Consider the following 72,089-nt stretch of genomic DNA (forward strand, 5'->3'; position numbering starts at 1 on the left):
CAAATACTCAATTCCTAAGGCTTGAAATCAGGTTCCAAGAGGTCAACAGTGTGCAGGAAAAAGTGATGGAGCCAATGCAGCCTTGGACTCCTCTGAACCCTACAGCATCTGCCCAAATTGTCTGCAGGGATCCTGGTACCCAGATCCTCTTGTCTCGACTCAGTCTCCAATGTTTAAATGCTGATTTATGAGATTGTCTCTCAGAAAGGTGAGCATGAGCTGTGGAAAACCTGTTTATTCCTCTTGTCACGCCCTTTCTGACACTTTTGTCATTTAATAGTTGCAAATGGCTTCTTGTATAAAAAGAAAAATAAGGATTAGGATAAGGCTGTCTATAAATCCCATTCCATTGCCTATTCTGAGATAAGGGAAAATTTCTAGTAAAAATTAGCTGTATTTCAGTGATTTCTCAGGATAAGAATTAAAGTTTTACCAAACCTGGGACAGAATAGATTTTCTCTGGGATATCACCTGAGTCTTCTAAACTAAGTTTTGAAAATTTAGTAATGGTCCTTAAAAACTTGCTTATTCCTCAGATTTTTATCTGTCTTTTTAATAGAGGGGATCTGAAATCTGTCTTTTATCATTCAAAGATTAAAAAGAAGCCCTTTCTAAACCATTGTCCCATTGTTTAATTTGTATTTGAAGAGACTGCAAAACAGAGGAAGAAAGATGACAGTTCTGGCTTATTTGTGTTTTGCCACATAGTTTTGTTGATGGTTCCCTGTGAAACCCAGCTGAATGAAATGCCCTGAAATAGTAGTGTTTGCTCTAAATACGTTTAATTTTTGTTTCTTGTTCACTAATAATTTGAAAAGAAGACACTTTCCTTGTGTGGTAGGCTTCCTTAGCTCTAAACAATATTTCTCTTCTTTTTTGAGTTCTTTTCAAATGGAACAGCCTGTGCTTCCATTGCAGTGTACTGAGAATCACTGCTGGAAATTAATTGATTGAATAATTTCTAAATCCACTGTTTAGGCTCAGGCTATGAAAAGGCTTGGGTGCTGTAATGCTCAGCACCTAAACTGACATTTAAATGTTTTTTTTAAAATCCATTTCCCTTTCAGCCAAATTAGGCTGAAAAGCTTTCACTCTTCCCTCATGAACTGCTTCTAGTGACTCTTTTCAAGGTTTTCTTCCTTCACATCACAATTGTTCTAAGTGTAATTATACTATACTTATACTGAAATTAAAAATGTTCTTTTACTGTTGTTCCATATGCTTTGCTGAAACATCTCATTTCTTTCACTGTTAGAAGGACCATCTGACATGTATATATTGCTGTGAGAATGGCAGATGCAGGGGTTTATGACTTGTGTAACTTGCAAAAAATGTTGCCAAGAGAGCTTTAAACATGTTCACTCCCTCCCCATCTCTGCCTATATAAACACAGGCATACCTGTATGGATATATATACATAAATATATATATATGTGTGTGTGTTCTATTGCTAGTTTGCAGGTTTGTGAGTTCTTTAAAATGAAATAATGGAAAAGGCCAGGGTCTCTGCAATCATTGCTGTAATTGTACAAACACTGCCAGGATCTGTTCTAGCTGCTGCTGTTATTTCAGTGAATAATTACTGTTGTGCTATAGCCAAAACTTTGTACTGGCCTTTCCTGGATAAAAGGGTTTATGCTGAATTTTAAATATCCTTGTTCACATGCCTACATCTGAGGCAGACATCACAGCTCCTGTCAGAGGGGTAAAGCAGAATTGGGCATTTCCAGGGATGTTTTATCTCATCTAAAGATGGATTACTAAAGTAGTTCAGAAAAAATACATTTTAAAAGTGCTTTTTCTTTCCATTATCTCAAAAGGGAGGCTATAATTAGATCAGACATAGATGGTTACATCACAGAAGTCTAAAGTTAGGTGATTTGAATCCCACGCTAAAATTTGGAGTCTGCAAATTTTTAGGTCTAATTTTAAGAAGTTCTTTTTATAAAGAACACTTTGAAGTGGACTGGAGCACAGAAATGTAGATAGCTTTTATTGTTTTGCTGGGAATTACCAACAGATTTGATTCCTCAGCCTGACTCTTGCCCATACAAGGAACTTATCAGCAGCTATGAAAAAATAAAAAGTACCTTTTTTGTGCCTATTAACATAAGAGTTAACTAAAAAAACAAGGCTTTAGAAATAAAAACAAGATATATAGTCTGCAGTAAGGAAAGATATCTGAAAATTGGCATAATTTCAGGGCCTGTATGGTATGAAAATCTAATCACAACCTTACAAGGTGGTTAATCCTTTGGGGCTGCATAAGGTGTTGAGGACCTCTTCATATTAATAAAAACATCAAAGAAAAAAAATACCTCTGATTGGCAGGAATATCACATCATTAAGACATTTATTAGAGGCTTTCAAAATTCACTCTCTTGCATGGCTCTATTCCAAACTATATATTTTTTCCTTTCCCACAATTAACCAAGATAATGTCCTGGCTCTACTGAAATATCTGAGTCTCAAACAGTGAGGTTTTATCTGCCTGAAGTAGTACAAAAGCACTAAGGGCTGGTGCCCTAATTTGAGTTATGCTTTCCAGGAGGCTCAAAAGCAGACTGATATTCTGGTCTTTCTAGATCAGTCAGTGCCAATTTGTGAAATATTTCAAGAAATTCTGCCCCTCCCAACCAGACCCTATGGCTTGTAGAAACTGAGCATTTTGAGATACAAAAGTTATTCCAGATAGTTTAGTTTCTCATGATTTGTTAACTGGCATCTAGGAAATGTAAAAAACAAAAACAGCTGAGAGTCTTTGCCCTGTCTTGCTCACTAGGAAATCGAAGAACAGATTAAAGTTATATTCAATGTTTGCTCAAAGATCTCGAGATGAGCGTCCTTTTGATTCTTAAAGTAAAACTAATGCCTAGGAAAACCAGACCATGACCTTTAGGTGTCTCCTCCATTATTGAGCCTGCCAAGTGAGGCTTAGCAGAGAGTAAACTTGATTATGGAGAAAATTTCTTTTTCAATATACAAACAATAATGTGCTAACTGCTGTTGGATAAGGCTTTGCTTCAGATGGGAGGGGTTGGTGTCCTTATGACAGACCTGACGCTGAATGGTCTTTGTTTTGTTTTCTTTTATATATATTCTCTGTATTCTTTAAACATATAATTGTAGATAAGTGTGGAATTTAGTGCATTGGACTTTGGTCTGACAGAAGTGGGGATACAAGCACTCAGTTGCTGGAGAGTTACTGAGAGGCACTGGGCACCAGTCTTGGGCGCTTCAGCATTATGAGGGAGACTCTGAGAAATTTTAGATATTACTGAATTAAATTTAAGGCCACAGGTTATGTATTTTACATTCACGGAGTCTTTGGGTAGCACATAAATCAGGTGCCCACTTCTCTTTCTTCCAGATGGGACCGTAAGTGCAGGGCTAATAAATCCTGTATTTCAGCAGAGATGTAGATGTGGTATTGGGAAAAAATTCTCCGTTGAAAGGATGGCCAAGCATTGGAACAGGCTGCCCAGGGAAGTAGTGATGTCACCATGTTTGGAAGTATTCAAAAATCTGTAAATGTCATGGAATGCTTAGGAACATGGTTTAGTGCTGGACCTGGCAGCGTTGGGTTAATGGTTGGATTTGATCATCTTAGAGGACTTTTCCAACCTTGATGTTTCAACAATTCTATATTCTCTCATTCTGAGTTGCTTAAAATTGAATTCCTCTCACCCCTACCTGACAGTAGGAAAATTGTTACAGGAAGGTGAAAAGTGAACCCATTTGAGCTTTTCTTTTTTTTTTTTTTTTTTTTTTTTTTTAACTGGTGGGAAATCTGAGCACCCGTGAGTATATAAAATACTCCATAATATCACTTTTGTAGATTTTAAGCACATGGTCCCTTATCTCATACGAGTGCTTCAGCTTCAAGACTTGTATCAACTTCACTGTGGTGGGGAGAGGAATATCTCAAAGACTGTAAGAAATATAACTGTGAGAATGGAAGACATTTAAATGCTGGCCCGTTTTTATCACAGTGATAAATGTCATTGACATTGTTCCCAACTAAAAACTGATTTTGTGAGAGGTCTGTATTTTACATATTCCACTTAAGGGTATATTTTTTGTTTGCACTCACATATATAGCAAAGTTGTTACAGATCTTGCTCATACATGACTATGAAATGGAGCATGGTAATTGTTCAATTTAAAATAGCGGGTTTAATAGAAACAGATTATTCATAGGTGTGTCTCAAACTGCACTAGATCAAGTTAGTCAATTTTCCAGTGTATTTATTCATAAAGTCTGAAGTTCTTAGCAAGAAATGAAGCAAAAATGCAGAAATACAGCACATTTTTCATTATGACATATCCATGGATTATGCTTGTCAAAGCATTTATCTTTTATCGATGTTTGAAAGAGACCAGTTCATTAAATACAAGATTTGGAGAAGCAGCTGTGGTTAATTAGGAAAATGTGACTTGTTTATGGATTATAAAAAGCATTTGAGTGTCCTACTTATTAAAGATGTTGAGAAATTAATTGTTAACGTGAAATGCTTTGTTATTTCTTGTGATTCAGAAGTTAAAACTGTAGTTCAAGATTCTTAATGCATTTGGACATGCAATTTCCACTGATCTCGGTAGGATCTTGTTTCCAATTAATTTATTGGAATTTGCCTTTCACTCCACTGATATTGCACAGACTTAGGGACAGTGCAGAGTCCTAGCTCCTTCAGAGCAGCTGTCTTATTAGGATCAATTACTTATCAATGATAGATTATAAAGTTAATCTAGACTGTTCTTGGTGCTTTTTCTTTTCATGTGCTTTGTTTATCCCTAATCTGACTTCATTTGCTGAGGGAGACACCCTGCTTTGGAAGTGATGGGATCAGATAAGCACCAGAGGCAGAGTGACTCAGTGAATATTTCCTGATCAATCCACAGCCCAGATAAACAGCCTGTGGAAGATAAAACCCGTGCTCTGGGCTGCACACCAGGGTTACACACTGAAAATATCCTTATTATTTAAGGACTTGAATCCTAATGGGTCTGGTGCTCAGCCTGAGATCTCTGGCCAGCATCCAAATTTCACACTGCTCTGATACAAACAAGTCTTTTGCTGGATAGCAGAGAATTACTTAGGATGTAATTGAACATTTAGATCTTTCAAGTCAGTCATGATTAGGCTTTGTATGTCTTAAGAACCAGCATTAGGCTGAAGTGCTGATGCCTTTCATTGCAGTCAATAAGAGTTCTGCTACAGAGAAAGATCAGAAGGGAATGGGATCCTTGGAGAGCTCACAAGGTGATGGGTGAAAATGTATATATTAGAAAAAAACATAATATATAGCGTCAAACTGAGATTAGTGCTGTGAAATCAAAAAAAATTGTCATGAGGCTAGGGAAACCAGGAAAGCCATGAAGTATGCTCACTGCAAACCACACAGTTTGTGTCATTTTGAGAGAAAAGAAAGTAAATCAGAGTTCCACTGAGTAAGAGGAATGTTGGTTGACACAGAAAAATATCCTCCAGTGATTAAGTCAAATGATATTCGTAAAGGAAGTTAGCCTTGTGGTAGTCTTGGTATTTAAAATTGGAGTTATAGTAGGGGGAAAAAAGTCAAGCTTCAAGATTGTTAGCAAAATACAATGCCAGAATGTTTTCATTTCCTTTTTGTCCTTGGCAGAAATGGAGATGCCTGAAGTTCCAAAAAACAAAAAAGAAAAATAATTTTACATTGCACTGTAGACCACAGTTAGAACAAAGACCCAAACTGAACTGATTTAATACCTGTGCTGGTTTTGGCTGGGATGGAGCTGATTTTCACCACAGTGGCTTGTACAGGGCTGTTTTGGATTTCTGCTGAACGCAGTAATGCTATTAGAGCGATGTTTATGTCTTTGCCCACTGTCCCAGCCTGCTGCAAAGGTTTGGTGGCTCATTGGTCCCCTGTTGTCTTCTCCCTTTAAGTCTGCTTAGAATTTGTTTTTCTTTCAGTGAGAGCCAGACAGATGCCAGTCTTGGCTCTGAGGAGAATTGAGAACATAGTAAAGACAGGATCTTAGTTCATCTCAGTTACCCAAAGAGTTGTTTCTTGCAGAAACTAGCACTATTCTCTTCTTTTATGTCTGTTTATGAAACTGAATTTATATACTGTTGTATTTATACTATTTACTGTTTACCATAACAGTTCCATGATTATATGGAACTGTTGTGATAATTTTCCATATAAGGTTATCTCCTTTTTACACCTGTGGAAACTGAGTCACAGAGGACAATGTATGTTTTGCATAGCCATTGCAAATAGCCAATGGAATAAACATTTCTAGCAAATAAGAGTTAGTGACTGTTTTTCTGCCCCCCCAATGCATTTATTTCAGTGTTGTTAATTATTTAAGCATTCAGGTGATTTTAGGTACTAAAGAGAGTGTCAGCTTTCCTGCTGATGGTGTTGTTGTCTTGCAAGAGAAGAGAAATTACTTTTACAGGAAAAAGAAAAAAAAATTAAAGCATTTACACTGGAATAATTTTCAACAATTCATGGACCTGAACTTTCTAAATAAAAGCAGCCTAAACAGCATTATGACTAATAGACAGAGTTTCTCATTTTCTTTACCACTGTGTCCCCTGAGTGGTTCTGGTTTGCTAGTAGAATGAAGGGCTGGGAGAAATACAGTTTTTTCCCTTAACCCCATACCCTGTGTTATCCACAACCACAGTAGCAGGACAGGAGAATGCACACAAGGGTCTTTCTGAGCTTTCTGATGCACAGACAACACTCCTGTTTTTCTCTTGCAAGGATTGGTGCCTCTAGAAGAGCAATAAGTTAAAAAAAAAAAATTGTAATAAAAGCAGTCTGTGCAAAGCTCATCCTAAAGGTCAGAAAATGGAACACTTAGCAGGAGGCACCTTTATTGCAGTGCTTTGGGAACAGCTGTTGGCACTGTAGCTTAACATGCCAGTGCTCAGTTTCTAAATCCTTGTGCCCATGTTTTTACACACTAATTCCAGGATGGTGACAAATTAACTCCAAATTCCTAAGGTAGTTCTATCTCTTCCTCTTACTACTAGCTGTCTTCATATCACTTTCTGAATCAGCTGAAGCAGAATTGTGTTATATCTTTTTTACCTCATTTTCTTTGCATTGCAAAAATTTTATTTAAGAGCCATTTTGGAAGCCTGCATTAGAGTTTTCTTTGCAAGTTTGGAAGAATATTGGCTATATATTCCATATAATTCTGCTTCTCCTGCTGATATTTCATTCTTCCAAAGATTTTCTATTCAGCATTGAATATTAAAGATTCAAGCTTAGAAAAGAGTTATGGTGCATTGCTTAAAGTGACACATCAAACTTTCTTAGTTACCTTTGGTTTCTGAGTTCATAATGTGGACTGTGGAATCTCATTCATTTGGAAAAGCCAGAGTAAATAGAACAGTGAACAAGCAGGACATGGGGACAGGTCCTTTTGTTCCCTGTGCTGCTCCAGTGCCAGTGGGGTCTGTTCTCAGCTGCTGGCAATCACTGGGCTCAGGGCCGTGTAAACACTCCAGAGACTTCCACTGAAAAGTCTGGATTTGAACTTTATGGCGGCAGGAAATGAAGGAACAGAAATAAACAGGCAAGAATTTGGAACAGCTGGAAAGGGGAAAAGGGTGAGGGGATTAAACCTGTGGGTGCTAGGTAGGTGTCCCAAATGTGAGAGAAACTATGTAAATGTTAGAAATAATAAATCAAAACGAAACAAAAACAACAACAACCAAACCCCAACCCAATCCACAGCCTGTCATCAATACCTGTTCAGTTCTGCAGTAACACCTTTTATCATTTTTCTTTCCTCAGAACATCTGTAGCGTTTGGATGCTAGGACAAAATGGTAAATTGCTTTGTTTTGCAGACTGCTTGCAGGGCTTATTTATCTCCCCTCTGAACACAAGCTCTGCCACATATTCCTCATCCCATTTTTCCTGAGCTGATGCTTTGGCTGATGCTCTTCCAGAGCCCTTTGTAGGTGTTTCTCCAGATAAAATTTTGGTATGGGAGGTGGAAATAGTGGGAAGTATGCTCTGAAAAATATTTTCCTCACTTGTTTTTAATATTTAGACCTTTGGATTTAAGAATTAGGCAAAATATTTCAATTTATTTTGTGGTGGTTTGTTATGGTCTTCATCTTCTTGTTCATCGTCCAAAGTCTGGACAAATGCTTCAATAATTTTGGGTTTGGTTTTGTGTGTCTGTGAATGTTGTTTTCTTGTTGTTGTTTTTTGGGTGGTTTGGTTTGTTTATTTTGGACTTTTTTTTTGTTGTTGTTAAATGTGCAAGTAAAGATTACAGAAATACATTTCACAATTTTTTTTTTGCAAAGTTTTTAGGAAAAAATTAGTGACGGCATACCTGAATTTGTGAATAGTAATTTTTCCTCTAGTAAACAGCTCTGGGAAGCCTGAGGAGCTTGAACCACTTGTGGTGGGTTCCTGGGGTTATCTAAGAAAGGGTGAGAAAGGATGGAGGAAGCCTTACTGCTGTTCTTGATCTGCCCAGCCACAGAGCTTCCATTCTCTGACATTAATTAAACCTCAGCTCATCTCCACCTCTGCAGGCATTTGCTAGAGCAGAGACCCACTGCACAGGGACAGGAAGGCAGTTTCACTATTTCTCCTGTTTTCATACAGAAATGTCTGCCAATTTTTGAAACTTCGCTGCTCTGTGTTGTTTCACAAATTTCAATGTCCATGTTAGAGACACACCACCAGTTACATTCCCCTACACAGATGTAATTTCCTCTGAACATGTTCCAGCCATTGCCTCTGCTAAGAGAGAGGGAGAAAATATGTATTTCTATGAAAAGTAGAATTACATTGCATATGTAATGAGGCTGCTGTGCAGGTAACTTTAATCTGGTGCTCTCTAGCATCTGACAGCTTGCCTTTGCAACAGGTTAATAATATTCAGAATTGCATATAAATCTTGCTATAGAGGACTAAAATTCACATGGCATGATTACCAGTCAAAAATATATTCCCTTTTCCAGATAGCAAAAAAACCTTATTAGCAAGCATGGATTTTTTTTTTTTAATAGATTACTGTATACTGACACACACATGCATTTTCGTTACCTGGCCTTTTTAAAGACAAGATTTTAAATTACTGCCTTCTAGAGTAGAAAATGAAAACAAGTTTTTTGGCAATTGTACATTTTAGCCATCAGCTGGATGGCTGTAAATCACAGTGAGCTGAGCTCTGCAGCTTTCCCCATTAATAGGTCCATGAATTTGATACAATTTCAGCCATCACATTCCAGTTGGAATAATGTGAAAACTAGAAGAACGGAACACATAAAACTGGTCAAAAACTTTGTGATCAAACCTTTTGTGCAAGCAGACAAATTAGACTTTGCTACCTTAGTGCTTGAGATACAAATTTTGACAACAGCAGCAGCAATAAAAAAATAAAAGTGTTCTGGTTCAACATTGCAGAACAAGGTATTTTTTTCTGTTTTAATTAGAAAACCAAATTGTTTTAAATTTATAAATATCAAATTAAATATGTTAATTTAAAGAAAACTCAAAATATTGTTATTTAGCTGGAAACACTTCAGATCTTTTTCTCTATGGGGGATTTTTGAGATCAGTTTTTAAAAGGTTTTCTGAAACCCAGAAAAGTTCATTTCCCTCCAGCTGATGCTGCTCATTCACAGAGGTGCACTGTCTTCTGGCAAATTCTGTTTGAGGTGAACGTCTTGCACCTCTGGCTGCCAAAACTTGTTGCTTAGCTTTTCTAGCAGGCACACTTAAATCTGTTTACTGAAATGCTATTCTGGTTGGCTTTTAGCATCTTGAACCTCCTGGAGCAGAGCAGAGCTGCAGGGAGAGCTGGTCCTGCCCCAGTGTGGCAGCAGTGCCTGGGGCTGTGTCACCACTGCTTTCAGCCAGGGGAACAAAAACGTTCAAATGTGGAACAAAAATGTTCAAATGTTCCCGTTCTGCACACCTGGAGACAAAGCTGAGGCTCAGTTCTGCAGCCAAAGGTGCTGCAGGAAGAGGCAGGAGGTGCAAACCCTTCTCAGGGAAATGTTCCTGGGCCTGTGTCTGTGCAAGGCAGGAGACTCAAACCCTTCTCAGGGAAATGTTCCTGGGCCTGTGTCTGTGCAGGGCTTCTCTTTTTTTTTCGAGCAGTTCAGAGATTTGGATCTAATTAAGAAAACATCTTGTTTTGATCCCACAAGGAGGTGTCAGAATAAAGGACTTTGTGGCTCAGCATCTTGTCTCTGGCAAAAGCTTTGAGGAGATGCCTCAGGAAGAGTGTCAGAACAGAGCTGGCATATGTCACCTCCCAATGATTCTCATTTCCAGCAATTTGGTGTTAACAGAACTCCTGAGCCTGATGTGGTTTCTGTTTATTCATTATCCATCAGTGAACCACCTACAAAGAAGGGGAACAGCTGCTATTTGTTGTGTGCTTCAATATTCACTGGCTTTTCTCCTACCCTGTGGCTCTGGGGGAGGCAGGGAACGATCAGTCCCACGTCCCCTTCTGTCACATCCCCTCCAGACACCCCTTTGCAGATCAAGGCCTGTCATTGTGTGGGTGCAGTTACATCAGAGGCTGTGGTGGGTATGTGCTGGATAAACACAGTGCCTTTACAGTCATGGAATAAAATCAAATTGCATTTGTTCTAAAAAAATGACAATGTGCATTGGGATGGCAGTTACTTGTCTTCAAGAATGAAGCAGGCAAGTTCTAGATGTAAAATTGTTCAGATATGGATTAAAATTACAGATGTGGCAGCTTAATGGTGCTCTTAGCATTCTGCTCAATGTGGATATTTCATCCAAATATAGCCACCTTAAGCTGTGCCAGTGAGGAAAGCTGTTTGCCTTGCTCATATTCATGGGAGGAAAATACAAAGTAATCTGTGTTTTTTAAATTGTCTCCAGGATCTTCTGTGTGCCTTCCTTGCTTCACAGTGCAGGAAAATTGTGTCTGCTCAGTTGCTGCTATATTGAAATAACTTTTTCATCTCCCAGGTCTGTTCATCATCTTTGATGGCTTTTCTCAAATCTCTTCTCTCAGGCTCTTTTTGTTATGAGACAATCTCAATTTTCATTAAAACAAAAACAAAACTCTACAGCCTTCTTGATGGCAGAGGGAAGCTGTAAATGTGCACACAGCACTTTAAAATATTTAAAATAAGAGACTGATGAAAAGTCCAGTTAAAGCAAACATCATGACTCTTTGAGTTCTGGCCAAACAAATTTTGGAACAGTAGCAATTTTTCAGAAGTCCTAGGTAAACTTAAGATACTGCTGTGAATACTGATATAAAAAGATCTTGCAATTTCACAGCTGGGAATTTGAGTAGACTCTAAATGAAACACTTTACAATTAAATCATCCTTCAAGCATCCTTCTTCAGCTTTCAGTTTCTTCCATCTTCACTGTGAAGCAAAATCCTGCATTACTCTTGAAAGAGAAATAAAGATGGGGGAGGAGGAAAAAATTGAGATTCAGCTGTGCAAAGGAATTTAGATAAGTAAATGTGTGGCCTCTTTCCTAATCTTAGTACAAATGCTATTTAATAAGATACCAACAACATTTAATTAACATTGATTTATGCAAGATGCTACAGAGCTATTTATGTGAGGTCACACTAATTTAAAATATTAGAGGTGTAATTACAGATGGGTGTTACTAAACTAAGTGGAACAATACATTTAACTCAGATACATTTAGAAAAACATCAAGAAAATGTTCCCTTCTTCTGTATGAACAGACTAATTTTACTTTACATCAGCTCTCTTATTAGAACAATCAGTCTGGGTAAGAAAGAGACACCTTCATAAACACTGCTGGCTTTGGTTTGCAGCACACACACCCTGGGTTGAGAAACAGAAATGAGTTACAAGCAAACACTGCCCTGCTCTGGGGGATTCACACTTGAACTATTTAGTTGTTTCATGGACTTTTAGTGAGGGTGATTGATCCAGCAGCAGAAACTGAATAAGAAAATCACTACCAAGCAGGTTTGAAATTTGTGACATTTAGTGTGTAGCTGATTTGATGAGAAAACTGGATAGGACTTCTGGTCTTGAAGAATAATGTCATTTAGTGAAGTGTAGAAATAAGTACTGGGTTCTAAGACTCTTTTAATCTATTTACTCCATCTTGTTGTAACCTTACTAAATTAAATGCAGTGGTATTTACATTTTTAACACAAATAAGAAGAAAAACAGTATCTCTTCCAGCACTAAAAACTCTCTGTTCTGAGACTTTTCCATGAGACCAGTTGTGGCAAAATTTCAAATTCTAGAAACACTTGAAACTCTGCAGAGCTTTAGTGGAGAAAAATTAAAGATGTTTTTAATTCGTGTCCATAATGAATCTATAAAGGAACTTTATTCCAATCTCTGTGATTAATACACCAGTGTATTGTCTCTGAGAAAAATTGATATTGAGAGACCTTTACTATATCTGAGGCCTTTGATATTGACCAGTGTAATCCATTAGTTCCTCTGTAATTAATCATTATTGCAAGTTTTCCTCTAATTACATATTATATATATATATATATATATATATATACACGTTACATACATATACATTAAAATATATATAAAAGGCAGAAAGCAAAAAATGGAACAGCTGCTACATGCAGTTGTTTGCTGGCCCAGGATGACTGCTGGAAGGGGAGAGGGGATTCCATTCTACATCACATATTTGATTATGGAATGAGCAGGATCAAGTTTTCTGGATTATGATCTGCCATTTGGTTTTGCCTATGGCCAGCCTGATCTCCATACTGCCAACAGTAGCTTATTCTTTTAATGCTTTTAGAAATTGAGGAGCTTTCCATACTCCCAAATTCTGCTGTGCAATGAGCACGTCTGCTTGCCACAGGATGCAGCAACTTCTGAATGCATGGACTTCCAGAGTTCATAAAATTCACAAAATAACCCTGTGTTCATATCTGCCCCTCCCAATTTATGCACTAGAGAAGGAAATTTAATAGTGGCCTCTTCTATCTGCTGCATAATAAACCTTCTACTTCTTTCTCTCCACTAAACTTCTTGTACATTACTTGATCATCAGCTCAATTAATTATTTATAAGAAGGAGCCTACAACCTTTTTCTCTTGGCCTCTATATCTCCAGGGTATTTGATGTACTCACAGAAAGTCACCTCACTTCCTGAATTCCTCTTTTTGGAAATCAAAGGTCAAGAAGAACCTGTGCACTTCTCTGTCTTGAAGAATATCTCATCCCTTCTCCTTTTTTGTGTATTTTTTCCCTCTTCTAATTTTACTCTTTTTTTCTTGTATTCAGTGGACTTTGAATTCCTACAAGAGATCCACATTTTGTTAAGTATGGCTCATGTCCACATGTGAGGTTATTGGTAACCAGGCTATCAGTTGCATTGCAGGAGTAGCTAAATGGGTATTATTTCTGGGGACATGTATTATTTTGACTAGGAATTTAAGCCAAATGGCTTCAATCCCACTTGACAGTATTTTAACAATGTGGAATTTAAAAACTCCTTTAACAAAAAATATGATGTTTGGGGGATAATGGAAAAAAAAAAAGGATTAAAAAAAAAAAAAGAATAGACAATGTTAAAGTTTTATAGAATTTTCTCTACAGACTCCAACTTGCCGAAATCTGCTTGTGGGAATTTCTACTGGGAATGTTTCCTCCCACAAGCATGGAATTCTAATGGCAAGACCCCACCACATTTGGGCTCTGACTGTAAGAACAGTTTGGCTCCAACACTGGCCAAAACTGGAAACCTAAAAAATCAGGACAAGCTTCATAAGTGGCAGGTTTTGAACTGACATGGGTGGGGATCATAAAAAAGACATTTAGGGAGATGACAGGTCTGTGAAAAACACTGTAAAGATCAATTATCCTAGATGTACATGGATTGTGTTGTTTTCACAGCACATGTTGTGTTGAATGGGGAGTCTTTTCATTAAACCTGAGGTGAGAACCACATAAAAATATAAAAAGGAGACATTACTTATGTAACACAGTTCTTTAGCTGAGATGCATGTTATATAAAATAATTTCAATGATTTTTACACATTTCTACCAGGACACAGTGAATAGTGCTTTTTCTCCCTAATTTCATAGGTGGAAACAGAGAAATTTCAGCTTCCTACTAGAAACAGTTTCCAGTAAAATAAAACAGAAAGGAAATTGCTCAGCAGCACTGTGCTAATGGGGTGTGCTGTTCACAGGACCCTCTGTTCTAAGGGGAGGGTGGAAGGGGTGCTGTTCTTCCTGTACCTGCATCACCTGTGAAAAACAAGTTTCTCACTGAATTTCATGGTTGGTAGATTGGTAAATTAAGCCTCAGTAAATTAATTTCCTGTTCTTTGTCTTAAATATCCTTCTCTGCAGTGATCAGTAGTGGCACTGAAGTGGCACCAATTTGGTGCCCCTTTCTTGAAAAGTTCTATTAGAAAGTTACAAATAATAGCACCCAGACTTAGAAACCTATAGGCTAGGGAACAATGTTTGGAGTCTTGTTAGTGGTGATAGAACAAGAAATAAAAAGGAGAAAATTACAAGCCATCTGCTTCTTTATCAAATTTCTCTGCATATTCTGCACAGATATCTGCAGTCAAGCTTTTTTATTCCAGTTGGGCAAATAACTGATACCCCATTTATATTAATTTCTGTAAATAGCAGGCACAGATGCCTGAGGCAGAAAGTAAAATATGAATTTGTAATTATTTTAGGTCTCAAGTAGTCATAACTGTGAAGTGCTCTGTCCAGCAGAACAAATAGAATAGGAAAGAAATATTCTGAATGCTTGTTGTCTTCTTTTTATTCCTCTTCCTCCAGCTGTGATATTTGATATCCAGCTGCTATGCACACAGCTTCTTCCTTTGTCAGTGATCTGCAGCTTATGTCTACAATTTCAAAGGAAAAGTGTTAAAAAATGTGTGATTGTTATTCGAAGCAGCATAGTTAGAAATAAATATTATACTTTTCACAGCTCTTCAGGAAGGTTTTGTACACAAAGTCCCCAAATATCCATTGGTAAGTAATCCCAATTTGATTTTTTCTGTCTAGAGTGCAAAATGGAAGAGGAGGTTAATCACCCCATAGGTAAAACTCTGCCGTGGTAGTTTAGCAGCACCAATTGCTAAAAACCCCAGTATTTTAGGTACTTCAAAACTATATAGTGAAATGGGCAAAGGTCAAAAGAGGTAGTTTTTATTCTCATATTTCTGTTAAATAGAAACCTGGCTTGTTTTCAGCTGTATGTTGAGTAGTTCTTGACTTCAGTGGATCATTCTTGTCAAGCACTGATGTGTTTCTACAGAAGTATATCCATCAAAGACAAGTAATGCAGACCTAAAAGCTAATAGATAAGGGTAGGGAGGAAGAGGGGGAAACCTATATTGGATGTGCATTTAGTATCCATATCTGCAAATAGAAGTTCATCTCATATTTCTTGTCAGTTATGGCTCTTATTTTGAAGCCATCTCCTATTTTCTATTGAAAGAGAGCATCCAAAGTGGGAAAGGATGGTGCAAAAAGGGGAGGGTATAAGAAGGTCTCCAGAATCAAAATGTCAAAGTAACATGGGTGAAATAAACCAGCCAGGGCTGCAATTAATACACAAATAGCTGTTCCTCTAATCTTTTGAAGGCTCTCACTGATTATGTGTCCCTATTATACCCTAAAATTAAATATCTCCCTCTCTGACTTGCCTCCCATTGTCTACTGCCATCTCAGAGGTTTCAGTCATTGGACATCTTCTTTTCATTTTATATGAAATTAAGCTGAGAGTTATGACCTTTTCATTTAAACTTCCTATTTAATTTGGTGCCTTTTTGTGAGCTGACAGAAAGCAGTATAATAATTTCCTAGCATCTTGATCACACTTGGGGACCTTCTTTCATAGCAAAATAACTCCAAAACTCCACGAGGCATAAAGGAAAAAAATATTTCTTCAAAATATTTAATACAGCTCTTAGATATTTACTCCTTTCTCAACTGAACAACACTTCCATTTGAATTCCAAAAATAACTTTCAGTGCCCAAAACTGCATCACAGTATTTTTTAACTTGGCAATCCATCATTCTTTGTGCTTTATCTGACTTGCATTGTTTTACCTGCATGTTCTTTGACATGGCCATCATGTGAGGACCAGCTATGACAATTCATACTGACATTTATGCTTTCAGTTCTGATGTTTTTAGTAGATGTCTTTAAAGTGTTTCAGATAAGATCTTGAGCTCAAATAAAATGAAATAGTTTCTTCAACCTATATTTTCTTATAAGTTTACAGATTAATGTACAGAAAATGAAACATTCACATTAAAGCATGTCAACCAACAGCCTATATCAAAATATTAAAATTAACAAAGAATTTGCCGTTTCCCAATCTCACTAAATGTGTTAATTTGTTTTGCTCACCTGGTTTTGTTTGCTTCAGCAACATATGCTCACTATCTGAAAACTATTGGGGGGAAAAAAACCCAACAAACAAACAAACAAAAAGCCTGCAATCCTTCCACAGTTATCATGAAGTCTTTCCCAGCACGACCCTGATGATGCCAATTTACAGCAAAGGCTGCAATGAAAGTGCCCCAGCGAGGTAAAAGTGCCCCACATGATGCTGCCAAGCACTTTGCATAGAATATTTTTGGAAGATGCCATAATGCTCAGCTCCCTGCAAAGTGGTGAGACCCCAGCAGAGGCTGCTGACAGGAGCTCACAGGCCACAACTTGCTCAGCTTTAGTTATTGGGCCACAGACCATGCAGAAATGCACATTTATTGCAGCCATTTCCTTGGGGAAAACCCCCATCTATAACAAATAGAAATAGAGAAAAGAATACTGCAGACAAATAAATGGACTTTAGGCAGTTGTGGTCACACAAATTGAGTGTCACTCATTTTCTGTGTGTCCCTTGGGCTCCTGCAGTCGTGTGGTGGCACTATGGGGACAGGTAATAAAGGGATTTAGTGCTCCTCCAGCTTGATCAATGAAGTAGAATGGAAAACAATCTTTTTTGAGCTATTCAATTGTTTCTAGGTTCTGTATCTTCAGCAGAGTTAGGTCTGGTCTCTTGATGGGGAATAGAGCAGATCCCACAGGTAAAATAATCATTCAGTGTGTGGGGGAATCCCCATGATGCCAATGCTGGCAGAAATGCTCCCACTTCTGGTGACCTATTTTTCACTTCAGCACTGTGACTAATATAGCTTTGGGCCTGGAAATTCTTGCATACTTTATGGGTAGAAATATGTGCAGTGATTTCACTGATTTCCTTGGGACTATACTTAGGAGTGAAGTTATTCATGCCATTTATTGCAAGCTTAAAATTTGGGGGCCTAATTTCACACTGTAATGAAATCTAACCTTATTATTTCACCTTCTTCTTCCCTAATGTTTCTGGAGTTGTGATGTTGTGTCAGGTATGAGCTGTTTGCATCATGCTTGTGTGCTAATGAAGACTAGAAGTTTGCTATTTATACACAATAATTCGATTTAACATATTTATTATGGCATAATATTCCTGTTAAGGAATGAAGATGTCACCAATGTGCTTCAATAGGGATTCCCACGCATCAGCAGCTTTATAGGTCACTGAAAATAAGGACCAAGAGGAAACTTACAGTCTACCACACCTACACTCATCTCCCTACGTGGCAATAAGCATTTTTAAGCTGTACAGAACTTCATTGCCCACCCTGAATCTCTTCCATGATGTTAAAGCCCAGAATATCACTCTGGGAGCTGTGTCAGAACATTGAAACTTCAGTCTGAAAAAAAGAAACTTCCAACCATTAACTACATAAGCTTACAGAATGTTGTCAGACTACAGGATAATTTTTGAATGCAGAAAGCAAACAAGAAAATTCCCATCTTTATTTGATCTGTTGTTGGGGTCTCCCCAGGACCCCAAGCCCCTCTCAGAGGACCCCAAGTCCTCTTCCCACGAGTTTTTTTGGGTGGAGATCAGCCTATTAACAGAGGATTCCAAACTTAGAAATAGAGACCTTTCCTTCCAATTCTTTGTTTGAATGTTGAAGAGGTTATGTACAGATTTGAAAATAGCATTAGGGAATATAGTTGATCAAGAAAAGAAAAAGCTTATTATGTTTTGGAGACAAGTTAGAAATGAAGTAAAGCATATTGTTTGTCACCTTTTTATACTACCTTCTCTTTCAGAGTCTTCTGCTCTAAAAACCATCTTCTCTAAATTCAAGCAGTTTATAATCATGGAAGTTTGGCTTGTTGTGCTTCTTTGAACTGGGACATAATTTAATTTTTTTTGCAAAATTGAACCTGTGAAGTTCTGTCCTGGCCATTCAAATGCATGTTTAGAGTGTCAGTGCTGGTTAGAAGCTTCACACAAATTGTTTTAGTCCTTTCTCAGACTGCAGACACAGTTCAGTTGTCATCACAAACTTTTTTATTACTTAATAATAAAAAGGGGTCCCTTCAACTTGCAAATTAGGTTGCATGGGGTTTCATCACACAATATCACAAGATATGAAGCTCTTGATATGAACTTTAGATGATTTTCTCACTCAAAACATATGTTTGTGTGTCCCAGACACCTCTCTCATCTGGGAACAGAAGTAACTTTTGACAGATACTTTTCTTTTAACAAATATCCATTTCCCTATCAGACCTTAGGTAAAATCATTCTTGGGTGTGGCAAAGGCTTTCCACAAAATCGAATCTTGACAGGTGATTTGTGGTGAGTTTATTTGAGCTGCTTTTTCAGCTGGACTTCTCTCCATGCCTTTCTCTTAAATACAGTGGCCTCAAAAGTCTTTGTGAATGGCCAGCACAACTTGCAAAAGATTTTGATTTATGTTCTCCGAGTGGCCAGCAGCCTGGAAAAGCCACCTAGGATGTGGAAATGTGCCATTCCTGGGTCATTCCTCTGTTTCAGACATTACTGCTTCAGCCTGTGGAATGTCTCCTCCATCTCTTGACTTTTCACAGGAATCTTGATGCAGTTTTGCTTTTATCCTGGGTGAGAGTGGTGTGGAAATATCACCACTCTGCACTTCACAGTCTGGAATGATAAAGGGACTTAATTGGTAAACAAATTCCTAACAGAATACAGGGCTGCACATAAACCTTCATTTCAATAGGTTTGGACTCAGGCTCTTGCAGATGGGTTAGTGTGCATTATTTCCCAGTCATTTATTCCTGAAAATGCCCAGTTTTACAGAACAAAGACCTCATTCTTTCAAAAAGGACAATTCACCTGCATTTTACCAACATTTGAGAGAAAAGCAGATTGGGAATCTGAAAACCAGACAAGTCAACATCTATTAATAATGCTACAGGACTATTTATATCTAACCTGAATGCTGCACTTGTGTAGCAATTTATTTGGATTTGAATTCAGCTTGCTGCACTTGGCAAGTTTCTGTGAGTTTTCAACACACACAAACATGGATACAAATATCTATGTTGGAGCAGGAAATGATACTGGCCACATAAGATGAAAATTTTTCTTTAAGCCAGGTAAGAATTAGTGCAAGTTGTAGCCCTGGAAAAGACTACACAGGAGCTGGATTTTATGGTGATTTTTTTCCCAGAAGAAGAGATTGTTATTAAATTTTGCTAATCAGAGCTAGCAGTGTGCTACAGATCAGGTTATGAGCATTTATGTTTTTATGGCCCAACACAGCTCAGAAGTTAAACACTCCATTAAGTTACAGGGCAAGGAGCTCACATGGTGAAATAAGGTGAGTGAATTAGTTTGCATCCACTTAGGGAAATTAGGTGTCTGAGTCCCTGATCCAACTTCAGATCAGGGACTTAAAATACGCTATTCCAACACCTTCAGATTCTCAGCTAATTTCCAGCACTCCAGCAAACCTAGCTGCCTTTAAAATTAATTCTGAGGAAAAAATCATAAGAAGAAATTTCACTATTTTGAATTTTTTCAGCTAAAATCTGACTCACAATTTCTTTTTTCTGAAACTCAGTTTCCTACCTGACACTCACATCCTGCTGGACTCTGGATTTGCTTTTAGAAGGCTCTGGCTAAGTCATGACTTTCAACTCTTCTTTCCTTTGCCTGGATTCTGTGAAGGGTATTTCAGTTGTGAAATGGAGATTTATTTTTTTCTTCCCCAGAGCACAGAAACCATATCTTGGGACTGCTGATATTGAGAATCTGTGTTGTCTAAAGCCTCTCTATGACATGAGCTGCTGAAAGGGGAAGTCAAACATCCACTTGGGATTCTTGAGGGGACTGTGAAATCATGAAGGAATAACAACTCCAGGAGTATTGAGAAATTCTGTGCACCATGGAAACAATGAGAATTTTGCTTTTCCAGGGCAGAACAATGACTGAAATATTTCCATTTGGTTTAACAGATCTTGCCATGTGTCTCTCAGGATACTGTAGCCAAAACTACCATAAAAATACCTACAACTCTGGCCAGTGAGGGCTAGAAAATGTGATTTGTACAAAATATATTAGATAATATGCTGCAATAACAAGATCCTGAGGCATTGCAGGAAACACTGATGTTCTTAACTCTGGCCCTCCACAATTATTTGGATAATTACCTTAAGCCTTAAAGATCCCATGTTTTCATCTTTCCAGGGATTAAGGCAATCCTGCAGGATTCTTGGCAGCCTGAAATTCAGCACTTTTGTCTGCTGTAATCTCTAACCATACAATAACATTATATAGGGAGGTATAAATTTTTTTTAGTATAGAATGAAATTTGGCTGTTTGCTTTTGAATTACCTCTTTCCCTACACCCAAAGCATCTTCTAAAATGTTCTCTTAAAAATAATTATGAACACTTGTAAATGCTGATGCTTTTTTTACATATATAGTCTATTTTCTTCCTTTTAATTGGAAAGGTCAGTATGAAAATTCTATCTTGTCTGATCATTCAAAGAGCAAAACCACTGCAGTTTACCATGAAAATAAATGTTTTGGCCTCCTTTGGGATGGACTGACAGCAGCTGCCATGATCTGCAGCAAGCTACCATGATGATATGTTGCATTGACAGGCTGATAATAGAGCAATGAAAACATCTGATAATCAAATTTCTTTGGAAAGTGCCACAAAGACATCATGTGTTTTTCCTCAAAATCTAAGGAAAAGAAAAAAAAAAGAAAAAGAAAAGACATTTGATTCTTGATACACTTATTTCAGACAGTAAAATTTCTAACATGATGCTTTTTAAAAAGTTTCCACCCATGCTTGGAAGCACAGTGCAAAATTTGATATTCAAATGTTTGCTTCCTATGGGTAAATGAAGCTAGTAATTGAGATGTAAACCTTTTGTCATGTAGGACTTTCCAGGTTTTTAGGCAAGAGGCTGTTCCATTATTCCAGCATAATAACCCTGAAGAGAAAACCACAACAGTGTGTCTGAAAATTTGCAACTTCCTTAATGCTCTAAAATGTACCAGGTACTTGAGACTGCCACTACATTTCTCAGGGCTAATTTTTCCTAATAAAAATAAGTCTCTCTTAATGTTAGTAGGGTTTAAAATACAATAACATGTGGAGGGAATGTTTAGATTTTAGATCTGTGGTACTGCTGCCTTTGTAAGTGAATAATGAAATTCTCACATATGAAGGCTTTAGGGTAAGAGAGCTCTTTACAGTGGTTTTTTCCTGCAATTTCTTTGGGAGTTTGGGCTATTCACTCCTTGCTGATGATTATTTCTGCAATTTTCTTTGTACTAGGCAATTGGATCCATAAACTGCTATTGAATCAAACTCCTAAACAGATAATTCTGAGCTTATGGGGGCAGTGGAACTGCAGCATCCATGACAGCAGCACGCAGTCCTGCAGGGAAGGTTCCCTCTGTGTCACCCCTTGCCATCAGCTTGATGGGTGCTGAGGCACCAGGACATGTCATTGTGACTTTGGTACATTTATTCTTCACCCGACTTGTCTGTGATTCGTGGGTGGACGTTTTCATCATTAGCAGAAATGTTCTTTAGTGGGACTTTACTGATGTAATCCTAAAAGGAAAAAAAAGTTATTTTTGTAATATTCACCCAAAAATATTATCCTTAACATTTTAGGGGAGGAAAGATCATACATACTCTTATTAGAATCTCTCAATGATAAAAATTGTCTTTGTATAATGAGGAATAGTGTTTTAAAGTAGTTCAAACAGATTAAACATGTTTAGCAAAAGGGTCTTTCTCTGGTTATTCCTATTACATGTGTAAGAAATTGGTTTAATCATTGGTAAGACTCAGAAAAGAAGGTTTGCAGGGATCCCTTTATAGAACAGCTGACAGCATCACATTTCTTTATTATTGACAAGTTTGATTTTAAATATTACTATATAATAAATATTCATGTCACATACCCTCTCTTATATTCTTAGGTACCTTTTTAAATCCCTAAGGATCACTGCAAATATATTGCCCCTTATATTATTCCCTCTTTCCTTTTTCTAATTTCATTCAACACCTGACATTTATTCCATCCTTATCCCTATGAATTTTTATTTCATTACTGGCTGAATTATACTATAGTCATATTCAAATGCCTGACATGTGTTCTAATACAAAATAACTAATAAAATAATAAAAGAATTCCAATAATAACAAATAAATTCTGCTAAAATAAGTGCCCAGTTCTCATGGTCTGTGTATCATCTTGCACCCCCCATGTGAAGCCCTGCACAGATGCTGTGTTCAGGCCTTGTAAAAAAAATCATTTCATGAATAATCAAAAGAAAATGGATGCCAGGAAGAAATAGGTATCTGGACTTAAAATGGGGAGTGTAAGCATTACCAATATGAGAAAAACTTCTGGACAGGATTTTAGTGCCGTGTACATGGTGATGAACAGACTGCATCTCCTCTTGGAGCAGATTGTGAATTCCCTCCCATGCGTGCAGCCCCCAGGGTGTGAGATGCTCATACCTATAGGAAGGGAAAATGGAAATAAAACTCAAACTGCAGCCAGAGTGGGGATCTTGTGAAAATTCCAGAACTTACTTTGCTATAGCTTTTAAAAGACTGTGCCTTTTTTTGTTCAGTTTTGGGGAGGTTTAATTTTGGTTTGTGGGATTTATTTTATTTTTTTTTTGCAGTGAAGATTTCAGGCTAAAGAAAGACTGATGAGCAGAGATTAGGCTCAGGGCCATGTTGGCCAGGATCATCAGGCTTCTGGATACTGGTTTGTGTTTCCAACTGTAGAACTGGTCTGGGAATTGTGCACGAGAAATTCTGCCAAAAATTTTCTGAATCTTTACTCATTTTTGTAAGCTGTGCACTGAAAATGAAAAGAAGCATAAAGCTCACCCACTTAAAAAAATATGTATTTTGATGAAAGTTCTCCTGGAACAAAAGAAAAAAAATGTTTTTTCTTAGTTATATTTAAAAAAAAAAACTGCATGTGTGTTGATATAGATGTCTGTAAATTACAAAAATATTGTGATCCATGTAATTCACATCTAAGTACAATACAGTGGGTTTTTCAATGCTGTGCTTAGACATAGGCTCAGCTTATTTCTTTCCATTTCTGTCATGCACAGGCTCTTCATGACCCTACTCAGCCACAACTCTACAATATCTCTTTTAGCCAGAAACTTTTTCTTATACCAAATTGTCATTACCAAAAAAAAAAAAATATTAACCATTCTATTAATAAGAAAATATTTATTAAAACCAGCCTGTTTAAAATTACTAGCTTATTTTCACAAAGATTAAGTTTCAAAGAGAAGCTGTCCTCACTTTACCATTTCCAGTGCCATTTTTCCCACCCTTTTCTTCCTCCATGTTTTCCATACACCAGAACATTTTGTGGTTGAAATTCTAGTCCAGCTGGGGGCAGAAAGGGCATATAACAACAATGTCAGCTCAACACACCTCCAAGCCCTCAGTAATTCATATATATTGACAACATATGTGATGTTCCACAGAACCAAAAGTAATGGAAAAACCTCATGGGAGTTGGTAAAGAGACCTTGGAGTTATTGAGGTTATAAAGAAACCTGTGTGAATTGTTTTTCTCAGTCTCTCATTGGTTTGTTTTTTGGGTTTTTTTTTTCAGTAAAAAAGACAGTTCTAATGGACTGGAAGAGACCAAATAAGAGGACCAAAGGAAATATTTGTTGCAGACATCTGTAGAACAGAGTGAAAGGATTGACAGGAAATGGACAGGTAAGACTGAAAAAGATGTAGTAATGAAATATCCTGATTTATGACACTCTGCTTTACAGAAATTAATAACAAATAAACAGGCAAAAGAAAGTGGAGTAGGTATTTAGGGACACGGTACAGAATTATTTTCTTTTCCCTGTTCCATATTATGTCTTCCAAATTGCAGCCAACATTTTTCTATTTTCTGTGAAAGGTAAAGATAGGTATGAGACATGCAGTGCAGTGCTTTAGCAAACTAAACTCTGCTCCCTGCAGTTACAACTCAGCCTTTCTTGTTGCTATGTCAGTTCTGTCAACCCCTTGACATTAATAACTGCTCTTGTGCACCTCAAAGTATGAGGAGACCATGCTAACACTTTATTTGTTTTCCAATATTAAAAATTTCACAAAATCTGTAAGTGAACAAAAGAATTGTTTACACACAGATTCTGAAGAGTTTAGTCTTTGTAAACAGCATCCAAAGAACCTTACAACATATTATTTGCTCAACTAGTATATTTGGGGTTTGCTCAGGAAAATGCAGTGATAGATGGAGTAAAACTGCCAGTAGTAGTTGTGGGTATGCACAAACAAGATTCCAACTTGATATAAGGTATTTATATGTGAGGTAATTAATTTTATTATCTTTATTTTATTTTTATTATCTTTAATTATGGCAGTTCTAGATTGCTTATCCAAAGAGCAAGAACTGAGTGATATTTGACCTGTTATTTTGTATGCCTTTAACAATTGTGGTCTTTACTTTATTTACCTAATTGCATGAGCAATCAAGGTTGCAACCTAGTTGTCATACAGTGTTTGATAATTTTCAACATCTGTGTTTCTCTTGTAAAATTTTGGTGTAAAATATGTCAAAATTTATTTATAGGAGCTCTAATCAAAATTTATAATTTATGCTACTTTTCTATGAGGTACATTTATTTTGAAGTCTTTAAATAATATTTGTGCCATTAGGAATTATTAAGGTAATGGACATCAGTTTTATTTAAACTGTTGTATTTTCCTCTGCTGTGTCTCAGTGGGAATGTTGAGTGCCACACAAGAGCTATAATTGAGAAATCCCTTGCTCTCTGTGACTCTGATTGCTATTATGATTGGAATAATTTGCATTTTTATGAAGATGCTATTCTGTCTTCAGGCACCCATGACTGTGCTTGATGTTTTGAAGATCATTTGAAAACGCACATAGAAATTATTTGCTTTTAGTAAAATGGCTATTTCCTTGCAAGCACAAACAAATTATTTGGTTCAAAGGAAATAAAAAAAGGCTCATAAGTATCTGTAGAAGGAGCTGTTGGTAAACAATATCTCTAGAAAATGATTCTTCCTCAAAGGCCTGCAAAGAGGAGGAGTGTGCCTTCTCTTGCAGACACACTAAGTAAGACCTTTGCAGTCTTGCCAAGCAATAAAATTCCTGGTAGGGTTAGAACCTTCCATGGCAGTAGGTCACTTCATCTCTCTGCTCTCCCTGGAAGTGCCTCATAAAGAACTTGTGCATTTTTTCACTCTGGAAGCCTGAGGCTCTGACCATGTGGCCTCCCCCTGGTGCAAACGCAGGTTTAGTCTCTGGCTTAATAGAAGCAATGAATTAGTGGCACCGTCCTGTAACTGTCATTCTCTGCTGTCAAGAAAACCACTTTTTAAGGAGGCAAACAGAAATTATGCAGCTGAGGCTTTGGTAACCCTTTCACCCCACTAAATTCATAGTGAGCAATGTTTTGTTCTGCACTTAGGCTGTGTTGAAAAAAGAGTGATTAAACTTGAGAAGGGTTTTATCGTTGTCTGTGACTAAGTGCTAAAATGAGGGTATTTATGTACTGCAATCACAGGTGCACATACAGAGGAAATGCACCTGTCAGTGGAAATTACACAGGTCTGACTAATGGTAAACGTTATTAACAGAATTTTTCAATTTCATAATGGAGGGAATTGAACACCTCGGAGCCTGCAGAGTAACAGGGTCAAAACAGCCAATGTAGAGCAGCTGGAAATTTAAAGTGTCGTCTTTAAAGCTAATATTAGAGACCTAAACATTCCCAGGTATTCAATGTGATCTGTGAATTTTATGTACAACTCTAAACATTTCTGTTGGATCTTTCTTTTTACAGAGTTAAAAATTAGGACCTCATCTATGTAGAAAGAATTCCTCTAATACTACCTCAGAACTTTCTTAACGTGATATGTGTCCCAAGTGAATGTCTTAATATTGCTCTGACAAAGTTAATTCAAGTTAACAGGTTATTAGTTAATTACAGATAATTAGTTAATTACAGATTACAGATAACTACAGATTACAGAGAATTAGTTAATTCAACTAATTCTGCAGTGTCCAAATACAGTGACCATTCTAAGCCCTGATTTCATCAGGCTCACAAAAACAAACTGCATAGTTGTGAATTGGCAATGTCCACTACCTTTAGCCCTCTCACAGAGGCACACCAAATCAGGATTAATCAAAATTCATGTATGAATTTAAGGCACAAAGCACTCTTGGCATTAAAGGCTCTAAGACAACTAATTTCTGAGCAGCTATAACCAAGCACTTTGGTTCACTCATAGTGAAATCTTCAGACACATAATAGAGTAAATGACAATTTTTCCCCCCAACTAATTTTATTACAGCATTGTTCTTCCTGCCCTGTATAATTAAAATTCTGTCATCATCTCCATTACGAACCTCCATTTTTGCTGGTTTATAACCTCGTCCATAATTTGCTCTGAAAGGGAGGCTGTGGGATGGGATTTTGTCACAATCAGGGATTCTTCTTGCACTGACTAAAAATAAATGCTGAGAATTTCAGAAGCGATTAATCAATTGCACCCTTCTGGTTTAAACTGGTAGAAGGGTTATGAATCTCCAAGGGTGAGCAGAAGAATCTGTATTTTCTGCAAAACAAACCTCGCTGGGCACCCATTTGAAAATTGTTGTTCTTGTTTAATGAACAGAGTAAGCTTGTTCCTTTTTTTGGAAGTCAAGCGTCAGCAGAAATACATTATTTGATGTCAGATGCTCACTGCAATATTCTTATAGAAAGGACCCTTCTCTTTCCAAGTAAAATTTTCCATCATTGGCTTCTTGTCTTCTTGTATTTAAAAGCAAGCATAATGCCTGAGTGAAAATATATCACAGGCAGTGAATTGCAGCTAATTTAAATGTGAAATACTAGTATTTCATATTTCTTCTGCACATATAGGTATACTGATTAAAGATTTCCTAAATGAATACTGACACAAACAAATAGAAATGTTACAAAGATGCTGTCTGGCTATTTTATGATTGTTTCTTGCACAACTTCTGATTTTTTAATGGTGTATTGCAAAGTCTTATAATGGTTTGATGGAACTGCAGTTGGTCCTTGTAGGACTGATTTTACAATTTTCTTAGGCAATGAAGTCTGAAACTACTAAGCAAAGGACACAATCCACTGTCTCTCATGACAAAGCTATAAAATCTCCATTCTTTAGCAGACCATGACATTTTAAAATGCTTCTGGTTTTCTGTTACTCTGTTTACCCGCCCATATCTCAATAACACTAAACGGTGCCATTATTTTAAATCACAGCTCCAAGTCATCCCTTTTCTAGTGGGAATGCAGTGAAGATAACTGTATTCCTATTCCTCAGAGAGATTGATGGGGTCAGTTCAACTTTATACCCTTTTTAAGGTATAAAAAGTTGCTTTACTTGCTTTACTACCCTTCAGCCTCAAATGAGAAGTTTTCCTGAAATGTGGGCCACAGTGGATCACAAATGATCACTATGGCCAGAACTATTTTCTGTGAAGCTAACAGAGAGGAAACAGTGAGAACTGGGAGGAAAAGATGGAAGAGGAAGGGAAGTTGTCCTGCTCTCTAGTCCCACCTGCCTTTGGGTGGAGCAAATTCATGCCCTTTTGGATGTCCCCATTGCACTGCCTGCTCCTGATTTAATCTGCTCTGCTGCATCTCATGGAGAGCTGCAAGAAGGGCAGATACACCAGGCAAAGGAGTACCAGTTAAGGAGAGTTTAGAACATTTAGAACTTTATGCTGTTAATTCAGCTGAGCACCAGAGGATGTGTCTGGGTCACCCAGTTTTGAGAAGTAGGTGTGCATCTGTTCAACATTTGGCACATATTTCCTTTTACAAGTATTTTGAGCACTTATGGCTTAAGAGTTGCCTAAATGCTTTTTTTTCTTTTCTTTTGAGTTGGCACTGGAATGAAAAGCAGTCTTAGAGAAAGTGTGAATTAAAATCAAGTATTTGCCTTGTTTAAAGGGAGCCCTTGAGTTGTCAGGACTGCGCTGACCTAGGATGTGCACTGTCCATCCTGTCTTGCACCTGCACTCTGACAGCAGCAGGGGAAAGGCTCACAGGGATGCCACCAAAATAGGGGAGCAGTAGGACACTGTTCTGTGTGCCTGGCAATAGAGGGGTGGCTGCTTTGGGGAGATGGAGCAGCGCCTACAGAGGGTTTGAGGTGAGGTACATTTGGTCACCTGCCTCTGGCTGCCACTCCAAAGGGATCCTAAACATTGCAGGCATTGATTTCAGTCTGTGGCTGCTGCAGATGAGAAAGTGAGAAAGTCTCAGGCACATTTTTAGCAGAAACACAAAAATGCTGACATCTTTTTTCTTTCTTGACTGCTCCATATATTATGCCGCTAATAGATGCCTCTCTTGAATCCCAGACAGTAAAAATAATTACCACAATTTCTCTTTTGCCTCTCCCCCTTCCCTTCTGATGGTTTCTCAGTCTCTTTGAATGAAGGCTTGGCTGCATAAGCAGACCTGCATAAATCACATCAGGCCCTGTGTCTGTGTGTGGAACAGCAGCACATGCAGGACTCCCACGCACAAGAGAGGATTAAGAACAGATTAAGCACATTGATTCTGCCATTCCCCCAGTGTGTGCTTCATCTAACTATTCCACTCTACACTTGGCACATTTGTGATTAAAGCCTGTGGAACAGATGAATGTATTGTAAGCAGATACAAAGAAAGCAGCTATTAAAATTGGTTTGAATTGCTTCTCTTGCTTGCAAAAAAACCCCAACAAATTCCTCTCTAAACCAGATCTTTTATCTTGAATTCTAGAAACAATCAGAAGTATTTCTAAATATCATGTCATCCCAAACAAGGATTTTGAAGGAAAGTGCCCTGTAAGAAGCTCAAAGAGGACAAAATGAGAAAAGGAAATTGTTCCTTCTGGGACTAAAAACTCAAATTTGGTGATCAAAGGCAGGTCTTCCAATGTTTTTATTCTGTAAGTTCTTCAGTCTGTGGGAGTAGAGGAAGATCAATATCCCACAGGGTGTTCCAAATTGGACAGGATTAGCCCTCTGGGTCTTAGAAGAGTGATTGTAGTTCCTATTATTGTAGGAAGATGGTCTAGAATTACAAAATTTGAATTTTCATTGTTACCATTCCTACATTGAACAGACAATACTAATATTTTCCTTCCATGTACATCACCAGCTTGAAAATTTGTCCTTGGGTAGTGAGCTGGCCTAAATTCCAGATCCTAACAATACTGTGGATAATGGTAAAATTAAATTTTCATTTTATTGCGTATCCTCCAATATAATCCTGACATTATCAGCAGCATGCTTCTATGGCATGACAGTTAACTGCATTCTGGCTCCATTTATAAAAGAGCAGTGAGGGAAGTGAAGCAGGGGCTGAATCTCCTCTATTCAGCACTTGGGAGCCTGCAGCTGATGCAGTGCCTGGGTTGGACTTCCCAAGGAATTGGTGACCAAATGGGACAAGTCCAGCAAGGGCCACAAGGATAGTCTGGAATGGCTGGGCTTGTTCAGTTTGAAATCATCTGAGTCCATCTGCCTGAGGAGTGGTGGCAGAGGGGCTGGAGCCAGGATGGCTCAGGAGAGAGCAGGCATGGGCTGCAGCATGGGAAGCTCCAATGCAGCAGGGACATGCAGCTCCCAGAGGGGCTGTGCCATGCCATGCCATGCCATGCCATGCCATGCCATGCCATGCCATGCCATGCCATGCCATGCCATGCCATCCCATCCCATCAAATGTCCCTCATTCAGGTCATTCCACCCTCACTGCATTCCAGCATCAATCATCTGCAGGTTCCTCGGCTTTGAGTGGTCAGGCCAGACAAACACCGGAGACCATTTCCTACCCAAATTATGTGTGAAACTTTTGTTCTCATTTACACTGTCAGATACCCACAAACTGTGGCCATTTAATCTTTTGCAAAATTAAAGGAAAAAAGTCTTCATACTTTGATCTAGGATTTTTTTCTCATCATTTTTTTCCCATGCCAACCCTGACTTTGTGGTCTCTCTACAAAGTGTTGAATACACGAGGACAATTAATCAGCTATTAATGGCAGAATGTTTTCACTGGGTTTTCTTCAGGAAGAGAGTTACAGATTGTTTTCATATTTCTAATGGTGTTACTAGAGTTCAAATTGAAGGTTATAGCATCTTGATTTGTTGGTTAAGAGGTTGTTTGCTTTGGGTTCTTTTTATTTTGATTTTTTTTCCTGTAAAATGCTATCTTCTGACATTAAAGAAAAGTACTAGGAAAATCATATTTCTGTAGTTTCAATTGTTTGATACCTCTTCAACATCACTGCCACTTTTTTGCTTCAAGTGCCAGCTATTAAATACACTTGCAAAGGGACTGTAAATTCTGTCTGTGGAAACCCCTTCCCAGACAAATATGCTATACAGGTGCTACAAAAATTTATTATTCCATGCAAATTATGAAAAACAGAAAGTTGCTTTATTACTTTGACAGTCTTGCATTTGAAGCTGTTAACACCCAGAAAAAAAATGCTATAGAGATTTAAAATGGAGTTACGTGGTAGAAACTAAATTCTGAACCTGACCAGATGGGATATTTGGGAGGTAACCATTTTAAATCCCCTTTTCCCTGTTGTTTTAAGAGCTTAATGGGCTGCAGAAGATAGCTGAAGTGATTGACAGATGTATCAACATCAGAGAATATATCCACATCCTCCTCTGTTACATCAATCCTACAGAATTAGCAATGGTAATTCAGTTTTTAATAGTGATACCTAGAAGGCTGTAGCAAAAGACTTTAGTAACTCTTGTGTATATGAGAAACAGAAGAAATAAAATTATTTAGATTGCTTTAAGCACTATGTACATTGTGTAAGCATTAGTTGCCTCCCAAAACCCAGGAAAATAGCAGTGAATTTAAACAGCTACATTTAAATCTGGTTTTTGGCCCTTTTTTTAACAGATAAGAGAGTTCCAGTATTAAATAAAAATGAACCTTGTCTCTCCATCTGAACTGAGACTCAGAATAACAATAAAAAGCCCACATGAATTCATTAGGAAGGAGGCTGAGTAAAATTTCCTGACAAAATAGACACTCTTCACCTTGTATCTTTCTAATATATTCAATGAACAGTTGCAACTAAAAGAGAAGCTTAGGCTTATCCCAAATTGTGTTTTTAATTGCTATCCTCCTCTTTTCCCATACCTTAGTGCTCCCTTTTTTATTGCCTCCTTACTGTGTTGATCACATAAACAGGAACCAAAAAATGAAGACACCCACCTTCTTCAGCTGTATTGTGCCAAACCATGCTCTTTCTTCCTGAAAAAAGCATTTATACAGAAAAACACCTTGTTTTTCTTCACCTTAGCTCATAAAACCTGTGTGCACTTGGTTAATATGACCTTTGGTGAAGTGACTAAAGAGAGGAGAGTGGTGGGGATGAGGACTAGGAGGAAATAGCAGGAAATGTAGCTAAGGACTGCAGCTATGTGTGGAACCTCCAGGTCCTTTCATATTTTATTCTATTTAAGAAATGTTCACTCCCTCTATTAAAATTCTTATGTGCACCACAGCACTGAAATGGTTGTGGTACTTTGAAGTTTGACTTAATTAATATGACTATAATTTGCTTCCAAGCAAATACCAGCATTGACAGCTGAGGCTACCACAGAGAGCAATATCTAGGAGATGCTTGGAGACATCTTTTTTGTTACTCTTTTAATCCTTCTGAAAAGAATCTTGTGTTCTAGCTCCAAATTACAGCCTTCAGAAAGTGAAATTGCTTAATTTCTTGATGGCTAATCTCTTTCCTGGGCTTTCAAACCATCATAAGGCTTTATTTATAAATTACCATATCTTGTATGTATGGTAAGAGCAGAAAAAGACCCTCATGTGCCCTTTGTGCATTCTGCAGCACACCCAACCAAGGCATCATTGTTTGCACACTCTTTCCTATAAAATCTTATCTTACAGCTCCAATTTAAATGACCAGCATTTAAAAAAAATGAAACATTCAAATTACACTGATTAAGCTGAAAAGCTGGCTTTTTCTATTGTTTTGACAATATTTATTTTTATTTAAAGAGCCCTGTGAGGCAGCACCTGCTGGGAAGCAGGCAGGATGAGCAGGCAGGATGCTGCTGTGAGAGCACAGGGCTGGGCTAAATCCTCAGCACAGCAAAGGAGCTGTGAGTCAGCCCCAGCTCCTGCCCTGCTATTTTAGCTCAGGGGAAGGGTGTAAATTAGTTCCTCTTATTGTCCCTCCTGAGCTGATTTCTGTCCCATTTGGTAAGCAGGCTGGGGTGGCAGCTTATTGCTGCCATAAACAAGTGCTTCTCAGCTGACAAAAAAAAAAAGACTCCTTCACTGAGCACAAAGTCAGCCCATTTCTGATGTAAGTTTCCATTAAAAAGTAATTTTTTAAAAATTATTTAATTTCCCTTGGCTGTTTTACTAATAATGCCATTTGATTGAGTAAATAGACTCCTTCAGGTATTTCATTGAAACAGAGGAAACTTTCCTTCTACAGCATGTATTTAATAACTGTTCTGCCCCCTTAAGATGTCATTTAGTGTCATTTACAGTCTGCTGCTCAAATCCCCTGGAAACAGTAAAGCAGGGGTTGGATATTTACTTTTCACTGGTTTTAAATAAAGCCTTGTTTAATCCCTAAGTGAAAGACTCAGCCTTCTCCTTGAGGAGAAGGAGCTGATAATAACTGTGAATGTGTAACTTCTGTGTCACTGGAAAAGATCCTCAGCACTCGCCTTGGCACCTCCACTGCTCCTCTTGCTGTAGGTGTGTAACGGGTGTGGAAAAACATTTGCCAGTCAGTCAGACTGCTGCATGACTTGGCTGCAAGTCATCCAAACCAAAGACATTTAATTTTTGTGGCAGCAGATAGCAACCACCACAAACTAGCAGCTCTGTGATGTGTGTGTGTTTTGAGTTAAGCCTCGCACCCAGGGAAGATCAGAACACAGGCAGTGGCCCAGGCTGATTGAGCACGTTTTATTTGGAAAAGGTGTCACAGGGCCCCTCCTTTCCCAGCCCAGCAGAACATTTAGAGCCTCTCAGTGACATAAAGAGCTCTTCTGAAACCCACACCCCCACATGAGCTCCCAACATCTTTGATTTAAAGGAATGATGTTATAAAAGAGAATAGGATGCACATGGTTTAATAATATTTCCCTTTTTATTCCTCTTACTCCAAAACAATTCCATCTGCAAATACATTTTGATAACTAACACATTTTCATATTACCTCAAGCAGAGGGGGAACCAGCATTCTTTATGACCTTGGATTTGCTTTTTGGAACTTACATTACTGAGGAAATGCTCATTAGAACTCCAGTCAACTCATCCCACTCTTCCCCAGCCTAAAGTCATTAAACTTTAACACAGGGGCACATTTCCCAGAAACACTATTATGACCAAATATCTAATTTAAAATGAAAATAGAAAAGCTGCATTCAAGAATTCATGTTAAAGAAACCTCAGCATGATAGCTAATAATAAAAAAATTTTACTAAAATTGGCCAAGACCCTGTATGCATTCATGTTCATGGCTGATTTTACAAGTACCAAAATGCTCACAGAAAGGCAGCCATAGCTACACTGCAAAATAACCTGTCCCATGGAGACTGAGTCAAAGCAGGAGGATTTGTTTGTGTGTGTGGGCCCAAAATCATCATTTAGGGACAGCTCCAGCTGGCTTCAAAGTGTTTCACATCCAAGCAGTAGAAGGCATGCCTATATTTATTACATTATTTATTTTTATATAGCTGTGTCCTGGAGTGCTCCACAGAGAGGCTATAAAGAGTAAATTGGTAGAGTTAAAAAAATTAATATTAGTGGAACAAAGAGAAATAAGAACTGTAGACAGGGGAGAAGGCAAGGACATGTTTAGGAATGGGTTAGAGAGTCAATGAGGTGGAAAGATAAAGGGAGGCTGCTTTCACTAGTACATGTCAAGAAGGAATGAATTAACAGCCCTAAGAGATCTTATGTGGCAAAGCAGATAAAATGATGCATAAAATACAGAATAAAAGGGAGGATACAGATAGAGGCAGACAGGACAATCAGATGGAGAAACAGAACAATTACCTCAGAGGATTTTGGAAACAAAATATTAGAACAGAGTGGGGTTTGGTATTTCTCTTAAAAGAACTGCTTTTAAGAAGCCCCTTCTTTAAATAGGCCAAGGCCGCATCCTGATCTTATTTTCACTTCTCCTCATGTGTAATTTCCACTGAAACTCACAGAATTTTATATTTAAAAATATCAAAAATTGATCTGAAGCCTCTATGAAACCACTAGAAATATGTTGGATTTATAAAACCGAGACTGAAATTATCTGTTCACTGGTTTCTCAAGGAAAAGGAAAGAAAACATCTAAAAACTTCATTGATATCCTAAAAGAAACTAGTAAAAAAGGCAAAAGTAAAGAAATCTCTTTAAGTAATTTCTTTCAATGAATTATGTTTCTGTCTGAAGCCCCCATTCTCTGTCATTCCCTGATGATTTTTGGAAGGATTTCTATATGAAAACAACATTGAGTAGAAACCCCAGTGCCTGTATTACTAAGCAAATGATTCAGGGCCAAGCTAAAAGCAAACTTTTCCCAGGTTTATCTTTCGACTCCCTTCAGGTTTGCAGCCTTAGGAGGGAGCTGATGGAGGAACCCAGGCGCTGAGCCCTGTGGAGCTCCTGTCACTGTCACAAACTTGCCAGCAAACCACCAGGTCAGTTCAGGGCTTGCATCAACCTTCTTGCTCAAAATAAAATATGGGTCTTGATAACCCAGCCAGTTCCCCCCATCAGTGCAAATATAACCTTTAAACCCATCTATTAACTGTGTGGCAACATGGTTTACAATTTTCTTCTAAGCATTATAATTAAAAAGATTCAGCACTTGTTTAATCTGGCATAACACATGCAGCAAAATACAACAGCATAGGCACATCTGTATATTTGCATACCAAAAAAAGTCTAAAAATACTTGTGTAAAAGACAAAAGGTAGCTTTTGAATACGTGACCCAGCCCTAGCTTCAATTATAGGTTTCAGCATGGGGTATTATGGTCTTGTTTTTAGCTACATGTGTGTGACTACCTAATTACAAAGCAATGCTTTTAAACAAATGGCCTGATTCTGGCACTCACAAAGGACCACATGAGGATTATCACTGTTAAACAGAATGGAATTGAGCTGGTGCAAAAGCTTCTTGCTCAAACTTTATTTTGTCTGTTTCTCTCTATCTGGAAGAAAGATGTGGTAAAATCCAGGCTGGCAATCTCAAAATTGGCTTTTGAAATATATACTATTAATTTAATGATCAAAATATAACTCTTGATGGCAAGGAGCAAATGATGATAGTGTAGTTAGGCCTCAGTCTGGTACATGGAATGTCTAAGAAATGGATTTTTTGCAGTATAAACAGGGTGATATCATAAATTTGCACAATCTGATGTTTGCAAAACTGATTAATATGTATTAAACTATTTATTAGTTTAAAAGATGGAAAACAATCCTATCACTCTGTCAATGTCTGCTAACCTAGACATCTGCCTGCCAGGTTTTCTCTCAGCCTCTAGATCTAAGGAATAGCCGTGCCTATTGCAATGTATTCTTGAGATGGACATCTTCTTATCTAACCCGGGAGAGGACCTCAGCATAGCTATAAATGCAAATCACCCTCTTTCCTGAGAGCCTGCCAAAATCAAGCACATTGCAAATATTTAAATAAGGAGTTTGGGGTTTTTTTCCTCCCCCATGTGTTTTATCTTTCCACTTTCATCTGTAAGGTATCCACTTTTGACTGCAGCGTATCTGAAGTTCCTTTATTATTTATGAATATCAGTGAGTTGAGAGCATCTCTGGGGAGGGAGGGGGAGAATCAATAGCCCAAAATTTGAAGTACATCTTTCACATTTGAGATTACAGCGCTGACTCACAGCGGGTGAGGCTCGTGGTTAACGTCTGGCAGCCGAGAGCATCTTTTATTACCTGAGCTCTCAGGAGAGAGTGGGAGGCAGCATTATGCACCAGGGCCACCTGCAACATGTTCCAGCCTTCAGACCGTGATTTTGCCTTTATGAGGACTAAACCTGGGTGCCCCATGGGATCCCAGGGCTGTCCCAGTTCTGCTGCGAGAGGTTTGTGGCAAGCAGAAATATGAAAACTCTCCCAGGAACGCCTGGATCCTTTCAGTTTACCTGGCTGTCATTTCTGAAGCATCACAAGGCTTATTCTTATGATTATCACCCTAAATTGGCTGTGTTAAAGATTGACTTAGATGTTACTTGGAGATTTCAAGATAAAAAACATGGGCTTAATGTAAGGCCTGGTAAAGTCAGCATGAATCCTATGTTGACTTTAACATCAACAGACTTCAGATTAGGACATAAAATTATTATTCCTGTTTAGTTTTTCTGTTTATTAAAGGTTTTTTTCAAGAAAAACACTTTGGCTTGTGCTTAACTTCAAGTATGTATATGTGTATATATATATGTATAAATATATGTATATATATATATATATATATATATAAAGATATAAAGAATAGATATAGAATATATAGATTATATATTATATATAATATATATAATATATATTCTGTATATTATATATAGAATATATATTCTATATATATTATATATTATATATTTAATACAATTTAGGAATATAATATAATTAATATAATATAATATAATTAATATAATATAATATAATGTAATGTAAATTTACATATATATGAATATATAGAGATATATCTATATAAAAAGATAGATATATAGATGTATAGATATATAGGTATATAAAAATATTGAGTTTAAAGACATATATATATATATGTCTTCAAACTCCTACAGCTGGAACTCCTTGTGCTTGTATGGCATTCGCTCTTTGTGTTGCATGATTTGGTGAATCACAGGGCCCATGCTGGAAAGAAATGGTTTGAAGTAGCTCCCTGTACACAAGCATGCATTTGTGCATACAGTAATGAACTTACAGATCAAGCACTGCTTTTTGAGCTTCTTAGGAATTTCCTCAGCACCAGGATTATGCAAGTGTTGACTCTTGAGATTATTGGCAGAAAAGGGAGATAAAGTTCAAAAATCATTTTAAGAGATTTAAATATAAATGTCCATAGAGGAGTATTTTATTTGTCATTGAAAAGAAGCTAAAAATAGGTTTTATTTTAAGTAGAAATAAAGTTATAATGGGTATTCTTTGCAGTAGAGTTCATTCTTAATAGCTGCAAATTACATTTTGATGATTTAGCTTTTTTTTTTCCTTATGATGGCTGTGATCAATGAAGCTGATTTTTAAATAAGATATGCTTAGTGAAAGCTTCTTGTCATGAATGAGCTGATGCTAATGGCATTGGTGTCATTGTTTTTCTAGATGATCAAAACTTTCTGACAGATGAAAAATGTTTACAAGGTTTCAGTAGGAACTCAGGTTTGGTGTTTTTCACAGTGTAGACAGATTTAAATGCTGAATATATAATGAAGCAAGTTGTGATTATAGGCTCTTCTTTAATGGCTGTTCAACTTTAAAAATTAACACTTAGATTTATTCAGTTAATCCAGTGTTTTAATAGAGTATATATTAGTGAAGACAAGTGAATATGAAGTTTCCACATTGAAAGTGGTACACAGGATTATTACATTGCCAGTATTTCTAATTAAAATAGTGGATTATTAAGCAGTCACTGGAAAATAAGTATATTCTTATCTCTGCATGGTAAATCTCATGATACCTCTCCAACAGACAAGAAAATTAATGCAAATATTTGTAATGTTTCCAGAGAAAATCAGAGGCAGAGCTCTCAACAGCCACCAGAAATATTTCCAGAATGTATTTTAGTATATTCTAACAGGAATAGAACAATACCTTCCCAGTTTATACCCATAGTTAAAACGTGTAAGCGAGATGTATAGAACCAATTTTCCAAAAAACATCAGTCATAGTTCAGCCAAAAATTGTTTTCTGATTTAAATAGATGTGCTCATGTACTACCAGAGGGCATTCTTTACACTGAGTGCCCATGAAATTGTCAAATGTTTTGAGTAACTTCTTTGAACATAAATCCTCTGTCACTGCTCTAACTGGCTTCCCTTGTACCTCAAGCTAATAGCACTCTTGCCCACAAATGGACTGGATGAAAAATATATTAAAGAACATTATAAAGTCCAACTTTTAATTTAGTTTCTTTGGATGACTCATGATGATTTGAAGTCTTTAAATCAAAAGTAGATAGCGTTCTAAAAGACATTATAGCTTGACAATTATGAGCACAAAGTAAGAACTCCTGGGTGATGTTCTTTGGCCTGTGGGAGGCATGAAGTTGGAGTAGATGATGGTAATTGCTCCTTTAGCTGCCACATCTATGAATCTAAAGTACCTTTTCCACAATCCTGAGGGGAAAGAAGAATAGATGGTCATCAAGGAGCAGTGGTTTCTGTTAATGCAGCCTTCCAGCTACCATTTCTGACAGCAGCTCTCTGTACACAGCTCACCATTCTGCTCTTTCCCATCAAGCATGGAAGTGATTAAAAACTTTTAGAAATACTTGTATAAGGTGATATTCCAGATATTGACTTTAGCTAAATGATAGTTAAGGTAGGTTACACCCCAATATCACTCAATCTTTTCATTTTACAGCTCATCCTACAAGTCATTTTTCTATAGGAAGCAGGGTTTATAGTGCTGATGATTTATTCAAAGGAGCTCATTCTCAGTCCCTTGGGGCTGTCCTCAAGCATATTTCCCTAACCAATTTCATGTTTCATGTTTTCCATTCCATTTCAAATCTTTCTCTCTCTTTACATCTCCTGTCAGGAAAGGATCAAATTTGCTCACCTTGAAACAAGCTTGTTCTCCTCTTTGGAGCAATCATGGGAGATATAGATGCATCATTTAGATATTCTTACAGGTAATCAGGAAGGTAATTGCCAGATCAGCTGCTGCTGCAGATTTCTCTGCAAATTCAATCTTAATTCAAAAAGGGACTCCCTGACCTCTGCAAAATTAATAATGTCCAAAATCCACTTAGAAACTCCTCGGTCTTCATGTAGGAGTTTCTCAGATTTCAGCCTTTCTAGAAAAACAGGTAAAATTCAATTTCCTTCCTCCCACTCATTCTTAAATCTTTGGAGATGAATGTGAAGGCATCTTGCAATAATTCTATTTCAGTCCTATCTGAATTTCTGCCTCTGGTTTCTACATTGCAGTGCACTTCTTAACCTCCACTTCTTGAATTTCTCACTTTACTGTGAATCAAGTATGCCAAAAAAAATAATTGCCAGTTAAAAGCATAATTCATTCAGTTGACAGAGCTGTGGCTTTTGCCACATGAAGCTCTAGATAGTATCCCTGCTGTTGAGCTTCACTGCCAGGGAATTCACTTTTTATGAAACTTGAATATACTGATGGGGTGTATAGCCACATTTCTAACTCTTGCTTATGAGCTTAAGTTTTATTTAAAGGAATTTCACTTTTTATTATAAATGTATCCATTCTGGTTTAACTTCTTCCTTTCTTCTTCTGTGTCCCTTAGCCAAAACATTCTGTAGGAAATTTTGTATAATCCCCTGCTTCTCTCTGGTCCATTGAAAACTGTCTTCCTCCCAGCCTCCCAACAATAAGCTCTATATCCCTTTAGGCAGTAATCCCTTTCCATTTTCCTGGTGTTCTGGAGAGAGTTTCATCCCTTGGGCCACCTTGGTGTGTTCCACCCTGGGATAATCACTCTGCTCATGGTTTGATTTGTGGCCCGTGCAGGTGTTCATTCCCAGCTCCCTTGGTTTCCCCTCCCGTGTTCAGTTCCAGCACCTGTGCAGTGCCTTCGTGTTTAATATGATTAAAGCCTGTAGCTGGATAACCCAACATCAAGCAAATTTAATTTAGAATTCCAGGCAAAGCTGGGGGGAGGATGGAGGTGTGACATTAGCAATGATAATGAAGGAGGAAGGGAGGAAGCAGTGGGAGAGGTTTATTGTGTAGGTGGGAAGGAGTAGTGATGTTTTTTCTCATCCTGTAACAACAGGAACTGAGGCAAGTGCCAAGAGGCACCTAATGCCCTGTTCTGGCAGCCCAAGCAGAAAGACAAGAGGTTCACAGCTTGATTCCTTGCTTTTGGCAGCTCAAAAATGATAAATGAAACAGAAGTGCTCTGGAAAACAGCAAAGGCATAATTAGGCATCATTTCCCCATGGCAGAGAGGAGAGGTATGTACTTGTAGGCTTACAGTGCTTTCCACACTGCATTTCTTTATTAACCCCTTGTTCCTGCTGAAAAGTTCAAATTGCTTTTATTCTGCTTGGGTACCACAGTGAGGAGACAGTTTTATTTTGTGACTCAAGTGGGTTTGAATAACTGCTCAGTTAATAGTTTGGAAATATGCTGACAGCTTTTGAACAGTTTATAGGTTTTTGGGTTTTGTTTTTTTTTTGGTGATGCACAAATAGCTTGAATTCTTTGGGGAAGTATGATGAACCCATCAGCTGTGGAAGCAAAATACTGGAGACTCAGTCCTTGCCTTGCTCCTTCATCTGGGATGAAGGATAAGATAAGAAAAACCTCTTTTGCCAGGAGATAAGTGCAGGGATGCAGATGGGTGAGTGCCCAGCTGACAGGTGAAATTCAGTGGAGGATCTGCTCTGCCACAGCTGAGGAAATGGCTGTGGCACTTTTGCCTTCTCAGTGATTTGTGGCTGCCCTCCACTGCATCCTGGCCAGCACAGCAGCACCAGCATTCCCTGCTGCAGTCAGAGGCAAGGCAAACCTTGCCTTCAGCTGTCAAGGAAAGCTGCTTAAAATAGCCCTGCTGGTTGTACACTGAGGAGCATCAGGCTGAGCCTTCCCCTGACTCAGCTGAATGCAGCTGGGGACAAGGTTGGAGCTTTTCACATCATCTGACTCTGCACAGGCCAGGGGAAGACAAACACCCTTCCCTCAGATTTGTCTCACCTGCAGATAACAGCCTCTCTGAGCTTTTTTCCCTCTGGAAGAATAATGGGATTTACACTCTGTCTTATGTAATATGACTTGTAGTATTTAATAATCCTAGTTGTGATTTATTTATTAAAAAATATAGTTAATTGATCTGAAAAATTAGAAACAAATCTAACTACAGAAAAAAAAAATATTTAGAACTTTTTTTTTGTTTGTAATCTTAATATAGATTTGAGAATTACTTTTTTCTCCTTAGCCGCTTCATTATCCTGGATATGCTGGAAGGAAAAAAAGAAAACAACAACAGCATAGCTTCACCTTTTTCTGACCTCCCAGTAGTAAAATGGCTGTCTTCCAACAACTGTCAATTTGCAAACAAAGGTGAACAAGTAGCCCTTTAGCTGCCAGGCAGCTGATTTCAGGATGCTAAATAAGCTTGGAGAGATCCTGGCGTGTCACCCTGCCTGTGACAGCCTCATTTGGGAACGGAGGCAGGCAGCAGCACTAGAGACAGCAAAAAGCCTCTCTGAGGGTTACACCTTGTTTTTAGGGGCTCTATTTCCTGCAACACTCCCTGTAGGAATTGTGTTCAGCAGTAAAGTCGTAAGGGCCATGTAGGGCAGGGAAACCAGCATCTCTCCAAGCACACTTTAGGATAGGAAGCTGGTTTGTGTCTTATTTCTGACCTTTTTCTGGGATTTTAGTCTCAATATCACCCAGTTTCAGAGTAATGTGATTTTCCTCAATATCACCCAAGCTCCACTCCAGGTGTTGGGGTCTGGGGAGCCAACAGACACAGACATTAACTTTGTACAGCTCTGATATTCATATTTCTTGATTGACATCTTGCCGGTTTGTGCTCAGATTGACTCTGCAGTAGCTGACTCAATGTCCTGGTGAGCCAAATAAGGCACTGAAATTCAGCTGCTCTGCAGGTTTGGCTGCAGGAGGTTCCCACTGTGCTGCACATTCCCGTATCAGTACCCAGAGCATGCAGCTGGAGCCCTGCCCAGCCCCAGAGCCAGAGCTGGCCAGGGCCAGGCCAAATGGCTCCAGCCACACTGGAGGGATGCTCATGCACAGGAGGGTCAGTGGGGGCTCATGCTCTGCCCCTTCTCACAGGAAACGGGCTGGAAAGCTTTTCTGGACAGGACATCAGTGTCACAAACACATCTTTTATGGAAAATCCTTTCCTTAGGATTTTTCCTCCTGAGGAGCTGGGAGGCCTCAGGAACAAAATGTAAACAATGGTTATCTGCTGCTGTGGAATGCAACAGATGCATCTGTGATTGGTCTCATGTGGTTGTTTCTAATTAATGGCCAGTCACAGTCAGCTGGCTTGGACAGAGAGCTGAGCCACAAACCTTTATCATCATTCCTTCTTATTCTATTCTTAGTTAGCCTTCTGAGCAAATCCTTTCTTCTATTCTTTTAGTACAGTTTTAATGTAATATATATCATAAATAAGTAAATCAAGCCTTCTGAAACATGGAGTCAGATCCTCATCTCTTCCCTCCTCCTGAGACCCCTGTGAACACTGTCACACATCAGTAGTGACAAACTCATGAACATTGCAATAAAAATCCCAGGATCTCTTGTAAAATCTATTCAGAGAACCAAATACTGGGTTTATCTCTTTTGTTTCTCCTTAGGATGTGTCCTCACTTTTCTCACTTATGCAAAAAGAACAATGGCCACAGCACTGACACCCAGTTGCAGTAAATGACTATTGATTTTATCAAATCACTCAGCTGCATTTCAGTGCCCAAGCAGCATTTATTGCTTCCTATCATGCGTTGTGCATTGATGAGCATTGTGTGCTCCAAATGGTGCATTGTGGAAGAAAATGACTCTGAGTCCTGAAAATACAGTCAGTTTGTTAATTGGTAAAATGCATTCCTTATTGGCAATTGGTTCATTCCTCTCTCCACATGCCAATGCCAGCATTTACTGAAAGGCTCTTCAGACAAGGAAAGAGGGGGAAAATAGCTATGAAAATAATAGATTTGTTGCACTATAAAAAAGTAAATCGATATTTTAAGATATTATGCAATAACTTAGTTCATTTATTCATCTCTGGTATATGTCTCTGAACTATCAGCATATTCTACTTCCAAATTTATAGCCTGATCTAAAGTTACTCTTCAGTTTTTCTCTTTATGCATTAAAAGGGATGCTGTGTGTGTGAGTTCAATATAGTACTTGGGTTGCACTTATGCACTCAGAAGTGATTTGATTCCAATAATCTGAAATGACAAGTACTGTATGGGTTTTCTCTTGGCATTAATAGGATTATATCATAAGTGAGATATATACTGACGGAGAGGCAGGAATTAAGGATCATAAAAATAACATTTGAAATGGTTCTTAAATTGATAGAAAGCTGAAAAAAAAGTGCAAGGAAATTCAAGCAATGGGAACAAAGGAAATGTATTGCTCATTACAAGAAGTAAGGGTATGAACAGGTGAAATAAAAATGGCAATGGACAGGTTTATGACATCTGTTAATAGAGGAGAGAAATGCCCCAGAGTTTAGAACGAGGCCACAGCAGTTCTAACATGCAAGAAAGAAAAACAACAAACACAAGAGAAAGTTGGTGATCTATTAGTTTAACTTCAGTTTTGGGGTAAGCTTGGTAATTCTTCTTAAAGACCAGGCATAGCACCAAGAAAAGCACAGAAGAGAAGTACTTCAGGTTTCCTTCTCTGTCTTTCTCCTCTTTTTTGAGTTTTTCAGCTAAAATCTTCTATAAAAACATTGCAAATCAGATTCTTTTCCAATCCCTTACTAGCAGGGAAATTTTTATAGAGTTAAGGAGGAAAATCTATATTTGAGAACAATACCCAGTGAAACATTTGTATTGTAAATAATCAATAATATTTCACTGAGGAAAAAAAATTTAAGGCCAAAAAGAACCCATAACTCCTAAACATGAAGGGATCCATGCTACTGAATACTAAAGTTATGTAAGGAACTGTCCTTTCATTTATAAGCATGAACTGAAATCATGACATCCAGGTGAACAGAGTCCACAGCAGCAAATTAAGGATGGGTAAATAAGAAAATGTCTACTTATGTACAGAAAAAATGAATAAATTCCTCATCTAACATTGCTGCAACAGAGGTCTTGGGAAACAAAAAATTTTGTTGTAGGGAGGGATAATAAATAGGGTAAAGATAGATGAGGTTCAGTAGAGAGTGCGAGCAGTTCACCTTGGTGGGAAAGGATGTTGTTTGAACCAGGAAATTCAAGTCTCTAATGCTGGAAGATTGCTTTTCAAGGTCTGGTGTTTGCACAAATTTGGCATCTTCCAAGATAAGACAGAAAATGCTGCTGCATCCTGTGACTGCTTTACAGGTTTTGAGCACTCAGTCTGTGCTTCCTCTGTACCATTTCTGCACTGGCAGCTGAACAAAATCTTATTCACCAGTGCAAAAAGGAGAAGTTTGAAAACAAGTTGTGAGATTGTGCAGCTTTTTACTCTGATTTAAAAAAGCTTTATTGGTTTAGCAATATTATGGAAGAACGTGGTTTCGGTGATTTAGGTTTTGCATAATTTTTTTACTCCATAGACCATAACTAAGACTTCAATTTATATGTGGTCAGACAAGGGGGTTGATTGACATTTATAATTTTTCAACAACCTGTAATCCTTATCAAATGTTCACTTTCATAGGAATTCTACATTAAAAACTATTTGCACCTAAGCATTCCTTAAGAATATAAAAAGATTTCCTTTAAGATTTTGATCCATCCCATGGAATTTTATTTTTCTGCTATAGGCTTTTACTATCTGTATCAAGAAAATAGCTATTAAAATTAAGTTATTTAATTAACAATTGTATAAAACTATGTTGCACAGGTAGTGCTTTTGCCTTCCTCCTGTTGGATTAAATTACACAATATGAAAATTCTAAACTAAAACTTTACCATGCTGTTTGTGAAACACAAATACTTTTTGTCTTCACAAGAAAAATCTGTCTAAATCAGTGGAGGTGGAATGAGCTTATATAGCAGCAGCATTATACCTTCATTCATACGGAGACATTACAGAGGGCTGTAGGATGAAAGAGATGTAAAAGACATACAGACAGATGCAGATTAAATTGGGAGCACGATAGATTGATCTTTTATGTTAGAACATTTAATATCCTGTCCTGTAGTTCAGATGTAGCATCTGACAGCAGACATGATGCAAATCCCTCATAATGAAAGAAAATGCTCCAGTTGTGTTGTTTGCTGTGAATTATTGCATCCTGTTTGTAGCACCTTGCCTCTTCCTAGCTCAGCAAATTCATATCCAGCTGCTAAATACTTATAGTTAAACTTTACTGAGGCTCAGAAGTACTTCTGGATAATTTTGAAAGTGGCATTGTTTCATCTCTTGGTTGCTCTAGACCTGTTCCAACAGCAAAGGAGAAAAAGCTCTTATGGGCATTGAAGGGTGGCCACCTGAGAATTCTCTCAGTCCCTACAGCTCTCTCAGCCAGGTGTATTTTCTGTCACTATAGAAAGATAAATTAGTATATTAATATAGAAAATATCAGCTTAAAAACCCCAATTGCAGCATTTCAGTGCCCACAGAATAACAGCCATGGAGCTGCTCCCTCTCCAGTGCCTGCATTCCTTCTGGATTTTGTCAGCACTTCTTGTGCTGTCTTCATGGAAAAAGATTTTCTTCAGGCCTGGGAAGAACAAAGCCATACTAGGAGCAACGAACCTGTGTCTCCACTTCTCTAATCATGTAAAAATCCTTTCCCAACTATTCTTTTTTTTGGATCTTTTCTTTTTCCAGATCACTTTTAATGAGTGCATACAGCACTCTGCATTTCAGTCCACTGACTTTTTGGAGAAACCTTAAGCCCTATTACTGAATAATCTGCAGCCCAGAACTAAAATTAATTAAAAATATTAACATGCTCTTTCAATCTAGATAATAAAATTAATTTTGTTCTGTTCTTTCATTAATTGAGACCTGCAGCAATGTGGTAGAATGGATTCATATAAAAAGCCCCAAACAACACAAAACAGGTCATTATTAAAAAAAAGAAAAAATTCATATTAACTAGCAGTGTAAGGTGGAACAGTTTCCCTTTGAGGTGGCAGTGAAAATGTATTTTTCTTGCAGTGGAAATGTAACTATTCCAAGCACTCAAACCCTCCTGGTTATAGTCCCACCAAGTCACACCTGACTCCCAGAACTGGAACAGGAGTTACAGGAGTTCCCCCTGCATCAGTCACTGTGCATATGCAGAACTCAAACAGCATTAAAGCAGAACACCTTTATCCAGAGTTAGTGAGGTTTTTGTTAATCTTGGCTTTAAAAAAAAAAAAAAAAAAAAAAGTATTTTCTTCAATCCTTCTAGTTAAAAAATCCACTTTAAATTTGACAAAATGGGATTTACATGACATTGTTGGATGTGAAAACCCTTGAGAGAGCATTACAGTATTATTTGGATGGTGTGCACTTTGATGTTCTATATTTGGTTATTTCATCTGACACCCAATGTCACAAAGTTGCTGCCTGCTCTTACACACAGGACACCAATACTCCAGAGGGGGATCTCTTCCTGGCCCTGTCACCTCTGAGTTAAACCACAGGGTCAATTATTTAAGTTTCCTGCGACTGAAATGAGAGATACAAATTATCAAACTAATATTTCTCTCATTTTAATTTTCCATTTTGTTCATTCCATATTTTTAAAAAATCCAGAAAAACACAATCTGTGAAAAGAAAGGCCAAAGTGTGGATTTACTTCTGTGTAAAAGCTGTGTTATTGATTTTATTATATATGTGAATCTAGATAACTCTGTTCTTTGCCTGCACAAGATTGTTATTGGGTTGAGCTTCTTAGGTAGCTGTGTCTAGTTAGAAGAAAAAAAATCTTCTTCCTGGAAAATGTCAGTGCTAACAAAATGTTCTGCAATGATTCAACCTAAATGGAAATGATTCATTATATCAAAATGGCACAGGACACTTTCTAAGTGAGTCAAAACAAATGTATGCTGCATTTTCTTAGCTTATGCATTATGATGGTTGTAGTCTGGGATGCCACTGGGGTTTGAGATAGAAAAGAGGGATTGTTTTGAATGTGTCATAAAAGATATGGTCTCACTAAAAACCCTGGCTTAGGGAGCACAATGGGATGTCATGCTCCCTATCTGGAAATGCATCAAAGTCTACAAAGGGTACTTTTTTCCATAGACACTTCTAATGTCAAATTTTCTCTAATTGTAGAGTGAAACTACCTTTTATAATGTAAGCAGTAGGGGAAAGTTCAAAACTTATTAATTTCTATCCCAGTTGAAACAGAAAAGCTCATGAAAATGAGAGAACATGGGCAGCACTGTGGGCTGGCTCACCTTTGTGGCTTCACTCACTCACTTCAGAACAGGAAATATTTCCCAGCTCCCATTTCTCCCTGGTGTGGATTCTGGGTGCAGTACCCCTTTCTTTACTGCCTTCAGCACTCCTCCCACTGAGGCCACACACTGGGGCACATCACTTCCTACACAGACAAGATGTGGCGGTAATAGATTAATTAAATATTTTTACAAATGTCCTTGGCAAAAAATATGGTTTCTTCCTCATACCAAAGAAATAACAAGAGGAAAGGGGATGGAGTTTAAAACTAGATACCAATGTCTATTTTTCCTGAATCCCTGAAACACAAAAAGTAGTCCACAATAAGCAGACAATGTATTAGCAGCAGATTTCTGTTTTGACTGTAGACTTTAAACATGGAGTAAGTGATTATCTGTTACTGTCATTCTTAAGGATGAAAAATTGTACTCGATAATTTTGAAACCGAACTGAAAACTCATACACAGTGTGGTTCAGGATTGTATAAACACTGTGGAAATAGCAGAATGGAAGGAAAGGGACTCATCATTAAAGACAGCCCACAAGGTCTCAGGAAAGATAAATCACACTTAAGCAGCCTTTGGGGGCAATCTGAGGAGAAGGTGACCATGCACTTTGGATTTTTACATGTAGATTAAGAACCACCAAAGCTACAAGGCTCTACACCAACCATATTCTTTGGATAATGAGAGTGAGATGAAGTATTGCCAAAACCTCAAACTGTCTGAGGGGTAAAATAAATGGGTTAGGAGGTAAACACATACATTTGGCTGCCTCTGCATCCCAGAGCTGTGGGGCAGAAAGTGAGCAGAGATATTGAGTAAGAGAAATGATGGTGTGGTGTTTGCCATGGCTGCACATGCCTGGCTAGAAAGAAGCATTCAGAATCTGGGTGCAGCATGAGATACATTACCTGTCCCACAGCCATCCCACCCCAGGGCACTGAACAAGGGTTTCATTAGCAGTGTTCATGCCCATTGAGACCATCATGCAGCAGATAGCTCATTTTATCATTTGCTGCTGCTCTCTGCACTGGTGGGGTTGTCGAGTTTAGCCCTGTTTCTGGGCTGGGTTTTACTCAGCACAGTTGGAGTGACCATCACTTCTTGGTATTGTGGCCTGTGCAAATCTCTTTGTTCTACATGCCAGTGTGTGACAGTTCTAGGCAAGATCCCAGGGTGATTCCAGTGTATTTAAGGAGAGAAGGTACTTGGATTTCCTGGATTTTGATTTTCAGGATGATAATGACTGTTGATTTTATCACATCATTTGATGTTGTACCTTTAGATATTTAGAAAATTTGTGCAAACTCTTATTTGAGCACCCCCAGAATATGTTGATGTGTTAAGGCCAGTCCAGAGTGCCAGGAAAGTGCACTAACAATGAGACTGCAGACAGGATGTTAGAGTGGGAGGAGAGTTGCTGGTCCCCACAAGAGCTCTGATCCAGCAGCTCCATGAGGGTGCTCCATTGGAGCTGCTCTCCAATCTGTGGAGAAGCCTGTGAGGTTAAGCTGGGCTGCTTCAGCCTGCCCTGAGCAGCAGAGCTCTGCTTAAAGCTCTGACTGAGCAAAGGACCTGTGCCCACTGCCAGCCAGCATTCCCTGTGCAGCAAACACCAACCTGCCCTCTGCCACACAGTCCCCCTGCGGCCCATCCAACGTGAGCAGCAAGGGCAATGCTTTGTAAGGGAGGAGCAGGAGAGTGAAAACAGAGGGAAGCAAATGTCAACCTGCAAACAGAAGTGGAAACAGCTGTTTGGCACCGAGGAACAGCTGTACACATGCAGCTGCTGCTCCCTCCCTCCACAGGCAGCACACGCTTGCTGCTTTGCTCAAGGCTGACCAGGTTCTCAGTGGGGCTGCAGGATTTAGGTGATGCTATTTAGAAAAGGAGGCTTCTGTACCCTGTGGATTTAGTCAGCTTTAATCAGAACTTCTATGGTAAATAGCAGACCTGTAAAAGTTGTGTCTGTTTTTTAATTTGGTTTCTAGAGAAGAGTTTTGAAAGGAAAGTTTTTCTTACTACTTATCCCTAAAATAAACTGCAGATGACTTTTAGAGAACAATATGAGAACTAGATTCTTTTTCCCCTTCTACCTCCAATTACCTTTTAAAAGACTCTACAAGCAATCTCATTTATGGAGGATCTACTTAAAGTGATTGTGCTTGTTGGAACCTAAATATGATCTTCATTTCTGGATTTTTTCCCTTTTTTAATAAGAATTTTTTTCTCTTAGAAAATGCAGTTCCACTGCAACCTAAATGCATTCTAGGGCATTTCCATAACCACTTTGATTAAAATAGTTTATTTGAAATTAAGCATACATCTTCCTACATGCAGCAAAGGTCCCATTCCTCAATCATATGTAGGCAATTAATTCCTGCTGGAGAGCATCCAGCTTAGAGTATAATTATAAGCAATAGCTAAGAACCATCAAACTCTATTGCATTGAAGCATGAAGGATAGAAAGTATGAGAAGAGAACACAGGTTTTGTAGAGATAGGAAAGCTGAAAATAATTGGCCTGCAAGCTGAGTGCAGATGCCTAAACATGTCATAAACTGTGCAGAGTAGCCCAGTCAAAAAGGAATTAACTGCTGAACTCCAGGCACAACTGCTGATTGTAATAACCAATTCAGAGTCAGCCTGACTGTCCCTGCATTTCTTCTTGTTTCTTTCTTTCTTATCGTGCAAATTTATTGTATGCCAGCAATAAGAAATTAACTTAAAGATAAGTAAGCTGGTAAAATTCAGAAAGTTGAAACCTATAGGAATGAATTAATTTTGCCATAATGTGCAGAAAGTTAATTAAAAGTTGGGAACATATGGAAGAGAGACATTAGGGCATTTAGTTCATATGAAAATAAGCACTGATACAATCTTCTCCAGAAAAGGTAAAAAATTAAATGCAGGAAGCGTTTTAAAAAAATAAAAAATAAAGGTCAGTCCTGTATTACAATGATAAAGAACAGAGTGATCTTTTGTAAAATATATAAATATATTGTTGGCAGTGACTTCTTCCCTTTTTGTTTGCCAAGTCTTATGACAGTGTACATAAAACCAACTGTAAAAAAATCTTATAATTAGAGTACCCATCGTGTTGCATTAAAAGTTAGTGCAAAAAATAAATGCCTTTAGTGGATAGCACTTAACTCCAGCTGCCAGTGGGCTCAAGCCCACGTTTTACTCATGGCTTTAGTGCTGGTGGCGTCAGGGACTTTTGTACAAGGCCAGCGGGGTTTGCCCTGAGTCATGTTTGCTCAGAGGGAATAGACATAAAAACTTTACCTGGGAGGATAGTTACAGTATAATCCAACTAAAATCTCTGAACTCCTGTTGAAGAAAGGAATTTTCTTTCCTGTGAAGGAATCATGTTCAGAGACCCTTCATATCTGTGTGCTGAAATAGCCCCAAGTGTAACCTCCTGTGTTCATTGCGCATACCCTGTGTAAAGTTCTGCTGTACTGGAGTTCCTTGGGCTGGCACATCCCCAGGGAAGGGCAGGGCTCTGACAGCACCCCCAGCTCGGGAGCAAACACTCTGTGCATTGCACTGCAGTGATTTGTCACAAGAAAATTCCCCTTTCTGAAATCCTGCAACCACTAACTGGGCTCAGGGTGTGCTTTTCTGAACGTGGTCACTGCCAAGAAAATCCTACACTGCCCCACGGTCCCTGCTGGGAAGTAACCAGAGAAAGGCAGGAAAGGAAAAAACCCACATGATCTTGCTCTGTCTTACTGACTTAACTTGGGAATAGCTCTGTTCAGAGACCATTTTTGCTGCCCATAGTATATCAAAAAGTAAAAGACCTGCTTGTAGAAACCTCTGCCTGTTAGCACGTTAGAATGGGCACCTCAGGGGGCTGCGGGAGTTTGTGAGCTGCAGTTTGGTTTGCTCTGCTTCACCACACACCTGCAGCTCCCCAGTGCAGGCAGCTCCTGGAGTGATGTTCAGCCACCTTCCAGCTGGCTCTGTGCCACCCAGCCCTGTGTGCAGAGCTGCCTGCCTTAAAATGCTTTGCAGACAGATTTCAGACCCTCTTTCCTTTTTTTACCTTGCTGTAAAAGTCAACAGAAGGATCTGCTCTCAGCCTTCAAGCATCAGCATCAAGTTTTGCAACAGTTTCTGTTTTGAGAATATGTCTTTATTCACTTCTTCTCTTGATTGTCTCTAATTATTCCAGGTTTACCTTAAAAATACTTTGCATTCAGTAGCACATTTTCAGTGCCATTTATTTACTGTTTTTTACCATTTAAATAAAAGCAGGAGAAACAACTATGGCAATTAACAGCAAGTATTGTTTCTCTAAGACAATTCTTGTAATTAGTATGCTAATTTCCCACAAATATGACCAAAGCTACATTAGCAACCAGTATTACCATATGCTTCTGGAAAGAAAATAATCATCAAATTGTTTAAGAGGCTCCTGGGAAAGGAGAATAGAAGATCTGATTTAAGACAATATCATGTCTTCAGAAAATTACACTGTGTCCCTGTCATATTTTTATCTATTATGGTGCTGTCTGCTGATGCATTTCCATTTGAAGAGTGTTATAATTTATCATGGAAGTAGAGGTCTATTGAATTGAGGCTAGTTAAGTGCCAGGAAACAGAACATGAGAATTTGCTGAATGTGGGACAGAAAGCTGACCCCTAGATAAAGGTGGAACTGTCAGAACTATTTGTATTTTATTATCAACCGTCAACACAAGTTGTGGAGCTTTTCTCTCTTTTTAGCAAGCAAATTGGGACAGTAATTATTTGATAAGGTTTTTAAAAAGCATCATGGCAGTATGTTCTTTCTCTTCTATATTGCAATGCAGCCCAAATTTGCTTGTCATTGCTGCATGTTAAAAATCCAGGCTCTGTCCAAAGGAGACATCATCAGAGTTGGCACAAACATCCTTCTGGGCTTCTGTAGCCTGGATAATCTTAGATATTTTCTGCTGATTCAGATTCTCATGATGATAATTTCATCTTTTCACACTGTGGAAATACACACATTTGTCATCTAATGTATGGAGTGTAAAGACAAGCAATGTAGTGATGCCATATGCTTAGGCATCAATGTGAAAGGATTTTGGAAAACTGTAGCCTGATTTAAAAAGAGGAGATCCTTTCCAGGCACTTGGGCCCTCCAAAGTCCAGGTATTGGTATTCCCATCAAATGGCTGGGCTGGGAGAGGTTATCCTGTTTGATGGGTACTGGTTTTTCAGATTTCATAGCAATTCTCTGCTGTTCCAAGTTTTTCAGTTTCTCTGCTTTACTGTTTAGAGCAAGTTGCTCCCTTAGTGGCATTAACATTGTGGCTAAGGAAGCCTAGAGGAACAAGTTAGGCAGAATCTAAATATATAAAATATCCTTTGGTTGTGTCAGCAACTTCATCTCTTCTTTTTTTAAAGGTAAATAAGACTTTCTTGCAGAGACAAACCAAAGAAAGAGTATAGAAAATAAACTTCTGAGAAAAAGCTCATAAAACCAGTCTGCAAGCCTGTTCTTTATTTGGCTACTCAAGCAGAATATTTTCTAGCCCTTTGTTCCTGTGAAACTCCATTACCCATGCTGAAAACCTGGATATTCCCTCTGGATTCGGGTGGGGAGTATTCTTTCATATTATTTGATTTTTCTGTAGTAAGAACTTAAAAGAAAATAGAATGTACTGCAGGTCCCTAAGAGTCAAAAAAAAAAAAAAAAAAAGCTATATTAAAGCTGCATGAACATTTGTATGAAAAAAATCCCTTCACTATAGTGTCATAGAAAAGGTTTATTAATTCTGGTTTATTTTGTGGGATCATGCACTTTGAATCTTAATGTTCCCCAAAGTTCTGCAAGATCAGATTTTTCTATTTTCCTAATGAAGCAGTTTGACATTTCACATGATTTCACATGAAGCCCATGGTGTTTAGTATTTTAATGTCTGAAGCAGTAATACTGAAATGTTAAAAATCAAATGAACAAAGTTTTCTCCCAAGCTATGGTTATATTTTCAAAATAATATACTTGGTCTGATTTTTTTTCATGAAAATTGTATTTATCCAGGCAATTAACTGCAGTTGTCAGATACACATCTTTCTAAAAATTCATGCATTTATTCCATAGACTAAAGGAAACAGATAAAAAGATAATGTTAGTAGTTTTATTAGCAGCTCCTTGATATTTAAAAAAAGTTAAAAAAAAAAGAAAGCAAAGAAAGCAGGGTTTGGCAACATTTTCTTGCATTAATATGGTCTAAAGATTCGGGTTAAATATGAATTCAACACCCATGTTACGTTGATGAAGGTCTGCCATGAGCCACAGCTATTTCTGGACAGTTCCCTGTGGTAGCTCATCTCTGACTCATTTAAGAGTTCTTTCACTTGTGTGACACAGGGTTTTGTGTAATTATGTCTTTCTTTTTCCTATTTGAGGAGTTTTTGACACTTGTATTTTAAGCCAATGACATTTCCATGAGCTCCAGCTCTCTGATACCTCACTGACATCAAGTCACTGTGGATCAGCTGAGCTGACTATGGGGAATATGTGAGAAATCATCCCATGAGCTTTTCCCAAATCACAGGTTCAGGGCATTGTCTTCTGGGTAAAAGAACACATTGTTAAATATTGCTTTCCAAATTCTGGTGTTGGTGCTGATTTTAATTGCTAAAACAGCCAATTTTCAGCTTCTCCCCTCAAAAAGCTAATATCATAAAATTCCTTTTACTCCATAATAAATAAAAAAGAAAACTGCATTCTCTATAAATAGAATCTACAAAGAAAAATTGTGAATCTTTTAATTACAAAGATATTATGGGAGGCAATTCCACTGGATTAAGGCTGTGGCTGTACGATGATTTGCTCAATTTTACTGATTTGGCAAAATAACATAAAATAACATTCTCCTTCTTGGATTGAAGTGTGATTGTGCTGAAAATACTTTGTAACAAATAAAACAAGCCTCAATTTCCTCTCTGAGAGTTTGTGGTGAATATGAGCACACCAACAACAGTCCAAACTTATAACTTGACTCCACAAACTGCTTTTGGGTATGAGCAAAGTGTGCAAAACTGGCGTGCTGCATTGTCCTAAGCAGTTTAACTTCATTTTGGAAAATGAATTTATGATAATATAGCAGAAAACCATTATGCATTTGACCTTATTAAGCTGGAGTAGAATCAAATTGTATACTATTGACCTTCACCTTGGCTCACTGTGGAGATGAATGAAAATAATTGCACTAGTGAAAATAATCAAATGGCTGCACAGAGCTTGCAGATTGAATGGACTTTGGCTCAGTGCTATTAGGAATGCTTTAGCCTATAGAAATAGAGTTTTGTAATTAATGAAGAACAAGGACTGAGAAAATAATAATACTCTGCCAGCAGCCTTTAAGCAAAAGTGGATGGCTGCAGTTGTATTAGCATGTTTTTATAACTACTGAGATTGCTTTTAAAGGCTGAAACAGAAGAAATGCATGGCAGGATGGAGATGGAAATTATGGCTAGAGACCTAGAATGAGGTGTGTTTGTAACCCAAATTAGACAAGTAACTAAGGAATCCCTAACTATCGCTCCAATTAAGAAAATTGAACTACTGAGACTTGCAGCTTATGTGACTTTCATGGAAATTTGTCTCAGGCATTGTAAAAAAACCCCAAAAAGCTGGAAAGATGCCTTTTTCTGAGGTCAATGAAAATATCCCAATCTTCATTTTGGACAAAAAATATATTTGCAATTGATGCTGCTGGGCAGTGGAACAGTTTGTGGTCGGTCACCTAGGTGGAAGGACATGCAGGTCCTCTTGTTCCAGAGCCACAAAACCACCAGCTCCAAGTCCCAGAAACTCAATTTCAGGGACTGGCATTTAAGTGGCAAAGTCTCCTGAGGCCAACTGAGGCTTGATTTTAAACTTCTTATTTAACAAAAATAATATGTTGAATGCTTGTAGGGTTTTTTCCTCCTCCAAGTGATTTTTTTTTCATTCTTCCAGTAGGGATAAAGAGTTAAGTCCTGCTTTGTCCTATTAATTTAATTAGTATTGGATTGATGTAATTGAGAACAGAATTTGTCCTGTGCTGCTTAAATTAAATGAGAGCTCCATCAGGCTGATTCTTTCATATTACAGTGCATCTTCATTACAGCATCATTTAATTCCTCAGAGACTTCAACCCTTTATTTCTTTTCTCATGCAGAGCATCACTCTGTGATACTTCCAGTCAGGTAGGGCGTTTCACTCCTTCCTTCACTCAAAAAAAAAAAAAAAAAATAGAAAAAAGGGGTCAACCTTGATGGAGATTTCACATTGTGGTTTTAATATTAATGCTACAAGAGTTCATTGACAAGTTTTCCTGACTAACAGGAGCATGCTGGGGATACTTTGTGTGCCATTCTGTGTTTAGTGCCCAGCTGTTAGCATGAAAGGGGCACACACAGCTCTACAGCCAAGGCACAGTTGGCCTCCTCTGCTCAAGTGGTGTCATGCCAAACACATGAAGTTTTAATTATAAGCACTCTAAAATATTTATGCTGTTTGAATTTCCTCATTCTTGTACAGAAACAAGACAAAAGTTCTTTTGAAATTTGATGGTAGAACGTATTTGACACCAACACCGCGCAGTGGAGGCGCCTAATTAATTAGTCTGAGTTAGTAATTATGCTGTTGGGTTTTCTATTATTGTATTCTGTGCTTACCTTAATCCAAGAAGGGTAATTGCTCAGACATGGAAGCAATGATCCTCCCCTGCTCCTTCCATACATCTCTTCTTCATTCAAAGAGACAGCTGGGTCCAGTGCGGACATGGGCACCACTGCAGGTGCTTCTTGGAAAGAGACCCACAGCTCTGAGTGCATCACCTCAGCATCCCTCCCAGTGCTACTGGTGATGATACATTTACGATTTGAGACCCTGCTCTGCACTTAAACACTCACAGTGGAGCTCTTACAGGCTTAGCTAACCTCCTAGCTCTTTAAATATTACAGCTGGCACCATGATGCTGTGGTTACCTTGGTAAAAACTCTTTGTGCTTAGCAGAGACACCCACCAAGAGACAGGACCTGGGGTTATGCCCTGTTGAAGCTCTCCTGTTTGCCAAAACAGCTGAGTCTCATTGGCTAGAAGGGGTGAAAAGAGAAGATGATATCCTGGAGCTGACCAGGAGACAGGACATACATTCTGCACCAACACACACTTTGTGGTTTGGGGACCAATATGAAGGTTTGAGGATGGCAATATGAAGGTTAGAAGTATCTTCTCTAGAAATATTTCCTACTTATAGAGAAATAACTAACCATTTGAGTGATGTGTATGTGTCCACGTGCACATTCATACTTATATATACATATGGACATGTAAATTCTCTTTTCCTGGTTTGCTTTGAATGAGCCACTTGTGAAGCCTCACTCTCTTAAGGGCTGAGGACTTTAAGTCTGTCTGGATCAGACCCTGCATAGAAACTAAATGAAAGAAAATCTTAGGTGCACAGATCATTGTGAATTCAGCAGGACTCTGGAGAAGTGTCATTGAAGTTATGCACTCAGCTTCTTTCATGTGTTTGAACTCTCATCTTTACAGTTGCTCTGATTTTCAGAACAGGTACCATCAGCTGAAAAGTGATTTTTCCTCACTTTTTCCCTCTTATGGCATGCTCTTAGTCAGAGAGAATGAATCAGTGCTTCCTGATGCAACGCAAAAATATGATAAGTAACAGGAGATTGTTGGAAATAGATTCGCTTAGAGATAAATTTTTAAAACAATAAATAAATAAATCCAGGAACATGTATACATGTGTAAACTACCACTGACTTTTCTAATTCTGAACTGCAGCTTCTGCAAAATGGAGAATCTGCCACTCTGCAATTAACTAAGTTCAATAACAATTCTATTTTCTGTCCTTCATTAAAGTAACATCAGAAAAAGTGTCTACACTGCAGACTCAAGTGTACTGTAGCCACATCTGGGTTTTAAATGAGCTGCCTTAGATACTGGGAGTCCTTGCCAAGGTCAGGTTAAATTAATCTTCTTGATCTCCACTTTGTCATGGCCATGCAGCTCTCATTACCCAGACTGGCTCACAGAGTATTAGCTTAGGTATCTTCTAACTACACTGCTTTCCACACTGCATATATTTATATATAAAATCAGTGTGCTTTTTTCAGTCAGCCAAGAACAATCCAGTTGCTCACAGAACAGTCCAGTCAAAATTCCTGTCCTTGCAAGTCCCATAACACCTTTTACCACCTTAGACCCAAGCTGCATGCAGCAGTAAAAACACCTGCATTTTTATCAGGTCTCCTCAGAAGTTCCTGCCTTAGAAGAAGAGGTGTGCTGCAGGGCTTTTTGTGGGTTTTTGTTTGTTTGTTTTTCAGGGTTTTTTGCTTGTTTTTTTTTTGTTTGTTTGTGGTTTGTTTTTCTGATCACTATTTCAGGACTGCCTGCCCCTCACAGCCGAACATCTCCTTCATTACCCGGTACTCCAGGTCTTCTGTGGATTGCAGGATTTGATAATGTCCCTCCCATCCTGCCCCATGACTTGCACTAGCTCTGAGCTTGGATGTCCTTGGATGTCCAGTGTCACAAATGGGATAGACAGACTGCTTGATTAGTGAGGATGTGCGCATTTTAATTTGGAAAGGGAAAGAAGAACAGTGTTTAGAAGTTCACTTCTAGATACTGTTCACTGACTGTTTGAAAGGCTAAAATATTGAGCAGTGAAATGGTGAAATAAAAAGTGAATATTTCAATGAGCATGAAACAATAGGATCAGGGAGGAAAATACCAACAAAACCCAGTAAATATGGTTCATCATTAACATATGTTAAAAAAATGCAGTTTTACCCTCATGAGAAACATTGCCAGAGCACTCAACCAACAGTAACGTCTCAATCTAAAGAATCATTTCTGCACTGTAGTTTTTCTTGCAATAACACTGCCTGTATAGCTATCTGTGCAACTGGATGATCAATTCCACCTGTGATTATTTGATGATTTCTTTGTTTCACAAGGCCTTCATCTCTTAGGCTCTGTCTCCCAAGAAAGAAGTGGTTTTTTTCACTGCTAATTAAGTAATTTTTCTTTTATTACTGTCAAGCATTTTATTCTTTCTAGTTAAACAGAAATAGCAGCATCATTGGAAAAAGCTTTAAAATTGCCATCATCTCTTCTCCACCAAAGAGATTCAGAGGACCAATTAATGATACACTTCTCTCTAATAAAAAATTGTCTTATAGTTTCATAGAAAACCTACCCAGTCCAAAGCTGTGAAGTCTAATTGACTGGGGGAGGATGAAAACTAATCAGAGGACATGAATAAACATCTATAAGGTCTATAAGTAATGTCATACACATAACATTGCATGGGTTGAGCATCTGACTGAAAGAAGCCTTAAACCTCTTGGATGAATAATCAGAATGTTCTTATTTCCTAATACAGGTCTTGATGCATCTTTACTCCTTATTTTAGTTGGTTTTCTTTAAAATAAGTTCCAATCTTTTTTATTTAGTTCCGAAATAATAATTTAAAGCCTTGTGGAGCTTGATAAGTATGATTCTCTGTGGCTAGAAGTCCATTCTTGATGACTTTGCCTGCAAGTTATGGTCTAGAGTGAGAGCTTTTCAGGTAGGAAGCCCAATTAGAGGGTTTCCTAAAGGGCTTGATGTGCTCGAGTGCCCCACGGTGTGAAAAGTCTGGTCCTTCCTGCGCTGCTCAATCCTTCAGAGCGTTCTTTAGGGCAAGGAAGAGCAACACATCAAGGAAATGATGCTGACCTTCTGCCTTGCAGGCAGCCTCAGAGACAGCAGGCTCAGCAGGAGAGTGGATCCTCAAGGTGCAGGAACACATCCCTTAACAAGGCTTAAGGCTTTAAGTGCCCCCTCACAGTCATTATCTATGCCCAGATTTTTTTCAGTCTCTTTTTAAATTAAAACTCCATTTGCTACATGTAGCCGTTTAGGTCTTGCAGACTGCAATGTTTTGTCAAACTCACAGATTTTTAGCACAAAGATATGTTTGATAATGCCTTTCATTCCGTTTTTTTACATTCCATAAAGCTGCCACAATAAGACACAGTAAAACATGATATATTGCTTGTTCCTGTACATTGATGTGAAAGCAGAATGCAATGAATATAAAAGACACTGAAAGCAAGATCATTGCAAAAAAGCTCATAATTTATTATAGTGGGCTTTCTTTTTCTGTAAAGATGCATAGAATTTTCACTTGTAATATCTAAATAACTCAAAGACTTTCTACCCTCCATATTTTTCTATTTCAAATTTTTGAGAGCTCTTGTGTTTGAACAATGCCTGATTATCTGTGCTGCTTCAGGTCATCAGCTGTGGGTGTAGTGCCTTACACTTTTCCAGAGGGATCACTGGGAGACATTTCTCACACTTCAATATGTCCTGCTGCATTAGAATAGCAGAGCTATAGTGCCAGCAAGCAGAACTTTTTTAAATGAACACCCAATATAAAATACTTTTAGATCATAGTGCATTTGGGTCGTGGTCTGCAAAGCTGCACTTGATTTGAAATGGTCACCTTCTGATAAAAACCTCCTTATCCTGCTCATTATATTTCCACTTGCAATGCAGGGCTGCACAGAATATAACCTCAGGCTGTGCAGTTTTGGAGAGGACTTCTATGATACCTCCTACTTTGCCATCTGCACTTATTCCTTTTAATGGAGGGCAGTGCCACAGTATTGGAATATGAATCTACAACACACTGCAACACCACAGAAAGAACCTCTGTGTGTTTTGGGTTGTGGTTTTCTAACAGTATTTCAGAACAGTCTTGATACTGACACTTATAAATGAAATCTATTTTATATTCAATTCAAAATACTACTTCTTACTGTTCTCTTCATGTTCATGGAGATCTGCTTATGGGGAGAAGTATCTCACCCCTAGAAAAGCCATACTGATTTCAGGAGAAGAAGCTGAGAGGTGAGATATTCCCAGAACAGCTGCAGAGGAATTTGAGAGGTCTCCCCATTTTGGTTTCATGCAGTACTGACATCTTTCAGATGTAGCAGAGAAATCATTCTATAACAAAACACACTGATCAATCAAACTCTCAGGAGAAGCAGTGTGGTTATATATGGTTTCACCCATTACCCAAAATCTGGAATGTAGATTTCTATGTTCCTTGGAAGGAAATTTATTTCTAGAAGATCAATTACACTCATTTTATGACCCTTATGGGGACTTGGAGGTGTTTTGTTTTGTTTAAACAACAGCCCTCCCCCAATACTAGAAAAATGGCACCCGATTCTCTGTGGTCACACAGGATCAATATTCACCAGGCATTGCATCAGAATTTAGCATATTTTTTCAAATGCTGCATGTAAACTGAATGTGCCGGCAGAATTGATTTAAGGCCACCTATCAGCACATAAACAGTTTACTTTTACAGTCATGTGTAAGTCTCATATCTGATACATATCTGATACATCACAAACTGGGTTGTTTTTCTACGGCTTGTTTTCTAGTCACAAAGCAGCACAGCTGTCAAACCAACTAAAATTAAACTCCCCCTGGCATTTTAATTTCTCAGCTTTGTAACCTGGCAATTAAGTGTTAACCTGCCTGGCTTAGGATTGTGTTACATCACTCACAAAAGCCTGAAACATGTTAGATTTACTCATTTCTACAACCAATTACCAGGCATCTCATTCAGACACAGCTTCTATTCTCAGCCATTACATGGTTCATTTCATAGAAGACTGCATTTGTGTTGCTGTGTTTATACTTTGTTTTGCCTATGGATAGGGAGAAATGTTCTGCTGAGTGCTTTCTCATCCTGTCCTTAGCAGATTGCATGTGCCCCCATAATTTATTTGAAACAAACAAAAAAAGGTAACAAAACAAACAAACAAACAAACAAAAGCCCCCAAACCCCCAACCACAAAATAAAGTTACTGGTGCTTTCAGAATGCCTTGAGGAATTGTTATCTCCAGCAGCAGAAGCTGTGCTATCCAGTGTCTGCTATTAATATGCATATGCCAAAACTAAAAGGGAAAAAATACAAATGTTTGTCAAAGCTGTGAATTATTTCAAGATACTATCCTGTCCTACCACCTGGAATACAGAATATGGATCTTCTCATCACCACAAGAACACCTTAAAACATCTTCCCTGGTCAGGGACCTCCTCTAGAAGGATGGCTGTAGCACAGATCTTCTTGCTGCAAGATCTCGACTTTGCATGGCAGACTTTGATGGGAGGGAAATACCTTTTGTAGTGGTTTATTTGGATATTACTAATATTTGGGATTCTTAAAAATCCCTCACCATTACAGTGTGAGATGACACTCACAAAGACATCTGTACATTTATTATCTCAGCCCTCTGGTGGATGCAGAGGATGCAAGAGATGGGCCCAAATCAAAGCAGCACCAGGAACAAGATGTGTGTGCTCCCAGTGGAGTACCACAGCCAGGGCTGGAAAATGAGTTTAGAGTCTTCACTATCACAGAAATGGAAGTGTAAGGACTTGTACTTCATTTTAGAAATGGTCATGGATGTCTGGTGAGATACTAGGAATAGAAAAGGAATAGGAATAGGAATAGGAATAGGAATAGGAATAGGAATAGGAATAGGAATAGGAATAGGAATAGGAATAGGAATAGGAATAGGAATAGGAATAGGAATAGGAATAGAAAAGGAATAGGAATAGGAATAGGAATAGGAATAGGAATAGGAATAGGAATAGGAATAGGAATAGGAATAGGAATAGGAATAGGAATAGGAATAGGAATAGGAATACTTCTGGATGGTTAAGTGGCAAGATGAAGATTTATTGGTCCTATTACTGACATTTGACTTTTGAATATCTGAGGAGCTTAGTCTAAGCTTAAAGAATGAAGCCTTGACTATTTTGGGTTCTCCATATCTCAGCGCTGCATCCCCCTGCCAAGCTTCTCCTGAGATCACTGAGATTTTCTTGGGCATAAAGATTGCAAGACCAAGTTTAAAAGAAATATTTGAACAGAATCATGGTGAGACTTTTATAAAATATTTTTTCTTTGTTTCAACCTAATGCTTGAATTCTCTACTTCCTTGATCCTCTCTACTTATGAAAAATGAATCAGATTCATTTGCAGTGTTGAGCACTTTCCAAGAGATTTTATTACACATTTTTATGTGCAAGGGCCATTTTGAAGAATATATGTGCTCTCATGTTTAGTGCCCACTTTAGTTTCTCTTCCTGGCAGTTACAACAATTATTTACCATAGTTTTCCAGACTGTGCTTAGAAGAGAGGCAATAAAAGCACAAGGTGAGATCCTGGCTGCAGTAAAATAGAAAAGAACTCTGCTACTGATTTCTGCATAGCCTCTGTCTTCACAGCACACTTTTCTTTGATTCTTGCTAGTGAGAAGTGCTTTGTGTGCAGTCAACTCATTCAAAAGCCCAATTCTCTTCTGAGGTCCTCTTCATGAGAAGTTACAGGTCCTTAAAAAAATCAGATCTTAGAAGCAACACAAAGCACACCCCAAAGTATGGCAGAAAAATCTTATTTGTGTTAAACAGCTTTTGAAATACTTTAAATACTGCACTTTTCAAGGCAGCAGGAATTCAATACTCACTCCTAAGGGAGCTTGACTCATGCAGCCTTGCTGAGATTATTTATCTGCAAATTCTTTGTGGCTACTCCATTGTCAGGGAAGTTTCTGACTTTGCTGCACATCATATTAAGCGGCATTGTACCTCCAAATCACTGGCATAATACGACAGGTGTTCCCAAAGAATGGGCACAATCCCAAAGGATGTCAGTCCCAACAGACATCACCAGCACATGCAATCCCTATGAAGCAGCAAACAGCAAAGCATATTTTATATGAGCAGAGAGAAGCCTGGCCCTTAAGAAATTAGGATCATTAACCCAGATTACAAAATATATGAGAAATTATGGTACCATGAGAAGGCACAGATCCAGAATTTTTGGGTTCTGCTCAAGAAATTTAAATATTTCAATGCAATTATTCCAAAACCGCACCCCCCCCTAGTCTTGCTTTTCAAGCAGTTCCTAACTAATTTGATATTTGTAATATTATTTTCTCATGAAAACATAGAAAAAAATTAGGTGGAAATTCACCACTAAGTCTTAGGACATCTGACTCTGTAAATTGACCCACATGACTTAAAAAAAAAACTATCCAGCAAAGCTCAGCTCCCCTGTTTAATTTAGTGCAGCCACTCCTTCACTTCTCTGTCTATGAGGGCTCAGATGCAGCCTATTCTCATCAGTGAGATTTCATGTTGCTAAATTTAAGTCATAAACATTATTACTTTGTATTTTAATAACCTTTTGCAGGCAGGCTTATATAAGGATAGTTTCAGACATCACCATACAGGATGTGCATTAGATTTCTTGCCTTTTCTCAGTGATCACCAAGTTGCTGGCAGGCAATAGTTTCAGATAATTCCCATCTAATGGTTTGATATCATATAAAGAACAAAGGAAAGTTGTAATGAATCACAAAAGACATTTTCATTATCCCAGAATAAACTGGATGCAGTTATTGAAGGAGACAGTTCAGTGTTATTGTATTCTGGAAAATTTCACTGAATCATAGTTAACAGTATCCTATGCCCACAACAAAGCACAAGTAGGAAAGAGATTTACGAAGCCAAAGCAATAATAAAAATTCTGAACTTGCCAGATTTAAAAAATGCATTGGGATCAACATTGGACTCTGCTATCTAAAATAATTGCAGCCCTAGTCCATTTGATAGCATCTTATCTCTTATACAGAGGAGAAAAAAACATAGAAATGAGACCAGAACTAACTGTATGGTTTGTCACTGGTGACCAAATGTATGATTTCTATGCTGGCATTAAAAGTGAATCCAGAGCTGTGACATGTGGATTGCCTCTACTCTAAAAGCACTAACTTCTATAGCTGCAAGCACATTGTTAAAATTTGGTCTTTTATCATACCTCCCATTTCCATTTTTTCAATTCTAATCCAAAGGCTCATTGATTGTGCTTGTCTGTGGTAGGGACACTCCAATGAACAATGAGGAAAAAAATGCACTCCTAAAAAAAGAAGTAATCAGCCAGTGCAGTGCAGTGAGATGAATGCTTAAAATGTTAAGACCATCAGTTTTCCAAGGGAGCAATTCTGTAAATATTACTTGGTCACTGAAGTCAACAGTACCATTCTAATGAGTAAAAATTTTGATCAAATCCCAGCTTTGAGCTTCCTATCAAAGGAATTTTCTCCCAGTTACTCAGTAACACTCATTATATTTGTCATATTATTTTACAAGAACACAGATATCAACACTCTCTGCTCAGATGAGCTCATGATGATTGGATTGAGTGAGGCTTTTTGGTGAGGAAAAAGCACTGATTTGGGAGAAACAATAGGGAGAAATTTGGGCAATATTTTTGCTAGGAAAGTGATGTTTTGTATGTTACTGTTGGCTTTGTTTTCTTCTTACACTGAAACTTCCAAAACCTATACCTCAAGTTCTCCAAGTATTTCACTCAACCGTGATTTCCAAAAACATCCTTTGACCTCATCTGTGCTGCTTTTAACCCTTTCATGGCTGCAAACACAAGGTTCGTCATTGCAGGCACAGGTGGTATGAGAAGGGATTGTTTAATAGCTTGTGTCTGTTTTTCATCTTCCTTTGAGGTATCTCCTCCATGAGACCAAACTGGTCATGGAAAACTTGTAGGAAGATGCCATCACATTCCTTCCATCCACACTGCTATAAAGACTTTATAGGTGCTGCAAAGTCACATCACTCTTCATTCTGTTTTAAGGCTTGAATATTATTATCTAGCCCAAGAAAAAAAAATTATTCAGATTTTTCTTCTTCTGGAAAGATGGGATGGATCTCAAACACTTTACTGCCTTTTAAGTGTTTATAAAAGCATAACTACAAAATAAGATTTTATGATGTGCTGAGCATTATTTTCCTTCCTATATACTACTCTTGCTGACTTGGGCAAAACAGTTATGCAGGCCATGAGTGGAAATGATCTTTTACATGTGAGAAGAGTGAAGGATTGGTTCTTGCTCCATCATACACCTGGTGTCTCAGGTCCAATTGTCCCCCAGAAGTTATTAAGTTTGTTGTGGTAGGAGTATTCAGTCCCATCTTAGCAGCTCAGGAAGCATGGCTTGAAGTGTTTACATTGAAGACATTGTAAAATTATCTCAGAGGCACAACACTGGCATCAGATGGATAATAGGTCTTACCCAGTGTAATTATTTTAATCTTTCATTGCTCTGTTGCACAAAATATCTGGGAAAAAAACAATCAAAACCATCCATAGAGGTCTTTTTATTGACTGATAAAGTACTATCCATGCAAATGAGACTAAAATTACTGAAATGGCTCACCAGTAAACGGGTAACCTAATTTTCAAACAAGTATCATTTTTAAAAACCACAGCCATACAAAAATAGAACAGTATAATTCTTGCAAAAAAATGAGGGAGAAAAATCACTGTACACAGAGCTGTTTAGAATTACAGGCTGTTGTTTGACATGGAAGGTACTGTGATTACTCTGAAGAAAATATCTTCTTTAATTCATGGCCATCTAGTAGAAGAACTGAAGGGTCTGAAAGAATGTGATAAAAACTTTATCTCTCTCTTTCTGAAGCCTGTATTGATTTGGATTAGATTCTGCATATATTGCATGATAAGCAGATTTGTATTTATTCTTTTGTGTACTATGCAAAGCATCAGAATACAAAATCAGGTGTGCTTAAGCTTTATGGGTATGGACTTATAGGAATGCAGCAGCCACACTAAGCCATTTACTGGAGAGAATTGTTACGGGGAGAAGATCCATTACATTTTTATAGAGACAAATCATAAGCCCATACTTCACACTTCTCTTCAGGCATTAACAATAAACTAGATAGGAAATCATTCAAAATGACATGAAGGAAAATAATTTTATGATCACTAGAGGACCTTGAAGAGACTGAGAGTTACACTTGTAAAAATTACAATGAGAATACATCCTTTACAAATGTCTTGTAAAAGGAAAAATTTATTATCATTGTTATATTTTAAGGATCTCGTTTTCCTGTGATTTTTAGCAACTCTGCTCTTAGTGGCAGTTCTCTTTTTATTTTTATTTTTTTTTGATCTTTGACAAAATGATAGATCATTTTCACAGTTTTGGCAAACACATATGAATTAATGGGATAATAAAAATTGGGAAATTGCTGTTTATTGATAAAAAATCTGATATTTACATCCCAATTTCAGTAACCAATGAAAGGGAGGACATATTTTCATAGACAGCTATCATCCATTCTTTACAAAACTCAACATCTGTTCAGTACCACACAGCTACTGCACTTTCAGTCAGGGCCAGGAAATGAATGTTTTGATTGGAACTGCCAAATGTCTTTAGTTAATCCAAATATGTATATCTGAGATTTAATACGGTGAGAATTCTAACTTCTTTTTGTGCTAAAAATTAAAAATTATCTTTCAGAGCTTCAGGAGGGTAGAACTATGATCCTATATCAGTTACGATGAAACAGAGTTTTGGGACTGAGGCATGGACAGCTTCTATTTTACTCTTTGACCTGTGTTGGCCCTTTGTTATGCGATACTCACAGAAGAAAATTTAATATCTGCATCTGCAAAGAGCAAGAGACTTGTCAAGGGAAAAGAATAGTCATATTTGTGATCATTTACTTCTAGGAATATACATCAACATGTTTCTCTATTTGAGTGCATGTTGCCCTTTATTGTCAAAGAGAACTCTACAGGAGAATTTGCCCTTTGGTGTCAGTTTTGCTTGACCAATCACAAACCAACATGAGCATAAAAAGCACTTGGGTATAGGACTTAATTCTTTTAATTTTCAATGAGTACTCAAAAAATTTGTTTCTTTTTGTGTCTACATGTCTCTTGCCTGCCTAGTTTAGTTATTTTGGGCAATAAATTGTGGGAAATTCTAACTTTGGGGTTGGCTGAGAACCTAACAGCCTGTGCTTGGAAACAGGAAGGGAATTTGCATATGGCAGCCAAAGCTCCTATGTAAATATCTATAGTATCCACTTCATAGATGAGTTAAAAACAGTGGGATCCAGGGGTTCTGCTCTCTCACAGAACAACAAATCTGCCCTCACTTTAACCTCTCCACACTCTAAACTGGGCCTGCTGAAGTCAATAGCACCAAAGTCAATAGCTGCAATGAACTGCACTGCGGTCAGCAGCAGTGTGCTTCTCTAAAATTGGCAAATAGTCTCGAGAAGAAGCTGTCCCAGCATCTCTGACTGTCAGCTGTCTCTTTTCTTCTGCCTCCTTCCAGTGACAGTGACTATGGGAGACTGGCACTCCAGGGAAAAGTCATCCAACACAGACAGGGGGAAAGGAAAGCTCAAGGACAAACCTTACAGTCAGGCTTATAAATCTCTGCTGAGACAGGTAAATAAGAAGATGTTCTACCAGAGAGGTGACCTTAAGTGAGTAATGAAATTTCTTTGAGGCTAAGTAGGCAATGTGTATCAGTTAATTAATGTATAATGGAATTTCCAGTTGGTGTTTTATAAATATGCATGGTTCTTGCTTCCACTCCTCATACCCAGATACCCTTTGGAGAAACTTTTTTCTTTAAATTACCATGATTTGAGTCTGAAAAAATAAAAGAAAAAAATACAGAAAATAGGAACACACAAATCTCAAGACAGATTCTTATGCAAGCAATATTCTGACAGAGTTTATCCATCTTGAGATTTGTATGTGCTTCTCCTTCTCCTCCCCTAACTCTGACATCTTCAACACATTTCTCTAGATATTGGGGATATGCTGGTGTTGTTTTTAAGGGGTGTAAGACTTGAAGGGGGCAAGTTTTTCTTGTGAGGTTTTTGATGGTGATCCAGGTGATGCTGTGAGCAAACCCCAGTGCTGGCAAATGGATAAATCCACATTCCTTTCATTGGAGTCAGAGGTAAGCAGCTGATGGTCTGAGCTTATCTAACAACAAAAACCTCAACAAGGATCAAAACCTCTCTGTTATCTCAACCTTTAATAGACTTTCCCATTGTGAGCGTTAGCAATTTTTGTTGTCTATTACCAAATTATAAATTACAGTTAAGCAGGATAGATTTCAACCATGAAAAGTATTAAGAGGAAAATTGCTCTAGTTTTACAATAATTTCCATCATATAAAGAGAAGTATGTATGAAACTTTCAGAAAGTCTATTCTCTGTGTGCAATTAAATTATTTATATGGTGTATAATTAATATGTTCGGTGATTTTGGTAAAGAGGCTTAGCTTTTAATCCTTCTCTAAAGATAAGAGATCACAGGAATGAAATGCAAATTTGAGGTCTTATTTTATGTTTGTATAATAATATCAAGCACTTTTCACTGTGGATGATTCTCAAGGAAAAAAACAAGAAATCCAGAAATCCCCACAGGCTAATGATTACATTATCAATGCAAGCAAATTCCTCAGCACAATGCTGAAAGGCTTAGGCACACCAGCAGTTCAGCGCTGTCTGAATCCACACTGTAGCAGATCAACTGTCAAAATACCTTTGTTTCCCACAGGTAATTTGGATATCTAGTAGGTGTACCACCTAGATGCTCTAAATCCATTTATTTGAGGAAAAATCTTCCTGGTTTCAGAGGCCACAGAGGCCCCAAATAGTGCTGAAGTGCCAGTTTTGTTACAAGAAGCTGGACAGACAGACAGACTGCAGATGTCTCACGGCCTTTGGCTCCACAAGCTGCAGGCATAGAAGAAATGTCAAGACTGATCTGCAAAGTGTGTGAAGCTATTGGCTGTGAACTCTGCAAAGGGATTGGAAAAGGCCAGTGACAGGGCAAAGCCTGGGATCACAGGAGATGAGTTCTGAGTGATTCCTGGATCCCACTGATGGATGCACTGGAGCTGCAGGGTGTGTGAGAATGTCCAGCAGTGCTGCACATGCACATCCCTGTGAGGCACCTGCTGGCCCTCACTCCTGCAGCTCACAGTTTGCTTCAGAGAGAAAAACAGTGCAGAAACAGGCAAGCCTCCTAGTGAGCTAACAAAATCTGGGCTCTTGGCTCTTACTGATTCACTTACTGCTTTCTCTCATCATAATAAAGCAGCTCTCTTCCAGGCTCCCTTTCACCACATTCTTTTCAAGTTTTTTTTCCCTTGACAAGCACATTCCCTAAGCCAAACCTCCCTGCCCACCCTCTCCTGTGCAGGGAGCCTGCTGATCACAGGCCAGGCTGGGGCTCAGAGGCTCCCTGCTAACTCCAGGCAGCCTGGGCAAGGCAAAAAAGCTAAAAAAAAAATAACTTATCCTGGCTGCAGGGTGGTCCTGAGTCCTATTGCTCCTGTGAGCTGCAATGTCCATGCAGAGGTTTAAGGCAGGAGATCTCTGTATCTCTGTCAGATCTAGATGAGGTTGGAGGAGGGATGTAAGGTTTGTGTTGTAGGCACAGCCTAATATGCAGATGGGCATCTACCCTGTGTAAATCTCACTTCATTAGGAAAAAGATCTTAAAATATCCTCAGGTTTCCACTATCTTTAAAAACAAGTCTAATTCTCCCCATGAAAAGTGTGGTTTGGTCTTGAGCATGAAACAGGAGGAAAGCTGTCGGGGGACACAGTATGGGTAATGTAGAATGTAATCTTATCCCCAAAAAGCTGCAGCTGGACCCTATTACTAAAGATTAGGAGCAGGCTGGATGATAACAGGCAACACCTGTAGCCAATAAGGACTAGTGGCATAAAAGAGTGGACTGGTGGGGAAGAGGAGTCAGATGGCTGCTGCAAGGACCAAGATCAGTCAGTGCTTAGAGGAGATGCCTGTGAGAAACATCAAGGAGGTATGAAACTTTGGCACTATGGAATCCTGACAACATAATGACAATAGAACTGTTGTGATATATGTGACAACAGAAAGCCATAGGAAAAGTGTCTATTTTGTGAAACTTCCAAAGCTGTTCTCCAAAGTCAAGATATTTTGTTGCAGAACCCCAGGTTATTTGGCCAACCCTAGGTGACCACTGGAACTTCCAACAAATTTGAATGTTGCCAGTGTTTGAAGTATTTTCTGTTATTAATGAAAGTGATAGTCAATAGTCTTTCTATACAAACCCTCCATGTGTTTGAATTTGTAAATAGGTAATTTTTCCCATGATAATTCTAGTCTGAGATAGGCTAAGCAAAACACATTTTATACATTTGGTAACTACAGATCCAAACCAACAATCTAGGTTTTTCCCTTGACTTCTGCATGCAATAAAAAACATTATGTGGCCTGTTGTGTGTGACTGTGAGAATGTTCAATATTAGCAAATATGTTTGGTGTAAGTTTCTGGGAAAGCCAGCCAGGCATATTAGCACAGCAGCCAGGTTCTGAATGGCCCTGCTGAGCTTACATCTCATGTGTTAACATCCCCTTCATTTGATTTGACTGTTTCAACCCTTATCCTATCAATCTGTGATTAGTCACTTGGTGGCTGCAAGCCACTAATTAAGACACAGTGGAATAAAGCAAGGAGTTTGATAGCTGGAGCTAGGGCAAACAAGATTCAGCCAACATGATAGAAAGTGTACTCCGTTTGCATTAGGCTGTAAATTGTTAATTTTTGTGCTGCCTAAAATATAAAACTGCAGTACTAAATGTATCTACATAAAACCAGAAAATCTCAACAAAGCAGCATAAAATTGTTGGGACAAATAAAGGCGTGAGTTATATGCAAAGAATTCACGCTAACTACTATTTTATTACCTGAAAATAATCTGTGCCAAAGAAGGATATTGTTCCATGATACATAGGTGAAAAATTGCTATATTTTGTCATTTAGAAAACACACTTTCCCTAAGAACTTGAATGAGAAAAAAAAATAAATAAAAGGGGAACTGTTGACATTTTTCCAATTTGTCTGAAAGAGGTTGAAATCTTTTTTAGATTCATTTCAAAAGTTTCCATCCCCTGTATTTACTTTGAGGTTGACACTCAAAGTTCAGAATACAAAGGAAATCTGCATATTGGACTGGAAATATTTATTCATTTCAGACCAACACACAGTGGATTTTACTCAGTGTTTTTTGCTCATGCTTGTTGATACTATTCTTCAGGATCTAGCAAATGCCATAACTTTCTACAAAATGAATTTCACTCAATTGTGAAAAAGTCTTGTTAAGTGAGTAGCTGCATTAAATTAACTTTGGAGAATGTCCCAGCCATGTCATTTTCATTCATTACTTCTGTCTCTATAAAAAACTCCAGCATGATACTCTGAAAAACTATTGTGAAATTAAAGTTTCGTCAATAATTCTGAAAATCACAGGGACAGAGATTATAAACTCAGCCTTGCCAGTGCCATTACTGTAGTACAGTAAATCCTGTTTCAAACACAGTGAGAGATCTTGTTCCAACAAATTATATTTTATTTTGCCCATTCACCTGTTGCAAATAATTGCACAT

Source organism: Melospiza georgiana, chromosome 12 (assembly GCF_028018845.1).
Source record: "Melospiza georgiana isolate bMelGeo1 chromosome 12, bMelGeo1.pri, whole genome shotgun sequence".
NCBI classification, from domain to species: Eukaryota; Metazoa; Chordata; class Aves; order Passeriformes; family Passerellidae; genus Melospiza; species Melospiza georgiana.